This window comes from Arachis stenosperma, unplaced genomic scaffold (assembly GCF_014773155.1).
Source record: "Arachis stenosperma cultivar V10309 unplaced genomic scaffold, arast.V10309.gnm1.PFL2 arast.V10309.gnm1.Scaffold_100031, whole genome shotgun sequence".
NCBI classification, from domain to species: Eukaryota; Viridiplantae; Streptophyta; class Magnoliopsida; order Fabales; family Fabaceae; genus Arachis; species Arachis stenosperma.
The window spans coordinates 1,002,950-1,075,038 of NW_026651372.1; the positions used below are offsets into that span (position 1 = coordinate 1,002,950).

Genomic DNA, 72,089 nt, shown 5'->3' on the forward strand with positions numbered 1-72,089 from the left:
AAATATTTTTTTATTTTTTTATTCACCTGATAATGGTACACCTGGACAGTTGACTTTTTTTTGTTGAACTTGTTCACAAATTAAGAATAAATTAATTTAAAAAATTTAAAAATTTTCAATTTTTTATTTTGTGGATATTTTTGAATTTTGTATTTTTCTACTACCAGAAAAAATTTTTTTTTTTAGTTTAAAAATTAAAAAATAACAAATTTATAGATCCGTTGTTTACTAGATATTGCTGGACTTTATTTTTTTCTAATTTAAATAAAAATATTTAATCCTGTAATTTAAAAATTTAAAAATAAAAAATTTAGTTTTTAAAATTTTATATTTTTCTAAAATGATTTTTTTTATTTTTTATTCACCGATAATGGTTCAGCCGGACAGTTGACTTTTTTTCTGCACTTGTTCACAAATTAAGAATAAAATAATTTAAAACATTTAAAAATTTTCAATTTTTATATTTTTTGGATATTGTTGGAATTTTTTATTTTTCTACTAATAGAAAAAAATTTATTTTTTAAGTTTAAAAATTAAAAATTAATAAATTTATAGATTTGTTGTTTATTAGATATTGCTAGACTTTATTTTATTTTTCTAATTTAAATTAAAAATTTAACCTTATAATTTAAAAATTTAAAATTTTAAAAATAAGAATTTTAGTTTTTTAAAATTTTAAATTTTTCAAGAAATATTTTTTTATTTTTTTATTCACCTGATAATGGTACACCTGGACAGTTGACTTTTTTTGTTGCACTTGTTCACAAACTAAGAATAAATTAATTTAAAAAATTAAAAAATTTTCAATTTTATTTTTTTTGGATATTGTTTGAATTTTGTATTTTTCTACTACTAGAAAAAATTTTACTTTTTTAGTTTAAAAATTAAAAAATAACAAATTTACATATCCGTTGTTTACTAGATATTGCTGGACTTTATTTTTTTCTAATTTAAATAAAAATATTTAATCCTGTAATTTAAAAATTTAAAAATAAAAAATTTAGTTTTTAAAATTTTATATTTTTCTAAAAATGATTTTTATTTTTTATTAACCGATAATGGTTCAGCCGGACAGTTGACTTTTTTTTTCTGCACTTGTTCACAAATTAAGAATAAAATAGTTTAAAACATTTAAAAATGTTCAATTTTTATATTTTTTGGATATTGTTGGAATTTTTTATTTTTCTACTATTAAAAAAATTATTTTTTAAGTTTAAAATTAAAAAATAATAAATTTATAGATCTGTTGTTTACTAGATATTACTAGACTTTATTTTATTTTTCTAATTTAAATTAAAAATTTAACCTTATAATTTAAAAATTTAAAATTTAAAAATAAGAAGTTTAGTTTTTTAAAATTTTAAATTTTACAAAAATATTTTTTTATTTTTTATTCACCTGATAATGGTACACCTGGATAGTTGATTTTTTTTTGTTGCACTTGTTCACAAATTAAGAATAAATTAATTTAAAAAATTTAAAAATTTTCAATTTTTATTTTTTTTGGATATTGTTTGAATTTTGTATTTTTATACTATTAGAAAAAAATTATTTTTAAAGTTTAAAAATTAAAAAATAATAAATTTATAGATCTGTTTTTATTGCTAATTTATTTCTTAAAATTTAATTTAAAAATTCAAAAATAAGAAGTTTAGTTTTTTAAAATTTTAAATTTTTCAAAAAATATTTTTTTATTTTTTTATTCACCTGATAATGGTACACCTGGACAGTTGACTTTTTTTTGTTGCACTTGTTCACAAATTAAGAATAAATTAATTTAAAAAATTTAAAAATTTTCAATTTTTTATTTTTTGGATATTGTTTGAATTTTGTATTTTTCTAATATTAGAAAAAATTATTTTTTAAGTTTAAAAATTAAAAATAATAAATTTATAGATCTGTTGTTTACTAGATATTGCTAGACTTTATTTTATTTTTCTAATTTAATTTAAAAATTTAACCTTATAATTTAAAAATTTAACGTTTGGCTGCATAATTTCTCACAAGCTTGAGTCAACGTTTGGCCTCAAACGTTGGCTCAAACGTGAAAGTTACATGGCCCGGTTCACAAGTGGATTTCTTTCCAACACCAAGAGCAAGCAACAGAGGCCTAATTCAACCCAATTCCATCAAGGCCAAGGCCCAATTAAAGGCTCTAGGATCATGTAAAGAAAGTGTATAAATAGCTTTTGGATTTGTGAGTTTTGCTGAGGAGTTTTTGAGAGATTACTTGATATTTGAGAGAGTTTCTGGGAGGAGAATTGAATTCTCTTCCTCTGGCTTTTCTTGTTTACTTTCCTGCAAAACTTCATTTGAGTCTTCGGTGCTGAGAATTGAAGGAATTCTGTTTCAATCTCACCCTGAGATCTTTCTGTTTTCTTATTGAAGTTTCTGGATATTGAACTCAGATTTACTTGTCTACACTGTTCTCTTCTTTAATTTTGCAACTGCTCTTTAGATTTGGATCTAGGAAGGCAGTGAGATCTAGACTTGGCTTTCTAGTCTCTTGGGTCCTGAGATCTATTGATTCCCATTTTAATTTCCTTGTTTAATTGCTACACCAAGCTTATTTTCCTTTTAATCTGAAATCTGGTTGAATTGAATCCATCATTTACTCTTCTGCTTGTTTAATTTTACTTTCCCTGTCTAATTTCTGCAATCCCACATCCCACTTCCCTTTTATTTTTCACGTCATTTATATTTCTTGCACTTTAAGTTTCTGCAATTTACATTACTTGCACTTTAAGATTCAGCTCTTTTTCTTTTTATTCCCTTTAATTTCCTGCAAATCACCCACTCCCCTTTACATTCTATGCAATTTACATTCTGTCAACACAAATTCACACAATCAACACTTGTTTGCTTGACTAATTCAACCACTAAACTAAAATTGTCCAATCCTTCAATTCCTGTGGGATCGACCTCACTCATGTGAGTTATTATTACTTGATGCGACCCGGTATACTTGCCGGTGAGTTTTGTGTCGGATCGTTTTCCGCACATCATATTTTTGGCGCTGTTGCCGGGGATTGAAATAGATTGACAATGATTAAGTGAGGTGGTAGTTTAGATCAAGCACTTTTTCTTTAATTTTGACTAACCCACTAACTGTTTGAATTTTTGCTTAAGCTAACTAAAACTTCATTCTAGCAATAGAGTGAAGTATCACTGGTTGTGTGTTTCTCCTGTCCTGTTTGTATGTCAGGTACAGGGAGAGCTATTCCTATTCTATCTGAAGCTGATCAGAGGACTCTCAGGAGAATAAGAAGAGCTGAAAGAGGGAAAGGTATCGTTGGAGAGGAAGAATCTGAGGAAGAATATCACGAAATGGAAGGAGATTCATCTAATCCCAATCCACCAGGGGAGCAGCTAACAACAACAACAATCCGCCACAGAGGAGAGTTTTGGCTTCATACACATTTGCAAATCCAAGACACTGTGGGAGTAGCATCCTCACTCCTAATGTCAATGCAAACAACTTTGAGCTAAAACCGCAACTCATTACACTTGTCCAGAACAATTGTTCCTATGGAGGAAGCCCATTGGAAGATCCCAATCAGCATTTATCCACCTTCTTAAGGATTTGTGACACTGTCAAATCCAATGGTGTGAATCCTGAAACATACAAGCTCCTGTTATTCCCATTTTCATTAAGGGATAAGGCTGCACAATGGCTTGAAACTTTTCCCAAAGGAAGCATCACTAGTTGGGACGATTTGGTGACCAAATTTTTAGCCAAATTCTACCCACCCCAAAGGATCGTCAGGCTGAAAACTGAGGTGCAGACATTCACCCAATTAGATGCCGAATCCTTGTATGAAGCATGGGAGAGATACAAAGCTCTAATCAGAAAGTGTCCCCCAGAAATGTTCAATGAATGGGATGTGCTGCAGAATTTCTATGAAGGCTTGACGTTGAAATCTCAAGAGGCATTAGATCACTCTGCTGGAGGTTCATTACAACTGATGAAAACTGCTGAAGAAGCCCAGAATCTTGTGGACATGGTGGCCAACAATCAATACTTCTTTGCTCATCAAAGAACCCGCCAACCATCACAGAGAAAGGGGGTACTAGAACTGGAAGGAGTGGACTCCATCTTGGCTCAAAACAAGATGATGCAACAACAAATTCAACAACAGTTTGAACAAATGGCCAAAAGAATTGACAGCCTTCAAGTGGCAGCTGTGAACACAAGCCAACCATCAACTGCATGGGTGCAGAATGAAGAAAGCCAAGAAGAGCAACAACAGGAGCAAGTGCAATACATGCATAACCAAAATTCTGGACAGAACGAAGTTTATGGTGAGACCTACAACCCTTCCTGGAAGAACCACCCCAACCTTAGATGGGGAGATAACCATAACCATAACCACAGTCATGGCAAAGAAACACAACCCAAAATAACCCAAGGAACAACCAGCAAAACAACAACCAAAATTCATTCAGAAAACCACAAAACACTTATCCCAACTCTAACCATTATCCAACCCATAACCAATCCATCAACCAAATACCTATCATCAACCACCCACATCTCACAACCAACCACAAGCATCTCCAGAATCTCAAAGAATCACTAACCTGGAAACCTTGATAGACAAGCTGTGGAAACATCAAGAAATGACGGCCAAAAATCAAGAAGCTTCCATCAAGAACATGGAAAGACAAATAGGCCAGCTCTCTAAACACTTTGCAACAGAGAGGCCATCAAGTTCCCTGCCAAGTGACACAATTCCAAATCCTAAGGAAGAGTGTAAGGCGATACAGTTAAGGAGTGGGAGAACATTGGTGAGCAACAATGACACTACAAGGAAACAAGTGGAGAGCAGCAAAAAGCCAACAAATGCAGAGGAAGCCAATGATCAAGATATGATTCCAAACAAGAACACAGAGAACCCCAAAGGAGAAGAAGACCAGCCAATCAATACACATAAGAAAGAAGAAGAAGCGATTCAAGGACAACAGAAAAAGGAGAAGAACCTCACCCCTCCACTGCCATATCCACAGAGGTTCAACAAAGAAACCAAAGATCAACGCTTCTGCAAATTCCTGAAAACTTTCAAGAAGCTGGAAATCAACATTCCCCTGGCTGAGGCATTGGAACAGATGCCCTTATATGCCAAGTTCTTGAAGGAACTCATCAACAAGAAAAGAAGCTGGCTGGAGAAGGAGACTGTACTTCTCACTGAAGAATGCAGTGCACTCATCAGAAAAGGACTCCCTCCCAAGTTGGAAGATCCAGGGAGTTTCTTCTTACCTTGCACCATTGGAAGTCTATTTATCGACAAGGGGATGTGTGATTTAGGAGCAAGCATAAATCTGATTCCATCCTCTTTAGTGAAAAAGCTTGGCATAGAGAAGGTGAAACCAATACAGATGTCATTAGAATTGGTGGATCAGTCAATAGTACATCCCAGGGGTGTGATTGAAAACCTTCTAGTCAAGGTGGACAAATTCATATATCCTGCGGACTTTGTGGTTTTAGATTCAGATACAGATGAAAGTGATTCCATCATACTTGGGAGACCTTTCTTGGCCACTGCTAGGGCTATCATAGACGTAGAGCAAGGAGAATTAACTCTCAGGATGCACGAGAAAAGCATTATCCTGAAAGTGTTTTCAGAACCACAAATTAGTGAAGAGGGAAGCAAGGTAGTCAGTGACTGTTTTCCAAGGCAAGCAACCAACAACACAGGGGAGCAAAAGAATGAGCATGTGCAAAGAGGAGAAGGAATTCAAAAAGGAATCAGGATGATAAACAAGAAGGAAGGAACCACAACCAAAGCTGCTGTCAAGGAAGAAAGGTTAACAAGAAAAAGGAAGAAAAACAAGAAAAAGGCTCACAAAGGGTGGAAGAATAAGAAGATCCCAACTGAAGGGTTCTCTAAGGATGACAAGGTACAATTAGTATACCAACAGCAAGAAGCACAAGATTACTACACAGTGAACAAGTGCTTTCCCTTGAGCATATTGAAATTGAGCATAATGGCACACAGAGAAGATTTACAGTGAGGGGGGATAAGCTGCGCCATTTCAGTCATCAACCACCCTAAGGGGACCAATGTCAAGCTAGTGACATTAAAAGAGCGCTTGTTGGGGGGCAACCCAACATGAGGTAGTTTTCTTTTCATAGCTTTTTCAATAAAAAAGTTGAATAATTGGTATGTATCGCAAGGAGCTAAGTTTGGTGTTCCACACCAAAACAAATTAAGAGAGAATGAAGCATTCTAAGTTTGGTGTTCCACCAAAAATTTGATCTAAAAACACGTTCTCACTTTCTGCCTAATGCTAGCTCCAAGCAATAGAGAAATCATTCAACCATTTAATTACTTTCTAGTTTTTAGTTTTACTGCCTTTGGCAAAGATAGGAGAATTTTGCATATGGTTACTTTGATGCATAAAAAGAATGGCAAGGGACTAAGTTTGGTGTTCACACAGCAAAGTAAGTTCAAAAGCCTACAAGAAAATCTTGCACACTAACCAGTTACCTAAGGGCTTGAGAAACAAGCAACTTCCATTAACTCTGCAGGGATTCAAACACTTTCTTGGGAGGACTTCACACCATCAGTTGAGAGTAAGAAGAAGAAGCCACCAAAAGGTTGTATTGTCACTTAACTCCTTTAGCATTCTAAATTTGAAGTTTGAATATGCTCATCTTAGCAGTAACTGTTAGTTCAGTAGTTATGCATCTTAAATAGTATTGTCAATAAGTAAGCTAGTCTAAGTGTGTGCTTGTGTGTTTACTTTCACTTAACTAATGTATGTTTTGTCCCCTAAGTCTTTTCAATTCAATAAAAGAAATGTTTGAAACATGAAGTAAGATGGTTCATTGCTAGCTAGAAGTCAAATAATAGTAAGTGGTGGCATATATGTGTGATTGTGTGGTAACTCACTATTAGTGAATAAAAGAAATAGACTGTTCTCTTTTAAGTAGAAAGTAGTTCACTGTCTATGAATCTCAAACAAAATAAAAGTCCTTGGTTGAAAAGAAAAACAAAAAAGAGAAAAGAAAAAGCCAAAAGTGGCAACAGAACAAAAGAAAAAAAAAAGAATCAAAGCTAGACACCAATAGCTTGAACCTTAGAATATATGCATGTGGTGTCTTTGTATTGGGATCTGCTTGGATTATTAAGTTCTTTGGAGTGCATCAACACTTGGTAACTTGGGTTAACTAACCCGGGATTATCAACTGAAAGTCCACTATCAAGAGCAACCTAACTACAAGGCATTTAGTAACCCAAAGAGGTGCTGGGCATCAATGTTCTAAGAAGGAATGTGAGCCAAGTGTCTATAGTGAATAATGTGTCAAGCATAAATAAAGAAAAAAGCTTGCTACACATGACACTGAACTAAAGCTTATATAAAAAAAAATAGTAACCAAGGACAAAGGAATAATGAGAGGTCATAGCAGTGTGTTGCTTGATGCTTAGAGGAGACTTTCTAGGCCTAAATGTCAATAAGAAGTGAGTAGCTACATATCTGCATAAAACCCCATGAACTACTAATAATACTCTGCTAGCATGAACATCCTCTTCCATTTCATTCTTTTTCTCAATAAATTCTTTTCTTGCTTGGGGACAAGCAAGCTTTAAGTTTGGTGTTGTGATGACAAGTCATCTTAGCCTAGTTTTACTAGTCTTTTTCTTTGATTCCAATAAGTTTTATGCACTTTCTTGCACTATAAGTTAGTAATTTGGATTGGAAGTGCACGTTTCCGCCAACATTTGACCTTAAACGTTGAGGCAAACGTTGGCGCCACAAAGAAGAAAAATGGCACTCTTGGCAGCGACGTTTGAGCCAACGTTTGACCTCAAATGTTGAGGCAAACGTTGGCTACGTTTTGGCAAGAAGGAGCATGGAAGAACACCCTGATCGATGAGCTAATTGAGCCACGTTTGCGCCAACGTTTGACCTCAAACATTGGGCCAAACGTTGGCCACAAAGAAGGCATAGGGAGATCCACGTTTGAGCTCACGTTTGACCTCAAACGTTGAGCCAAACGTGGATGACAACAAATGGGCTTGGCTGCATAATTTCTCACAAGCTTGAGTCAACGTTTGGCCTCAAATGTTGGCTCAAACGTGAAAGTTACATGGCCCGGTTCACAAGTGGATTTCTTCCCAACACCAAGAGCAAGCAACAGAGGCCCAATTCAACCCAATTCCATCAAGGCCAAGGCCCAATTGAAGGCTCTAGGATCATGTAAAGAAAGTGTATAAATAGCTTTTGGATTTGTGAGTTTTGCTGAGGAGTTTTGAGAGATTACTTGATATTTGAGAGAGTTTCTGGGAGGAGAATTGAATTCTCTTCCTCTGGCTTTTCTTGTTTACTTTCCTGCAAAACTTCATTTGAGTCTTGGGTGCTGAGAATTGAAGGAATTCTGTTTCAATCTCACCCTGAGATCTTTCTGTTTTCTTATTGAAGTTTCTGGATATTGAACTCAGATTTACTTGTCTACACTGTTCTCTTCTTTAATTTTGCAATTGCTCTTTGGATTTGGATCTAGGAAGGCAGTGAGATCTAGACTTGGCTTTCTAGTCTCTTGGGTCCTGAGATCTATTGATTCCCATTTTAATTTCCTTGTTTAATTGCTACACCAAGCTTATTTTCCTTTTAATCTGAAATCTGGTTGAATTGAATCCATCATTTACTCTTCTGCTTGTTTAATTTTACTTTCCCTGTCTAATTTCTGCAATCCCACATCCCACTTCCCTTTTATTTTTCATGTCATTTATATTTCTTGAACTTTAAGTTTCGGCAATTTACATTACTTGCACTTTAAGATTCAGCTCTTTTTCTTTTTATTCCCTTTAATTTCCTGCAAATCACCCACTCCCCTTTACATTCTATGCAATTTACATTCTGTCAACACAAATTCACACAATCAACACTTGTTTGCTTGACTAATTCAACCACTAAACTAAAATTGCTCAATCCTTCAATCCCTGTGGGATCGACCTCACTCATGTGAGTTATTATTACTTGATGCGACCCGGTATACTTGCCGGTGAGTTTTGTGTCGGATCATTTTTCGCACATCAATAGATGTGAAAACATGCTTTTTAGACCTTAAAGTAGCTAAATTCAATTCACCTTTGATTCCACTAGATGCCTTGATATGTTTGTTAGTGATTTCAGATTGAAAAGGCTAGGAATGGATCAAAGGAGTGAAGAGAAAAGCATGCAAAGTGGAGAAATCATGAAAAGTCAAAGAAGTTGAACTCGCCCATGGACGCGCGCGCGCACCTGGCGCTTGCACGCACCTTGCGAATTACCCCATGGACGCGTACGCGTGATGTGCGCATACGCGTCGATGCTGAAATATGATTTTTTAATGAAAACGTGCCCAGTGACTTCTGAGGGCTGTGGGGCCCAATCTCAACCAACTTTGGCGCCATAAATGCTATTTAAAGCCAAGGATTGAAGAGCAAGGGGATTCCATTCATTCACACTCATTAGGATTAGTTTAGAAGTAGTTTCTAGAGAGAGAAGCTCTCTCTTCTCTCTAGAATTAGGATTAGGATTAGGTTTAGTTCTTAGATCTAGGTTTTAATCTTTGCTTTCTTCTACTTCTATCTCTCAATTCCTTGTAGTTACATTCATTTTTCTTCTACTCCTTTGTTGTAATTTCCTTTATGTTGTTCTTATACTTTGTTGTAGATATACTATTGTTCCTTCCATTTTCTTTCAATTCAATAAGAGGTAATTCATAATAATTGCTCTTCTTTGCTCTTCTATTGTTGATCTCTTGCCTTTGTAGTTATATCTCTCTTTAATTCTTGCAATTTATGTTGTTTACTTTTATTGTCTTTTATGTGTTTGTTAAAATGCCTCTTCTAGATATAGTATAGATTTTGTTCCTCTTGGCCTAGGTAGAATAATTAGTGACACTTGAGTTATCTACTTTCTTTGTTGATTGGTAATTGGAGAGATTGATAATTGGTTTGGAGTGCACCAAAGCTAGTCTTTCCTTGGGAGTTGGCTAGGACTTGTGGCTCAAGTCAATTCATCCACTTGACTTTCCTTTATTTAGTAAGGGTTAACTAAGTGGTAGCAATGAACAATTCTCATCACAATTGAGAAGGATAACTAGGATAAGACTTCTAATTTTCAGACCTTGCCAAGAGCCTTTTATAGTTGTTAGTTTATTTTCATTGCCATTTACTTTTATGCTTCTTATCCAAAACCCCAAAACACATTTCTAACCAATAACAAGACACTTTATTGTAATTCCTAGGGAGAATGACCCGAGGTTTGAATACTTCGGTTTATAAATTTTAGGGGTTTGTTGATGAGCGGATAATTTGTACGCTTTTTGGCATTATTTTTAGTATGTTTTTAGTATGATCTAGTTAGTTTTTAGTATATTTTTATTAGTTTTTAGTTAAAATTCACTTTTCTGGACTTTACTATGAGTTTGTGTGTTTTTCTGTGATTTCAGGTATTTTCTGGCTGAAATTGAGGGTCCTGAGCAAAAATCTGATTCAGAGACTGAAAAGGACTGCAGATGCTGTTGGATTCTGACCTCCCTGCATTCGAAGTAGATTTTCTGGAGCTACAGAAGCCCAATTGGCGCGCTCTCAACGGCATTGGAAAGTAGACATCCTGGGCTTTCCAGCAATGTATAATAGTCCATACTTTGCCCAAGATTTGATGGCCCAAACCGGCGTGGCAAATCAGCCTCAGAATTTCCAGCGTTTAACGCTGGAACTGGCATAAAACTTGGAGTTAAACGCCCAAACTGGCATGAAAGCTAGCGTTTAACTCCAGAAAAGGTCTCTACACATGAAAGCTTCAACGCTCAGCCCAAGCACACACCAAGTGGGCCCAGAAGTGGATTTTTCTGTCATTTACTCATTTCTGTAAACCTTAGGATTACTAGTTCACTATTAATAGGATCTTTAGACATTGTATCGGCACCTCATGACACTTTACACGTTTCTTTGTGTACCTTCCACAGCATGAGTCTCTAAACCCCATGGTTGGGGGTGAGGAGCTCTGCTGTGTCTTGATGGATTAATGCAATTACTACTGTTTCTTATTCAATCATGCTTGCTTCCGTTCTAAGATATCACTTGTTCTTAACTCGGATGAAGGCGATGATCCGTGACACTCATCATATTCTCAACCATGAACGCGTGCCTGACAACCACCTCCGTTCTACCTTAGATTGAGTAGATATCTCTTGGATTCTTTAACCAGAATCTTCGTGGTATAAGCTAGAACTGATGGCGGCATTCAAGAGAATCCGGAAGGTCTAAACCTTGTCTGTGGTATTCTGAGTAGGATTCAATGATTGAATGACTGTGACGAGCTTCAAACTCCTGAAGGCGGGGCGTTAGTGACAGATGCAAAAGAATCACTGGATTCTATTCCGGCCTGATTGAGAACCGACAGATGGATAGCCGTGCCGTGACAGGGTGCGTTGAACATTTCCACTGAGAGGATGGGAGGTAGCCACTGACAACGGTGAAACCCTACATACAGCTTACCATGGAAGGAGCCTTGCGTGTTTGATGAAGAAGACAGTAGGAAAGCAGAGATTCAGAAGATGGAGCATCTCCAAAACCTCAACCTATTCTCCATTACTGCATAACAAGTACTTATTTCATGTTCTTTTGCTTTTCACAATCAATCCTGATAATTTCTGATATCCTGACTAAGATTTACAAGATAACCATAGCTTGCTTCAAGCCGACAATCTCCGTGGGATCGACCCTTACTCACGTAAGGTATTACTTGGACGACCCAGTGCACTTGCTGGTTAGTTGTGCAGAGTTGCAAAAGTGTGATTGCAATTTCGTGCACCAAGTTTTTGGCGCTGTTGCCGGGGATTGTTCGAGTTTGGACAACTGACGGCTTATCTTGTTGCTTAGATTAGGACCGTTTTGTTTTTATTGGTTTAGAGTCTTTTAGTTGAGTCTAGTTTCATATTTTAAGTTTGGTGTCAATTGCATGCTTTTGCTTTTCTTTTAATTTTCGATTTTGCATGTCCTTAATCCCTTTTTGATCCGTAAAAGTTCTAAGTTTGGTGTCCTCTTTGTGTTTTTCTCTTAAAAATTTTCGAAAAAAAAATTGTGTTTGATTTTCCAAAAATTTTAAGTTTGGTGTCATTTTGTTGTTTTTCTCTTTCCTCTTTTCAAAAATCAAATCTTTTTCATAAAAATTTTTCAATCATATCTTTCTAATTGCTAATCTCAAAATCTTCTTAATTAACTACTTGATTCAGTTTTCAATTTGCTTTGATCCTATTTTCTTTCAATTTTCGAATCTTTTATTTTTCTTTTGTTTTTATTTTATTTTTCGGTTAATTCAAAAAAAAAAAACAAAATTTATCTATTGGCAATCCATATCATTTCCCTTTATCCATTATGGACCTAAGTGGGATTGATCAGTCCAGAAGGACTCTGGGGTCATATGCTAACCCCATTACAGCTGCATATGGGAGTAGCATCTATACGCCTCCCATCAAAGCAAGCAGCTTTGAGCTAAATCCTCAACTCATTATCATAGTGCAGCAAAATTGCCAGTATTCCGGTCTTCCTCAGGAAGAGCCTACTGAGTTTCTGGCACAGTTCTTACAAATTGCTGACACAGTACATGATAAAGAGGTGGATCAGGATGTCTACAGACTATTACTGTTTCCATTTGCTGTAAAAGATCAAGCTAAAAGGTGGTTGAATAACCAACCTACAGCAAGCATAAAGACATGGAAACAGTTATCAGACAAATTCCTGAATCATTTTTACCCTCCAAAGAGGATGACACAGCTAAGGCTGGACATCCAAGGCTTTAAACAAGAGGATAATGAATCCCTTTATAATGCCTGGGAGAGGTATAGAGGTATGCTAAGAAAATGCCCCTCTGAAATGTTTTTAGAGTAGGTACAGTTAGACATCTTCTACTATGGGCTTACAGAAAAAGCTCAGATGTCTTTAGACCACTCAGCTGGTGGATCTATACACATGAGGAAGACAATTAAAGAAGCTCAAGAGCTTATAGACACTGTTGCTAGAAACCAATATTTGTACTCTAGCAATGAGTTCTCTCCAGAAAAGGAAGTCATGACAGTAGTCACTGACCCTAATCCTCAAGAACAGATGATTGAGCTTAATCAGCAATTGCTCCTGATGACAGAACAGTTAGCAGAATTTAAAGAGATGCTCTATGAAACTAAAGTTTCTAACAAGAACATAGAACTGCAGTTGAATCAAGCAAAACAGCAAATATCTAAACAGATAACAGAGGAATGTCAAGCAGTTCAACTGAGGAGTGGGAAGACACTGAATACCACTGCTCAAAAGAGCAAAAAGCCAAACAAGGAACAATTGACAGAGGATAACCAAACCACTGTCCAAAATCCCTCTGAGGACAGTAAAAGCCCAGAGAGGAATGCTAGTGGCGTTCAAACGCCAGAAGGGGAAGGAAAGCTGGCGTTAAACGCCCATTCCCTGCCCAGTTCTGGCGTTCAAACGCCAGAAAAGGGAGAGAAGTTGGCGTTTAACGCCCAATCTTCACCCATTCCTGGCGTTCAGACGCCAAGGGAAGATCAGACACCTGAGAGTGCTGACAGTAATCCCTCTAACAAGGCCTCTTCAACCACTTCTGTAAGGAATAAACCTGCAGCATCTAAGGTTGAAGACTATAAGGCCAAGATGCCTTATCCTCAAAAACTCCACCAAGCAGAACAGGATAAGCAATTTGCCCGCTTTGCAGACTATCTAAGGACTCTTGAAATAAAGATTCCGTTTGCAGAGGCACTTGAGCAAATACCTTCTTATGCTAAGTTCATGAAAGAGATCTTAAGTCATAAGAAGGATTGGAGAGAAACTGAAAAAGTATTTCTCACTGAAGAATGCAGTGCAGTCATTCTGAAAAGCTTACCAGAAAAGCTTCAAGATCCAGAAAGCTTTATGATACCATGCACATTAGAAGGTGCTTGCACCAAGACAGCCCTATGTGATCTTGGAGCAAGCATCAATCTAATACCTGCATCCACTATCAGAAAGCTTGGGTTGACTGGAGAAGTCAAACCAACCCGGATATGCCTCCAACTTGCTGATGGCTCCATTAAACACCCATCAGGCATAATAGAGGATATGATTGTCAAGGTTGGGCCATTCGCCTTTCCAACTGACTTTGTGGTGCTGGAAATGGAGGAGCACAAGAGTGCAACTCTCATTCTAGGAAGACCTTTCCTAGCAACTGGACGAACTCTCATTGATGTACAAAAAGGGGAAGTAACCCTGAGAGTCAATGAGGATGAGTTCAAGTTGAATGCTGTAAAAGCTATGCAGCATCCAGACACACCAAATGACTGCATGGGCGCTGACATTATTGACTCTTTGGTGGAAGAGATCAATATGACTGAAAGCCTAGAATCAGAGCTTGAAGACATCTTTAAGGATGCTCAGCCTGATCAAGAAGAACCACAGGAAACAAAGGAATTTTCGAAAATTCCTCAGGAGGAGGATAAGCCTCCCAAACCTGAACTCAAACCACTACCACCATCCCTGAAGTATGCATTTCTGGGAAAGGGTGACACTTTTCCAGTGATTATAAGCTCTACTTTAAACCCACAGGAAGAGGAAGCACTGATTCAAGTGCTAAGGACACACAAGACAGCTCTTGGGTGGTCCATAAGTGATCTTAAGGGCATTAGCCCAGCTAGATGCATGCACAAGATCATGTTGGAGGATAATGCCAAACCAGTAGTCCAACCACAGAGGAGGCTAAATCCAGCCATGAAGGAGGTGGTGCAGAAAGAGGTCACTAAATTACTAGAGGCTGGGATTATTTATCCTATCTCTGATAGCCCCTGGGTGAGCCCTGTCCAAGTTGTCCCCAAAAAGGGAGGCATGACAGTGGTTCATAATGAAAAAAATGAACTGGTTCCTACAAGAACAGTCACAGGGTGGCGTATGTGTATTGACTACAGAAGGCTCAATACAGCCACCAGAAAGGATCATTTTCCTTTACCATTCATAGACCAAATGCTAGAAAGACTAGCTGGTCATGATTATTACTGCTTTTTGGATGGCTATTCAGGTTACAACCAAATTGCAGTAGATCCTCAGGACCAAGAGAAAATAGCATTTACTTGCCCTTCTGGCGTGTTTGCCTACAGAAGGATGCCTTTTGGTCTGTGTAATGCTCCTGCAACCTTTCAGAGATGCATGCTATCCATCTTCTCTGATATGGTGGAGAAATTCCTGGAAGTCTTCATGGATGACTTCTCAGTATATGGAGACTCATTCAGCTCCTGTCTTAATCACCTAGCACTTGTCCTGAAAAGGTGCCAAGAGACTAACCTGGTTTTAAACTGGGAGAAATGTCACTTTATGGTGACTGAAGGAATTGTCCTTGGGCACAAAATTTCAAGCAGGGGAATAGAGGTGGATAAGGCAAAGGTAGAGGTAATTGAAAAATTACCACCACCTGCCAATGTTAAGGCAATCAGAAGCTTTCTGGGGCATGCAGGATTCTACAGAAGGTTCATAAAGGATTTTTCGAAAATTGCAAAACCTTTGAGTAACCTGCTAGCTGCTGAAACACCATTTGTGTTTGACACACAGTGTCAGCAGGCGTTTGAGACCCTGAAAGCTAAGCTGGTCACAGCACCAGTCATCTCTGCACCAGATTGGGCATTGCCATTTGAATTAATGTGTGATGCCAGTGACCATGCCATTGGTGCAGTGTTGGGACAGAGGCATAACAAGCTTCTGCACGTCATTTATTATGCTAGCCGTGTTCTAAATGATGCACAGAAGAATTACACAACCACAGAAAAAGAATTACTTGCAGTGGTCTATGCCATTGACAAGTTTAGATCCTATCTAGTGGGATCCAAAGTGGTTGTGTACACTGACCATGCTGCTCTTAAATACTTACTCACAAAGCAGGATTCAAAACCCAGGCTAATAAGATGGGTGTTGCTTCTGCAAGAATTTGATATAGAGATAAGGGACAGAGAACCAGGTAGCTGATCATCTGTCCCGAATAGAACCAATAGCTGGGGCATCCCTCCCTTCTACTGAGATCTCTGAGACTTTCCCAGATGAGCAACTCTTTGCCATTCAGGAAGCTCTATGGTTTGCAGATATTGCAAATTATAAAGCTGTGAGGTTCATACCCCAGGAGTACAGCAGAGTGCAAAGAAAGAAATTAATTTAAGATGCCAAGTACTACCTATGGGATGAGCCATATCTCTTTAAGAGATGTGCAGACGGAATGATCCGAAGATGTGTACCCAGAGAAGAAGCACAAAGGATCCTATGGCATTGCCATGGATCACAGTATGGAGGACATTTTGGAAGTGAGCGAACAGCCACTAAAGTCCTCCAATGTGGCTTCTACTGGCCTACTCTCTATAAAGATTCCCGACAGTTTGTGCGTAACTGTGACAGTTGCCAAAGAGCTGGTAACTTGCCTCACGGATATGCCATGCCTCAACAAGGGATATTAGAGATAGAATTGTTTGATGTATGGGGAATTGACTTCATGGGTCCATTCCCACCATCATACTCAAACACGTACATTCTGGTGGCAGTGGACTATGTATCTAAGTGGGTAGAAGCAATTGCTACACCCACTAATGATACCAAGATCGTGCTGAAATTCCTCCAGAAACACATCTTCAGCAGGTTTGGTGTTCTCAGAGTACTAATCAGTGATGGGGGCACTCATTTCTGCAATAGACAGCTATACTCTGCTATGGTTAGATATGGAATTAGCCACAAAATAGCAACTCCGTATCATCCACAGACAAATGGGCAAGCTGAAGTCTCTAACAGAGAGCTAAAAAGAATCCTAGAACGGACTGTGATAGCCCGAAGAAAGGATTGGGCAAGGAGCTTGGATGATGCTCTGTGGGCATACAGAACAACATTCAAGACTCCTATAGGAACCTCTCCATACCAACTAGTGTATGGGAAGGCCTGTCATCTGCCCGTGGAACTGGAACATAAAGTCTACTGGGCAACAAGATTCCTAAACATGGATGCTCAGTTGGCTGGTGAAAAAGATTACTCCAGCTAAATGAGCTAGAGGAGTTCAGACTCAATGCCTTTGAAAATGCAAAAATTTATAAGGAAAAGGCAAAGAAATGGCATGACAAGAAGTTGTCATCCAGAGTCTTTGAGCCAGGACAAAAAGTTCTGTTCTTCAACTCTAGGCTCAGATTGTTTCCAGGAAAACTTAAATCCCGGTGGAGGGGTCCGTATGTGATTACAGGAGTGTCACCATATGGATATGTTGAGCTTCAAGATATTGATTCTGACAAAAAGTTCATTGTTAATGGACAGAGAATCAAGCATTATCTTGAAAGCAATTTTGAGTAGGAATGCTCAAACTGAGACTTGAGTGATTCTCAGTAAAGGTCCAGCTAAAGACAGTAAAGAAGCGCTTGCTGGGAGGCAACCCAGTCATTAGGAGGTTATATGATTTGTTTTTACAGAGGCAAGTATCAAAAATGAAGGAATTCACAGAGTTACAGAAGGATTCAGCTCAAAAAGCAGAGAAAAAGAGCTTACTGGCGAAAAAATGCCAGTAAGGGGCATTTTGGGCATTAAACGCCAGAATGGGCACCATTCTGGGCGTTTAACGCCAGTAAAGGTGCCATTTTGGGCGTTAAACGCCAGAATGGGCACCATTCTGGGCGTTTAATGCCAGGTGTGCAGCATCCTGGGCGTTTAGAAAAACGCCCAGTGATAAAGGAATTCTGGCGTTTAACGCCAGCCAGGGCACCTGGCTGGGCGTTAAACGCCCAAAAGGGGCAACAAATGGGCGTTAAACGCCAGAATGGGTGCCATTCTGGGCGTTTAACGCCAGAAAGGTGGGGGGACCACAATTTTGTTTTCAAACCAATTTTTTTCAAACTTTCCTTTTCTTACCCATACTTTTCTACAAAATCACACTTCAACCATTTATCATTGACTTTCAAATCTTCAAAAATCAAAACCATTCTTCAAATCTATTTCAAATCAATTCCAAATCTTGTTCAAAAACTCACCCTTCTCTCAAATTTTTTCCATATCTTCTCAATCTTCTTTCAAACTTTTCTTTTTTTTTTTTCGAAATCTCTCCTCCCCACCTTATAAATACGTTTGAACCCCTAATTGCCCACACCATTCGAATTTGCTTCTCCTCTCTCTCTCTTCCTTCCTTTCTTTTGCTTGAGGACAAACAAACCTCTAAGTTTGGTGTGCTTTTTCGTGATCACTAAGCCAAGATTCATCAAGATCATGGCTTCTAAGGGAAAACAAACCAATTTAAGAGGAAAGAAAGAGAATAATCCAAAGAATCTTTGGAATCAAGAGAAGTTCTTAACCAAAGAACATGAGACCATTATCACAAATAATGGGTCTGAGGTCAGTGATCCCGAAGTGAAGTTTGATCTGAAAGAAGATGAATATCCGGGGATCCAAGAGCAAATTCGAAACAGAGGATGGGAAGTTCTAACCAATCCTGAGATAAAGGTTGAAGGAACATGGTTCAGGAATTTTACTCAAATCTGTGGTTAACAGATAAGCAGAGAATGACTGGAACTGCTTACCATACCTACAGAACTATGGTCAGAGGGAAAGTTATGTACTTCCATCTGGACAAAATAAGAGAAATCTTCAAACTGCCTCAACTGCAAGATGATCCTGAATCCTTTAATAGGAGGATGGTGAGAGCAGATAAAGGGTTGGATCAAGTTCTAGAGGACATATGCCTCCCTGGAACTAAGTGGATACCAATTCTAAGGTGTCCCAAACCAACTCAAGAGGGAGACCTCAAACCAATTGCAAGAGGTTGGCTAGACTTTATTGGGCGTTCCATACTGCCCACTAGCAACCGTTCTGAGGTCCTATCAAGAGAGCAGTGATGATTCATTGCATTATGCTTGGAAAAGAAGTGGAGGTTCATCATGTGATTGCTTGTGAGATCTACACAATTGCAAATAAGAATTCCACTGAAGCCAAATTGGCTTACCCAAGCTTGATCTCCTTGCTCTGTAAAGAGGCTGGGGTGAAGATGGGAGTAGATGAATTCATACCCATTGAACACCCAATCACCAAGAAGTCAATGGAAGGACAAATGCAAGACAACTCTATCAAAAGGAGGGCGCAGGAGTTCCTCCCTGAATTTCCTGAAATTGGCTACTGGGCCAGCCTAGAAGCATCTATCACCAAGTTGCAAGAGACTATGGAGCAACTTAAGGAAGAACAGCAGAATCAGAACTGCATGCTCTGCAATTGCTGAAGGAACAAGAGAAGCAGGGGCGTGAACTCCAAGAGATGAAACGCCAAAAGCTCTCCTCTCAAGTTGAGGGAGCATCCATTTCTCAAATCAAGGTTGTTGAGTCCTAACTCTATGAAAACCTCTATCATTAGGAGCCTATTTTTTGCGTTTTTTTTTGTTTTGTTTTGTTTTCTATTTTTATCTTTTTTTAGTCTCATCTTATATCTATTTTTGAGTCTTGTTCTTAATTCATAATTAATAAAATTTAAAATTCATGTCTTAAAGCTATGAATGTCCTATGAATCCATCACCTCTCTTAAATGAAAAATGCTTTAATCACAAAAGAACAAGAATTACAGATTTCGAAATTTATCCTTGAAACTAGTTGAATTAGCTTGATGTGGTGACAATAATTTTTGTTTTCCGAATGAATGCTTGAACAGTGCATATGTCTTTTGAATTTGTTGTTTTAAGAATGTTAAAATTGTTGGCTCTTGAAAGAATGATGGAAAAGGAGAACTGTTATTGAGGATCTGAAAAATCATCAAAGTGATTCTTGAAGCAAGAAAAAGCAGTGAATACAAAAAAAAATATTTTCGAAAAAAAAAAGAGAAAAGAGAAAAAAGTTGTGAACCAAGGCAAAAAGAGTGTGCTTAAGAACCCTGGACACCTCTAATTGGGACTCTAGCAAAGCTGAGTCACAATCTAAAAAGGTTCACCCAATTATGTGTCTGTGGCATGTATGTATCCGGTGGTAATACTGGAAGACAGAGTGCTTTGGGCCACAGCCAAGACTCATACACTAGCTATGTTCAAGAATCATTATATTTAACTAGGAGAATCAATAACATTATTGGTGCGCGAAATTGTGATCACTACACAACTTTGCACAACTAACCAGCAAGTGCACTGGGTCGTCCAAGTAATACCTTACGTGAGTAAGGGTCGATCCCACAGAGATTGTTGGTATGAAGCAAGCTATGGTCACCTTGTAAATCTCAGTCAGGCAGACTCAAATGGGTATAGTGGTATACGAATAAAGCATAAAGATAAAGATAGAGGCACTTATGTAATTCATTGGTAGGAACTTCAGATAAGCGTATGAAGATGCCTTCCCTTCCGTCTCTCTGCTTTCCTACTGTCTTCATCCAATCCTTCTTACTCCTTTCCATGGCAAGCTTATGTAGGTTTCACCGTTGTCAGTGGCTACCTCCCATCCTCTCATGAAAATGTTCCTATGCTCTGTCACAGCATATGGCTAATCAGCTGTCGTTCTCGGTCAGGCCGGAATAGAATCCAGTGATTCTTTTGCGTCTGTCACTAATGCCCCGCCTGCTAGGAGTTTGAAGCATGTCACAGTCATTCAATCATTGAATCCTACTCAGAATACCACAGACAAGGTTTAGACCTTCCGGATTCTCTTGAATGCCGCCATCAGTTCTCGCCTATACCACGAAGACTCTGATCTCACGGAATGGCTGGCTCGTTTGTCAGGCGAGCACTCGGTTTGTCAGGCGATCAACCATGCATCGTGTATCAGGAATCCAAGAGATATTCACTAGAGCCTTGGTTGCTTGTAGAACAAAGTGGTTGTCAGTCACCTTGTTCATAAGTGAGAATGATGATGAGTGTCATGGATCATCACATTCATCAAGTTGAAGAACAAGTGATATCTTGGACAAAGAACAAGCGGAATTGAATAGAAGAACAATAGTAATTGCATTAATACTCGAGGTACAGCAGAGCTCCACACCTTAATCTATGGTGTGTAGAAACTCCACCGTTGAAAATACATAAGAACAAGGTCTAGGCATGGCCGAATGGCCAGCCTCCCAAAGTGAGTTCAATCATAAAACATGATCAAAAGCTCTCTAATACAATAGCAAAAGGTCCTACTTATAGAAAACTAGTAGCCTAGGGTGTACAGAGATGAGTAAATGACATAAAAATCCACTTCCAGGCCCACTTGGTGTGTGCTTGGGCTGAGCAATGAAGAAATTTCGTGTAGAGACTCTTCTTGGAGTTAAACGCCAGCTTTTATGCCAGTTTGGGCGTTTAACTCCCATTTAGGTGCCAGTTCCGGCGTTTAACGCTGGAATTCCTGAGGGTGACTTTGAACGCCGGTTTGGGCCATCAAATCTTGGGCAAAGTATGGACTATCATATATTGCTGGAAAGCCCAGGATGTCTACTTTCCAACGCCGTTGAGAGCGCGCCAATTGGGTGTCTGTAGCTCCAGAAAATCTACTTCGAGTGCAGGGAGGTCAGAATCCAACAGCATCTGCAGTCCTTTTCAGTCTCTGAATCAGATTTTTGCTCAGGTCCCTCAATTTCAGCCAGAAAATACCTGAAATCACAGAAAAACACACAAACTCATAGTAAAGTCTAGAAAAGTGAATTTTAACTAAAACTAAAAATATACTAAAAACTAACTAGATCGTACTAAAACATACTAAAACAATGCCAAAAAGGGTACAAATTATCCGCTCATCACAACACCAAACTTAAATTGTTGCTTGTCCTCAAGCAACTGAAGATCAAATAAGATAAAAAGAAGAGAATATGCAATGAACTCCAAAAACATCTATGAAGATCAGTATTAATTAGATGAGCGGGGCTTTTAGCTTTTGCCTCTGAACAGTTTTGGCATCTCACTCTATCCTTTGCAACTCAGAATGATTGGCTTCTTTAGGAACTCAGAATCCAGATAGTGTTATTGATTCTCCTAGTTAAGTATGATGATTCTTGAACACAGCTACTTATTGAGTCTTGGCCGTGGCCCAAAGCACTCTGTCTTCCAGTATTACCACCGGATACATACATGCCACAGACACATAATTGGGTGAACCTTTTCAGATTGTGACTCAACTTTGCTAGAGTCCCCAATTAGAGGTGTCCAGGGTTCTTAAGCACACTCTTTTTGCCTTGGATCACAACTTTATTCTTTCTTTTTCTCTTTCTTTTTCTCTTTCTTTTTTTTTCGGTTTTTTTTCTTTTTCTTTTTTTTTCTCCTCTTTTTTTTTTTGTATTCACTGCTTTTTCTTGCTTCAAGAATCATTTTATGATTTTTCAGATCCTCAGTAACATGTCTCCTTTTTCATCATTCTTTCAAGAGCCAACATTCATGAACCACAATTCAAAAGACATATGCACTGTTTAAGCATACATTCAGAAGACAAAAGTAATGCCACCACATCAAAATAATTAAACTGCTATAAATTCAAAATTCATGCAATTCTTTTTCTTTTTCAATTAAGAACATTTTTTATTTAAGAAAGGTGATGGATTCATAGGACATTCATAACTTTAAGGCATAGACACTAAGACACTAATGATCACAAGACACAAACATAGATAAACAAAGCACTAAATTCGAAAAACAAAAAATAAAGAACAAGGAGATTAAAGAACGGGTCCACCTTAGTGATGGCGGCTCTTTCTTCCTCTTGAAGATCCAATGGAGTGCTTGAGCTCCTCAATATCTCTTCTTTGTCTTTGTTGCTCCTCTCTCATGATTCTTTGATCTTCTCTAATTTCATGGAGGATGATGGAGTGTTCTTGATGCTCCACCCTTAGTTGTCCCATGTTGGAACTTAGTTCTCCTAGGGAGGTGTTCAGTTGCTCCCAATAGTTTTGTGGAGGAAAGTGCATCCCTTGAGGCATCTCAGGGATCTCATGATGAGAGGGGTCTCTTGTGTGCTCCATCCTTTTCTTAGTGATGGGCTTATCCTCATCAATAGGGATGTTCCCTCTATGTCAACTCCAACTGAATAACAGAGGTGACAAATGAGATGAGGAAAGGCTAACCTTGCTAAGGTAGAGGACTTGTCCGCCACCTTATAGAGCTCTTGGGCTATAACCTCATGAACTTCCACTTCTTCTCCAATCATGATGCTATGAATCGTGATGGCCCGGTCTAGAGTAACTTCGGACCGGTTGCTAGTGGGAATGATTGAGCGTTGGATAAGCTCCAACCATCCTCTAGCCACGGGTTTGAGGTCATGCCTTCTCAATTGAACCGGCTTGCCTCTTGAATCTCTCTTCCATTGTGCGCCCTCTTCACATATGACTGTGAGGACTTGGTCCAACCTTTGATCAAAGTTGACCCTTCTAGTGTAAGGGTGTTCATCTCCTTGCATCATGGGCAAATTGAATGCCAACCTTACACTTTCCAGACTAAAATCCAAGTATTTCCCCGAACCATAGTAAGATAATTCTTTGGATCCGGGTTCACACTTTGATCATGGTTCTTGGTGATCCATGCATTGGCATAGAACTCTTGAACCATCAAGATTCCGACTTGTTGAATGGGGTTGGTAAGAACTTCCCAACCTCTTCTTCGGATCTCATATCGGATCTCCGGATATTCACCCTTTTTGAGTGAAAAGGGACCTCGGAGATCACCTTCTTCAAGGCCACAACTTCATAGAAGTGATCTTGATGCACCCTTGAGATGAATCTCTCCATCTCCCATGACTCGGAGGTAGAAGCTTTTGCCTTCCCTTTCCTCTTTCTAGAGGTTTCTCCGGCCTTGGATGCCATAAATGGTTATGGAAAAACGAAAAAGCAACGCTTTTACCACACCAAACTTAAAAGGTTTGCTCGTCCTCGAGCAAAAGAAGAAAGAAGAGAGTAGAAGAAGAAGAAATGAGGAAGAAGGAAATGGCTTTTGTGTTCGGCCAAAGAGGGGGAGAAGTGGTGTTTAGGTTGTGTGAAATGAAGGGATTTGATAGGTGAAGGGTTTTTGGGGAAGAAGTATTGAGGTGATTGGTGAATGGGTGAAGAGAGAGAGTGGTGGGGTTGGTGGGGATCCTGTGGGGTCCACAGATCCTGTGGTGTCAAGGAAAAGTCATCCCTGCACCAAATGGCTTTTAAAATCACGTTTTGAGCCATTTCTGGCGTTAAACGCCGGGCTGGTGCCCATTCCTGGCGTTTAACGCCAGGTTCTTGCCCTTTTCTGGCGTTTAACGCCAGTCTGGTGCCCCTTTCTGGCGTTAAACGCCCAGAATGGTGCCAGACTGGGCGTTAAACACCCAACTGCTAGCCTCACTGGCGTTTAAACGCCAGTGGGTTCTTCCTCCAGGGTGTGCTATTTTTCTTTCTGTTTTTCATTCTGTTTTTGCTTTTTCAATTGATTTTGTGACTTCTCATGATCATCAACCTACAAAAAACATAAAATAACAAAAGGAAATAGATAAAATATAACATTGGGTTGCCTCCCAACAAGCGCTTCTTTAATGTCAGTAGCTTGACAGATGGCTCTTATGGAGCCTCACATTTTCTCAGAGCAATGTTGGAACCTCCCAACACCAAACTTAGAGTTTGAATGTGGGGGTTCAACACCAAACTTAGAGTTTGGTTGTGGCCTCCCAACACCAAACTTAGAGTTTGACTGTGGGGGCTCTGTTTGACTCTGATTTGAGAGAAGCTCTTCATGCTTCCTCTCCATGGTGACAGAGGGATATCCTTGAGCCTTAAACACAAAGGATTCTTCATTCACCTGAATGATCAGTTCGCCTCTATCAACATCAATCACAGCCTTTGCTGTGGCTAGGAAGGGTCTGCCAAGGATGATGGTTTCATCCATGTACTTTCCAGTCTCTAGGACTATGAAATCAGTAGGGATGTAATGGTCTTCAACCTTTACCAGAACATCCTCTACAAGTCCATAGGCTTGTTTTCTTGAGTTGTCTGCCATTTCTAATGAGATTTTTACAGCTTGCACCTCAAAGATTCCTAACTTCTCCATTACAGAGAGAGGCATGAGGTTTACACTTGACCCTAAGTCACACAAGGCCTTCTTGAAGGTCATGGTGCCTATGGTACAAGGTATTGAAAACTTTCCAGGATCTTGTCTCTTTTGAGGTAATTCCTGCCTAGACAAGTCATCCAATTCTTTGGTGAGCAAAGGAGGTTCATTCTCCCAAGTCTCATTTCCAAATAACTTGTCATTTAGCTTCATGATTGCTCCAAGGTATTTAGCAACTTGCTCTTCAGTGACATACTCATCCTCTTCAGAGGAAGAATACTCATCAGAGCTCATGAAAGGCAGAAGTAAGTCCAATGGAATCTCTATGATCTCATTTTGATCCTCAGATTCCCATGGTTCCTCATTGGGGAACTCAATGGAGGTCAGTGCACGCCCACTGAGGTCTTCCTCAGTGGCGTTCACCTCCTCTCCTTCCTCTCCAAATTCGGCCATGTTGATGGCCTTGCACTCTCCTTTTGGATTTTCTTCTGTGTTGCTTGGGAGAGTACTAGGAGGGAGTTCAGTAATTTTCTTGCTCAGCTATCCCACTTGTGCCTCCAAATTCCTAATGGAGGACCGTGTTTCAGTCATGAAACTTTGAGTGGTTTTGATCAGATCAGAGGCCATGGTTGCTAAGTCAGAGGGGTTCTGCTTAGAATTCTCTGTCTGTTGCTGAGAAGATGATGGAAAAGGCTTGCCATTGCTAAACCTATTTCTTCCACCATTATTGTTGTTGAAACCTTGTTGGGGTCTCTCTTGATTCTTCCATGAGAAATTTGGATGATTTCTCCATGAAGAATTATAGGTGTTTCCATAGGGTTCTCCTAGGTAATTCACCTCTTCCATTGAAGGGTTCTCATGATCATAAGCTTCTTCTTCAGATGAAGCATCCTTAGTACTGCTTGGTGCATTTTGCATTCCAGACAGACTTTGAGAAATCAAATTGACTTGTTGAGTCAATATCTTGTTCTGAGCCAATATGGCATTCAGAGCATCAATCTCAAGAACTCCTTTCTTCTGATTAGTCCCATTGTTCACAGGATTCCTTTCAGAAGTGTACATGAATTGGTTATTTGCAACCATTTCAATTAGCTCTTGAGCTTCTGTAGGCGTCTTCTTCAAATGAAGAGATCCTCCAGCAGAGCTATCCAAAGACATCTTGGATAGTTCAGAGAGACCATCATAGAAAATACCTATGATGCTCCATTCAGAAAGCATGTCAGAAGGACATTTTCTGATCAATTGTTTGTATCTTTCCCAAGCTTCATAGAGGGATTCTCCATCCTTCTGTCTGAAGGTTTGGACTTCCACTCTAAGCTTACTCAATTTTTGAGGTGGAAAGAACTTTGCCAAGAAGGCATTGACTAGCTTTTCCCATGAGTCCAGGCTTTCTTTAGGTTGTGAGTCCAACCATGTCCTAGCTCTGTCTCTTACAGCAAAAGGGAATAGCATAAGTCTATAGACCTCAGGGTCTACCCCATTAGTCTTGACAGTGTCACAGATTTGCAAGAATTCAGCTAAGAACTGATGAGGATCTTCCAATGGAAGTCCATGGAACTTGCAATTCTGTTGCATTAGAGAAACTAATTGAGGCTTAAGCTCAAAGTTGTTTGCTCCAATGGCAGGGATAGAGATGCTTCTCCCATAGAAGTCGGGAGTAGGTGCAGTAAAGTCACCCAGCACCTTCCTTGCATTGTTTGCATTGTTGTTGTTTTCGGCTGCCATGTCTTCTTCTTCTTTGAAGATTTCTGTTAGGTCCTCTATAGAGAATTGTGCCTTAGCTTCTCTCAGCTTTCGCTTCAAGGTCCTTTCAGGTTCAGGGTCAGCTTCAACAAGAATGCCTTTGTCTTTGTTCCTGCTCATATGAAAGAGAAGAGGACAAGAAAATGTGGAATCCTCTATGTCACAGTATAGAGATTCCTTTAGGTGTCAGAGGAAAAGAAAAGTAGAAGACAGAAGTAGAAAATTCGAACTTATCAAAGAAGATGGAGTTCGAATTTTGCATTAAGGAATATTGTTAGTCCATAAATAGAAGGATGTGAGAAGAAGGGAAGTAATTTTCGAAAATTAAGTAAAAGATTTTGAAAACATTTTTGAAAAATACTAATTAATTTTCGAAAATAAGAGTGGGAAAGAAATCAAGTGATTTTTGAAAAGATTTTGAAATTAGAAGTCAAAAGATTTGATTGAAAACTATTTTGAAAAAGATGAGGTTAAGAAGATATGATTGGTTTTAAAAAGGATATGATTGAGAAAATATGATTTGAAAACAATTTTAAAAGATTTGATTTTAAAAATTAATGACTTGCCTAACAAGAAAAGATATGATTCAAACATTAAACCTTTCTCAACAGAAAAGGCAACATACTTGAAATGTTGAATCAAATCATTAATTGGTAGCAAGTATCTTTGAAAAAGGAAAGAAATTGATTTTGAAAACATTTGATTGAAAAGATATGATTTGAAAAAGATTTGATTTTGAAAAACTTTGAAAACTTGAAAAAAAATTGATTTGAAAACAAAATCTTCCCCCTTGTGCCATCCTGGCGTTAACGCCCAGAATGGTGCACATTCTGGCGTTTAACGCCCAAAACTCTACCTTTTTGGGCGTTAACGCCCAACCAGGTACCCTGGCTGGCGTTTAAACGCCAGTCTGTCCTTCTTCACTGGGCGTTTTGAACGCCCAGCTTTTTCTGTGTAATTCCTCTGCTGCATGTTCTGAATCTTTAGTTCCTTGTACTATTGACTTGAAATAGAACCAAGATCAAATAAACAATACATGCAAGACACCAAACTTAAAATTAGACACTAGACTCAAACAAGAAACATAAAATCTTTTTGGTTTTTATGATTTTGAAATTTTTTTTTGTGTTTTTTTTCGAAAATTATATGGAAATAGAAATAAAAGTTTCAGAATTCTTAATTTGGATTCCAGGAATCATTGCAATGCTAGTCTAAGACTCCGGTCCAGGAATTAGACATGGCTTCACAGCCAGCCAAGCTTTCGCAGATCATTGCTCCAATAGCAAAATTGATAGAGATCAACAAGCTCTTGTGATGATCAGTTGAAACCTCGGTCCAATAAGATTAGACATGGCTTCTCAGCCAGCCAGATTTCAATAGATCATCATGAAACACTAGAATTCATTCTTAAGAACTCTGAAGAAAAATACCTAATCTAAGCAACAAGATGAACCGTCAGTTGTCCATACACAAAACAATCCCCGGCAACGGCGCCAAAAACTTGGTGCGCGAAATTGTGATCACTACACAACTTTGCACAACTAACCAGCAAGTGCACTGGGTCGTCCAAGTAATACCTTACGTGAGTAAGGTCGATCCCACGGAGATTGTTGGTATGAAGCAAGCTATGGTCACCTTGTAAATCTCAGTCAGGCAGACTCAAATGGGTATAGTGGTATACGAATAAAGCATAAAGATAAAGATAGAGGCACTTATGTAATTCATTGGTAGGAACTTCAGATAAGCGTATGAAGATGCCTTCCCTTCCGTCTCTCTGCTTTCCTACTGTCTTCATCCAATCCTTCTTACTCCTTTCCATGGCAAGCTTATGTAGGGTTTCACCGTTGTCAGTGGCTACCTCCCATCCTCTCAGTGAAAATGTTCCTATGCTCTGTCACAGCATATGGCTAATCAGTTGTCGGTTCTCGGTCAGGCCGGAATAGAATCCAGTGATTCTTTTGCGTCTGTCACTAACGCCCCGCCTGCTAGGAGTTTGAAGCACGTCACAGTCATTCAATCATTGAATCCTACTCAGAATACCACAGACAAGGTTTAGACCTTCCGGATTCTCTTGAATGCCGCCATCAGTTCTCGCCTATACCACGAAGACTCTGATCTCACGGAATGGCTGGCTCGTTTGTCAGGCGAGCACTCGGTTGTCAGGCGATCAACCATGCATCGTGTATCAGGAATCCAAGAGATATTCACTAGAGCCTTGGTTGCTTGTAGAACAAAAGTGGTTGTCAGTCACCTTGTTCATAAGTGAGAATGATGATGAGTGTCACGGATCATCACATTCATCAAGTTGAAGAACAAGTGATATCTTGGACAAAGAACAAGCGGAATTGAATAGAAGAACAATAGTAATTGCATTAATACTCGAGGTACAACAGAGCTCCACACCTTAATCTATGGTGTGTAGAAACTCCACCGTTGAAAATACATAAGAACAAGGTCTAGGCATGGCCGAATGGCCAGCCTCCCAAAGTGAGTTCAATCATAAAACATGATCAAAAGCTCTCTAATACAATAGCAAAAGGTCCTACTTATAGAAAACTAGTAGCCTAGGGTGTACAGAGATGAGTAAATGACATAAAAATCCACTTCCGGGCCCACTTGGTGTGTGCTTGGGCTGAGCAATGAAGAAATTTCGTGTAGAGACTCTTCTTGGAGTTAAACGCCAGCTTTTATGCCAGTTTGGGCGTTTAACTCCCATTTAGGTGCCAGTTCCGGCGTTTAACGCTGTAATTCCTGAGGGTGACTTTGAACGCCGGTTTGGGCCATCAAATCTTGGGCAAAGTATGGACTATCATATATTTCTGGAAAGCCCAGGATGTCTACTTTCCAACGCCGTTGAGAGCGCGCCAATTGGGCTTCTGTAGCTCCAGAAAATCCACTTCGAGTGCAGGGAGGTCAGAATCCAACAGCATCTGCAGTCCTTTTCAGTCTCTGAATCAGATTTTTGCTCAGGTCCCTCAATTTCAGCCAGAAAATACCTGAAATCATAGAAAAACACACAAACTCATAGTAAAGTCCAGAAAAGTGAATTTTAACTAAAACTAATAAAATATACTAAAAACTAACTAGATCATACTAAAAACATACTAAAAACAATGCCAAAAAGGGTACAAATTATCCGCTCATCAATTATCTGAGTTCTGAGTTCTTATAGATGCCAATTATTCTGAACTTCAAAGGATAGAGTGAGATGCCAAAACTGTTCGGAAGCAAAAAGCTACTAGTCCCGCTCATCTAATTGGAACTATGTTTCTTTGATATTTTGGAGTCTATAGTATATTCTCTTCTTTTTATTCTATTTTGATTTTCAGTTGCTTGGGGACAAGCAACAATTTAAGTTTGGTGTTGTGATGAGCGGATAATTTGTACGCTTTTTGGCATTGTTTTTAGTATGTTTTTAGTATGATCTAGTTAGTTTTTAGTATATTTTATTAGTTTTTAGTTAAAATTCACTTTTCTGGACTTTACTATGAGTTTGTGTGTTTTTCTGTGATTTCAGGTATTTTTTGGCTGAAATTGAGGGTCCTGAGCAAAAATCTGATTCAGAGACTGAAAAGGACTGCAGATGCTGTTGGATTCTGACCTCCCTGCATTCGAAGTGGATTTTCTGGAACTACAGAAGCCCAATTGGCGCGCTCTCAACGGCATTGGAAAGTAGACATCCTGGGCTTTCCAGCAATGTATAATAGTCCATACTTTGCCCAAGATTTGATGGCCCAAACCGGCGTGGCAAATCAGCCTCAGAATTTCCAGCGTTTAACGCTGGAACTGGCATAAAACTTGGAGTTAAACGCCCAAACTGGCATGAAAGCTGGCGTTTAACTCCAGAAAAGGTCTCTACACATAAAAGCTTCAACGCTCAGCCCAAGCACACACCAAGTGGGCCCAGAAGTGGATTTTTCTGTCATTTACTCATTTCTGTAAACCTTAGGATTACTAGTTCACTATTAATAGGATCTTTAGACATTGTATCGGCACCTCATGACACTTTACACGTTTCTTTGTGTACCTTCCACAGCATGAGTCTCTAAACCCCATGGTTGGGGGTGAGGAGCTCTGCTGTGTCTTGATGGATTAATGCAATTACTACTGTTTCTTATTCAATCATGCTTGCTTCCGTTCTAAGATATCACTTGTTCTTAACTCGGATGAATGCGATGATCCGTGACACTCATCATATTCTCAACCATGAATGCGTGCCTGACAACCACCTCCGTTCTACCTGAGTAGATATCTCTTGGATTCTTTAACCAGAATCTTCGTGGTATAAGCTAGAACTGATGGCGGCATTCAAGAGAATCCGGAAGGTCTAAACCTTGTCTGTGGTATTCTGAGTAGGATTCAATGATTGAATGACTGTGACGAGCTTCAAACTCCTGAAGGCGGGGCATTAGTTACAGACGCAAAAGAATCACTGGATTCTATTCCGGCCTGATTGAGAACCGACAGATGGATAGCCGTGCCGTGACAGGGTGCGTTGAATATTCCACTGAGAGGATGGGAGGTAGCCACTGACAACGGTGAAATCCTACATACAGCTTACCATGGAAGGAGCCTTGCGTGTTTGATGAAGAAGACAGTAGGAAAGCAGAGATTCAGAAGATGTAGCATCTCCAAAACCTCAACCTATTCTCCATTACTGCATAACAAGTACTTATTTCATGTTCTTTTGCTTTTCACAATCAATCCTGATAATTTCTGATATCCTGACTAAGATTTACAAGATAACCATAGCTTGCTTCAAGCTGACAATCTCCGTGGGATCGACCCTTACTCACGTAAGGTATTACTTGGACGACCCAGTGCACTTGCTGGTTAGTTGTGCGGAGTTGCAAAAGTGTGATTGCAATTTCGTGCACCATTTGTTTTAGTGACAAACAACTTTTTGTATGAAAGGATTAGTGATTGGTTTAGAAACTATACTTGCAACGAGAATTCATTTGTGAATTCTAAACCGTCAAAAATCCAATCATCAAATGGCGCCGTTGCCGGGGAATTGCAATGGTGTTGTGTTATTGGTTATTGTATATATGTGAATATTGTGAATAGCTTGATTTTTGGATTGCTTGTTAGTTTTTGCTAGTCTTAGTATTTGTTTCATTATTTCTTATTAGTTTTTTGTTTCTTATTTTCTCTTGCTACCATGAATTCTCATTTTGGCTATGAGTGTAGTTACAATTATGTTGTAGGTGATGAGAACTATAATGAGGATGTGTATCAAGGATGGGACAACCAAAGGTGAGAGGAGCCATATGCATATGATCAATCCTCATGGCAACAACCTCCACCAATGCACTATAAAGAAGAGCTATTCTATGATGCATACCAATCAAATGGCTATGGTGAATCTCCTTGTGATTTTCAAGAACCACCACCATAGGCCTATGAGTCATATCCTCAACATGAACCTCAACCACACTCACAAGCCTATTTTCAACAAACACCTCCATATGACCATGATCTTTACCCACCATACCAACCTCCTTTTGAACCATATGAGCCATACATGGAACCACAATTCCAAGATTACTACTTCCAAGAACCACCTCAATACACACCACCACCTTACCAAGAAGAACCACCTTCCTATAATGAACCCTTTCTCCAATATGATGAACCCTCCCATCCACCCCAACCTCTAATGGATGAAACCCTCAGTGTTCTTCTTCAAAGACAAGAGGAGATGACAAGGGATGTGCAATAATTCATGACCGCCTTGGATGAGGTGGTAAACCGACTAGCATCCCAACTTTTGGACACTCAAGGAACTCCCATGGCTACATGTGGAGAATCTAAAGAAGAGCATAGCATGAAGGAGAGATTGGAAACTCCGGTGGAAAATGAGGAATGCCACTTTGTATTAGAACAATTGGAGAAGCCTATGATTATTGAAGAAAGGAAGAAATGGTTGAAGACTTAGGAGATGCGGAACCTCCATGGGAACCTAGAGTTATAGAAAACTCCTCCAAGAAGATTGAAGTTGATGTTGAGGAGGAATGTGTACAACCTCCAAGGCATATTCCATATAAGACTTGGAAGGAATGGAGCAAGAGTTGAGTTCCCTTGGTGATGAAGATCATGCATCCAATCTTCTTGGTGAAGAATCCTTTGAATTTGAAGAACCTTCTCCCAATGAATTTAAAAGTGATGTGGAGGTAGATTTCTCTCAACCTCCCATTTATGACTTGAGTGATAGAGAAGAGTTAGATGAAGTTGATGAACAAGGATTGAGAATGAAGAAGTTTATGAAGAGGTGGAGATTGACAAAGAAGCAAACAAGGGAGTAGAGCTTGCAAGCACATTGGAGATACCTCTCCCCAAGCCACCACCATCCATTCTCTCATTCAAGTGGGTAAAATCCTTATACTTAAGCTTTGTTATTCCCCTTGAATATGGTTTGCTTGAGACGGATGGTCAACTTAGAAAAATTAGTGGCTTTAAAAGTAAAAAGGAGATGGTTAGTGGTTGGAAGCATCATTCTAGGTTCATTATGGTCACATGTCCAAAGCTTGATAGCAAAGGTTGGTGTACAACTAGAGTACATAGGTCTAGAAGGATGTTTGGTCACTTTGTTGAGAATTCACCTTACTCACCACCCACATGGACTAATGATAATCAACTTGGAGATGGGTGTGAAAACAAAATATGGGATCCGGGAACACATGAGGATCAACTTTGGGAGCCCATGGTGTGTGTAGAACTCCATCAAAGCTTGGAGATATTAATTTTGAAGAATGGAGCTTATTGGAAGTCCAAGCATTGGTGGAAGTTCCAAGATGAGTACAAGCACAAGCCACCTTGAGAGAAGCTCCCCATAAGTCCAACTTAAGGACAATAAACAAAAGTGCTAGGTGGGAGACACCCCACCATGGTAACTTCTTTTCATTTTCTCTTTTTGTACATATTGGTAGAATTAGTTTAAATTCTTGTTTTGATTGATTTGATGAGTTTAATTGGTATTTTAGTATGTTAAATAAGGTTTTATGGTATTTTGGTAGCTGTTTGGAGGTTTGGAATGCTTGGATTGGTGCAAAAACATAGCAAAAAAAATTTTTTTTTTTGAAAAAACAGAGCACCATCCACGCGTACGCGCACTTCATGCGTACGCGCACTTCACACGTTCGCGCACTTCACGCGTACGCGTGCATCAAGCATTTTTAACCATCCACGCGCGCGCGCCATGCGTGCGTACGCGTGGATTGAGAAGTTCCACATTTCATACATTTTCCAGAGAGTTGTGCCTGCGCCGCGCCAACGTTGTGCCTTTGGCACAAACCTATTTGCGCGCTCGCGCACATGACGCGTACGTGCCACTCTCGAAATAAACCATCCGCGCGCGCGCGGCATGTGCGCGTACGCGCGGATTTCCTTCCTTCACCACATTTCTTTTCTTCTCCTCTTTCTATTTCTTTCCTTCTCCTTTCTTCTTCCCTCCTCCTACCCCTCATCCAACACTCCCAAACACCATTGATAACCATTTATTTTAGTTAGTTAATTAGTTAGTCGGTTATTTAATTCGTTAGTTTTAATTTAGTTTTCATTTTATTTTCTCTCTTTTCATTATAAGTATTGGATTATTGACTTTGTTTACTATACATTACTGCCCCTTATTGCCTAAATGCTATTTTAGCATGAATGTTTTTAGATAATCTTTGTTGGATTCTATGATTGAGGTTATATTTTACTACTTAGTTTTGAATTTTTCATACTTACCTTTTGAAAATACCAAGTGATGAGAATTGCCTTCGAGCTTATGACTCTTTTGAATTGCATGTTGTAGCTAGCCACCATGTGATTTGAACCTTCTCTTTGATTAGGCAACTTCTTGATGGATGATGTTGTGCATATACCTTAATGCATTGTATTTCATGATCATATGCATCCATAGGCTTAGCTTGAATGCTTTCATGCTTCTTTAATACTTGTTTTACCTTACAAGCTTACTTAAAGCATCTCAAGCACATTAGGATAAGTGAAGTGCATGCTTCTTTTGTGACATAGCTTTTATGCTAATGTGTGTTCTAAAAGGCGCCTAATTTAGAATTCACACACTTATTTGTCATTAATGTCACACTAATTCACTCACTCATTTTTAGTGATTTACCTCATTCCAACAATGTATGCTTCCTTGCTTTTGTTTTCTCATCTTATGGTGTTATATTTTTACTTTTCATGATGAATGCACCACAAGCAATAACGGAAGCAAGACTAAGAACACGCAGCAATCCGGAGAGTCGTTGTACCCCCTTGCTCATCTTTGAATGCACCGAGGACGGTGCAAACTTTTAAGTGTGGGGAGGTCGTCCGACCGGTCGGCAATTTTGGGTGACAAATTTCTAATCCAACACTTTTGCATTTCATTTTAGGTTTTTTTAGTTTTTTTTTTTACTTGCACTTTCTTAATTTTGCATACATATACAAAATAAACTTAGCCAAAATAATGAAATTCTTCAAGATTTCTATCTATAGGGCACCTCCATTGATTTGAGTGAAAACCTTTTCATAGAACTTGCTTGAATATATATATTGTAGATCATGTTTTTGAGCTAAGAACACAAGCTTGTGAGATTTGAGCCTAATAGTGTGGTTACATCTTATAACCACTTATTTTCCATTCTTGTGTGAATTATTCTCTTTCTATGATTGTAATCTTTGATTTGTTTGATTCTTTATGTCCATTATTTTGTGTATTCATGCATTTATATGATTGAGGCCATCACTTCATTTAGCTCACTTACCCAAATAGCCTTACCTTTTATCTTCCTTTGTTAGCCATATTTGAGCCTACGATTAACCCACTTTATTCTTAATTTAGCACATTACAAGCCTTAAAGCAGAAAACAATAAAAGTCCTTATTTGGATCTTTGATTATCTTAGGCTAGTGTGTGTGAGTATCATTCAAGTGTGGGAACCTTGGGACATTGAGTGAATAAAAGGGTAGTTTTGTATTATTATTTGAAATATTGGGAATTGGATACATACTCATGTATTGCTCAAATGTAAAAAAAAAACTTATGCATTGATGCTCTTGTATATAGAAAGAAAAAAATGAGAAAAACAAAAGAAAAAAAAAGAAAAGAAAAAAGAATAATATGGAAAAGAAAAAAAAATAGAAAAAGAAAGAAATAAAAAAGGGGACAAAATGCCCCAAGTAAAGTCCAATAAGGGTCAATGCATAAGTGTTGTAAAGCGAAAAGAAAATGCATGAGTATGTGAAAAAGTGAAAAATGGGTAGTTAGGTTAGAACTTAATTGTATAGGTCATTGTATAGGTTAGGTGGGAAGTCTAAGCTTATCAAAGATTCAAACCAAGCTCACTTAACCATATATGCATCCTACCTTGACCCTAGCCCCATTACAACCAAAGAAAAGACCTCATGATAGATGTATGCATGCATGAGATATATGTTGATTGTTAGAAGAGGAACAAATCTTAGAAAGCATGATTAGGAGAGAATTGAGAGAATCAACCCTAAACACTTGAGCGAATAGAGTGCAAACACATCCGGTGAGGGTTTGATGCTCAATTACATGTCTCCACCTATAATCATCACTTTTCATGCAAGTTTGTAAAAATATTTAATAGCTCAATTCAATTGTGGATTAGACTTGCTAGTCCTTAGCCCTTGTGCATATATGCTTCTTGGGAAATGATTTATTTTGACCAAGCAATTGCATTCATCTAGATAGTTGCATATAGGTAGATTGCATTTAGTTAGTTTCCATTTGAATAAACGCCATACCCTTACTTCATTCTTGGTTTAGCATGAGGACATGCTAAGGTTTAAGTGTGGGGAGGTTGATAAACCCCATTTTTAGGGTTTATCTTGTGCTCGATTTAGGGAATTTTATAACCTTTCACCCACATTTATTCAATGAATTAGCATAGTTTTGTGATTGTCTCCTTATTTGTGCTTAGATGTGAAAACATGCTTTTTAGACCTTAAAGTAGCTAAATTCAATTCACCTTTGATTCCACTAGATGCCTTGATATGTTGTTAGTGATTTCAGATTGAAAATGCTAGGAATGGATCAAAGGAGTGAAGAGGAAAGCATGCAAAGTGGAGAAATCATGAAAAGTCAAAGAAGTTGAACTCGCCCATGGACGCGTGCGCGCACCTGGCGCTTGCGCGCACCTGGCGCTTGCGCGCACCTTGCGAATTACCCCATGGATGCGTACGCGTGATGTGCGTGTATGCGTCGATGCTGAAATATGATTTTTTAATGAAAACGTGCCCAGCGACTTCTGAGGGCTGTGGGGCCCAATCTCAACCAACTTTGGCGCCATAAATGCTATTTAAAGCCAAGGATTGAAGAGCAAGGGGATTCCATTCATTCACACTCATTAGGATTAGTTTAGAAGTAGTTTCTAGAGAGAGAAGCTCTCTCTTCTCTCTAGAATTAGGATTAGGATTAGGTTTAGTTCTTAGATCTAGGTTTTAATCTTTGCTTTCTTCTACTTCTATCTCTCAATTCCTTGTAGTTACATTCATTTTTCTTCTACTCCTTTGTTGTAATTTTCTTTATGTTGTTCTTATACTTAATTTGTTGTAGATCTACTATTGTTCCTTCCATTTTCTTTCAATTCAATAAGAGATAATTCATAATAATTGCTCTTCTTTGCTCTTCTATTGTTGATCTCTTGCCTTTGTAGTTAGATCTCTCTTTAATTCTTGCAATTTATGTTGTTTACTTTTATTGCCTTTTATGTGTTTGTTAAAATGCCTCTTCTAGATATAGTATAGATTTTGTTCCTCTTGGCCTAGGTAGAGTAATTAGTGACACTTGAGTTATCTACTTCCTTTGTTGATTGGTAATTGGAGAGATTGCTAATTGGTTTGGAGTGCACTAAAGCTAGTCTTTCCTTGGGAGTTGGCTAGGACTTGTGGCTCAAGTCAATTCATCCACTTGACTTTCCTTTATTTAGTAAGGGTTAACTAAGTGGTAGCAATGAACAATTCTCATCACAATTGAGAAGGATAACTAGGATAGGACTTCTAATTTTCAGACCTTGCCAAGAGCCTTTTATAGTTGTTAGTTTATTTTCATTGCCATTTACTTTTATGCTTTCTTATCCAAAACCCCAAAACACATTTCTAACCAATAACAAGACACTTTATTGTAATTCCTAGGGAGAACGACCCGAGGTTTGAATACTTCGGTTTATAAATTTTAGGGGTTTGTTTTAGTGACAAACAACTTTTTGTATGAAAGGATTAGTGATTGGTTTAGAAACTATACTTGCAACGAGAATTCATTTGTGAATTCTAAACCGTCAAAAATCCAATCATCAGAAGGTTGCAAGAATGGGCTTGGAAAGAAGGGATTCACGTTTGAGCTCACGTTTGCCTCAAACGTGAACTCAAACATGAGTAGCAGCTGAAAAACACCCCTGGGCACAGCAACGTTTGCACCAACGTTTGCCTCAAACGTGAGGTCAAACGTTGGCTACATTTTAGCTTGGAAGAGCATGGAAGAGCACCCTGTTTGATGCCTTGGTTGAGCCACGTTTGTGCCAACATTTGCCTCAAACGTTAGGCCAAACGTTGGCCAAAAGAGAAGCTTGGAGGGAACCACGTTTGAGCTCACGTTTGACCTCAAACGCTGGCTCAAACGTGGATGACAGCAGAATGGCCGAGCTGCATAATTGGCACACGAAGGCGTTTGAGTCAACGTTTGCCTCAAACGTTAACTCAAACGTAAATCCCAAAGGCCCAAGTTGCAAACGGATTTCTCCCTAACACCAAGAGCAATCAACAGATGCTTTTGTCAACCCAATTCCATCAAGAGCAAGGGCCCAATTCAAGGCTTGAAGATCATTTGAAGAAAGTGTATAAATAGCTTAGAATTTAAGTTTTCGGGGAGCTTTTCCTTTTGGAGTTTTTCTTTAGAATTTTCATAGTACTCACAGTAGAGAGCTCACTTTACATTTTTGGTTGTTAGTTTCTGGGAGGGGAATTAAATTCTCTTACTTTGGGTTTCTTGTTTTCATTTCTTGCACACTTGTTTGAACCTTGGGTTGGAGAATTGAAGGAATTCTGTTTCAATCTCACCCTGAGGTCTCTCTGCTTGATTTTTACTACACTCTTGAGAAATTGGAAATTGAATTTAGTTCTCCACTGTTTTATTTTAACTTCCTTTGCAATCACTCTCTGAATTTGGATCTAGGAAGGCATTGAGATCTAGACTTAGTTATCTAGTCTCTTGGGTCCTGAGATCTGCCGGTTTCCATTTTAATTCTTCTGTTGAATGCTTTTTGAAGCCAATTTACATTTTCTGTTTGAAACCTGCTACAATTAAATTCATCTTTCACTTTCCTGTTTGTTACAATTTACTTTTCTCTTGCTTAATTTCTGCAATCCCAATTCCCAATTCCCTTTATAATTCAAGTAATTTACATTTTTTGCACTTTAAGTTTCAGTCATTTACATTTCTTGCAATCTAAATTTCTGCAATTTATATTTCTTGCACTTTAAGATTCAGCTTCTTTACTTCCTGTTCTCTTTAATTTACTGCAATTACCCTCCCCCTTTTAAATTTCATGCAATTTAGCTTCTGCCGGATACAAATCACTCAAATCAACTCTTGTTTGCTTGACTAAATCAACCACTAAGCTAAAATTGCTCAATCCTTCAATCCCTGTGGGATCGACCTCACTCCTGTGAGTTTTATTACTTGATGCGACCCGGTGCGCTTGCCGGTGAGTTTTGTGTCGGATCATTTTCCGCACATCAAGTTTTTGGCGCCGTTGCCGGGGATTGAATAGATTGACAATGATTAAGTGAGGTGGTAGTTTAGATCAAGTACTTTTTCTTTATTTTTGACTAACCTACTAACTGTTTGAAGATTTGTCTCTATTAACACACTAACTGTTTGAGACTTTGTCTCTACTAACTCTCACAGCACTCAAGCTACAGAGTGCTCTGTATATCTTTGCTGTTTTGGTTGTATGACATAAGCCAGGAGAGAGTTCTCCACCTCTGGAATTTCTGAAGAAGAGCACCAAGAAATGGAGGAGACCGGAAGGAAGTTCACAGTAAGAGGAGAAAAGCTAAGGCACTATGATTTTCAGCCTCCATGATCAAAGAACAAGATGTCAAGCTAGTGACAATAAAGAAGCGCTTGTTGGGAGGCAACCCAACCTGAGGTAGTTTTCTTTCCATAGCTATTTCAATAAAGAGGCTAAGTAGCTTTATCTATATTGCAAGGAGCTAAGTTTGGTGTTGCACACCAAAACAAAGGGAGAATGAAGAATGCTAAGTTTGGTGTTCCACCAAAAATCTCATTTAAAAACACATTCTCACCTTCTGCATAAAGCGTTGCTAGCTCCAAGCAATCAGAGAAACTACTTAACCAATGTCTATTTTCTAGTTTTTAGTCTTATTGCCTTTAGCAAAGAAAAAGAGTTCCACATATGGTCAATTTGATGCATGAGAACTATTGGCAAGGTACTAAGTTTGGTGTTCTCACACCAAAGTAAGTTCAAAAGCCCACAAATAATTCAGCATGCTAACCATTTTTCAAGTGCTTGGAGAATAAGCAACTTTCAATATCATTGCAGAGTATCATACAAGTTTTTGGAAAGATTAAGCACCATCAACCAAAGAGACAAAGAGGGATGCAAAGATCAACAATGGTGCTGAGAAGGAGTGAAGCAAGTAAACTCCAAAAGGTTGTATTGTTAAGTGATTGTCTTATATTCAAAACTGCTATGATTGAAAGTGATATTGTGCCCCTGTTCAGTATAATTTCCTTGTAGTTCAATAACTAAGATGTTTGGTATATCATAGCACCATACACTTGAAAATTTGCTTGCACTCAAGGATTGGAAAAATATAAATAGAAAACATTTCTTTGAAGAGAAGGATTGAGGAATCAAAAATTCATTTTGAGGCAAGCAAAAGATTAGGGGAAGTGGTGGTTCTAGTTGTATAATTATGTATTGAGGTTGCATGCTTATGAAAACTTGCATGGGAGCTCATAGGCAAGGCGTAGAGTTCAAAGAAGTATTGTGGAGATTCTCAAACATTTATTGATCCAAGAAGCAGCAAACAAAAGAAGAAAACACTGAAAGAGCATGGCCCAAGGCTCTGAGCATCAATTACTAGGCAAAAAAAAAAAGGAAGAAACAAAAACTCAAAGAGTTGTTATCCTAGTAAATGCTTGTGGTCGAATTGTGTCAAAGAGAGAGGCTTGAGCAAATAAATCCTTAGAGGTGCTTTAACACCTAATACCTTAAAACCAACTGGTTTAGGAGTATTGATTGAAAGCTTATCTAAAGAGCCGCTTTGAGACATGACACTTAGAGTCAAGGCCAAAGCACATAAACTATAAGCTGCTTCAAGGTGATTACCTATAGAGAGATCTCTATGATACCATTTGGATGAAAGTCCTAAGACCTAAGACTTCCAAGATGTGGGGACTAGTAAGCACTGAAACCCTTGCATGAGCATATAATTTAGAGTTCACCCCACTGTCACTTAATCACTTCACTCACAGGACACTACATGTTATTCTTCAATCTATTCTAAGCTAAAAGAATTGTTGAGCATAAATTCTTTTCTTGCTTGGGGACAAGCAAGCTTTAAGTTTGGTGTTGTGATGACAAGTCATCTTAGCCTAGTTTCACTAGTCTTTTTCTTTTGTTTTCAATAGATTTTATGCACTCTCTTGAACCATAAGTAAGTCAATTGGGTAGAATTTCATGTTTCCTTTGATTCAATCAACTATAGATAAATTGATGCATTTTCATGAGTTTTTGTGCCATAATTGCTTATATGACAAGAAGAAGAATAAATCTCATGATTATGGCATAGCTTTGATACAATTGTTGATTGATGATAGGTGGAATAAAGCTTGGAAGAATGTTGCAAGAATGGGCTTGGAAAGAAGGGATTCACGTTTGAGCTCATGTTTGCCTCAAACGTGAACTCAAATGTGAGTAGCAGCTGAAAAACACCCCTGGGCACAGCAACGTTTGCGCCAACGTTTGCCTCAAACGTGAGGTCAAATGTTGGCTATATTTTAGCATGGAAGAGCATGGAAGAGCACCCTGTTTGATGCCTTGGTTGAGCCACGTTTGTGCCAACGTTTGCCTCAAACGTTAGGCCAAACGTTGGCCAAAAGAGAAGCTTGGAGGGAACCACGTTTGAGCTCACGTTTGACCTCAAACGCTGGCTCAAACGTGGATGACAGCAGAATGGCCGAGCTGCATAATTGGCACACGAAGGCGTTTGAGTCAATGTTTGCCTCAAACGTTAACTCAAACGTAAATCCCCAAGGCCCAAGTTGCAAACGGATTTCTCCCCAACACCAAGAGCAATCAACAGAGGCTTTTGTCAACCCAATTCCATCAAGAGCAAGGGCCCAATTCAAGGCTTGAAGATCATTTGAAGAAAGTGTATAAATAGCTTAGAATTTAAGTTTTCGGGGAGCTTTTCCTTTTGGAGTTTTTCTTTAGAATTTTCATAGTACTCACAGTAGAGAGCTCACTTTACATTTTGGTTGTTAGTTTCTGGGAGGGGAATTGAATTCTCTTCCTCTGGGTTTCTTGTTTCATTTCTTGCACACTTGTTTGAACCTTGGGTTGGAGAATTGAAGGAATTCTGTTTCAATCTCACCCTGAGGTCTCTCTGCTTTATTTTTACTGCACTCTTGAGAAATTGGAAATTGAATTTAGTTCTCCTTTGTTTTATTTTAACTTCTTTTGCAATCACTCTCTGAATTTGGATCTAGGAAGGCATTGAGATCTAGACTTAGTTATCTAGTCTCTTGGGTCCTGAGATCTGCCGGTTTCCATATTCTTCTGTTGAATGCTTTTTGAAGCCAATTTACATTTTCTGTTTGAAACCTGCTGCAATTAAATTCATCTTTCACTTTCCTGTTTGTTGCAATTTACTTTTCTCTTGCTTAATTTCTGCAATCCCAATTCCCAATTCCCTTTATAATTCAAGTAATTTACATTTCTTGCACTTTAAGTTTCAGTCATTTATATTTCTTGTAATCTAAGTTTCTGCAATTTATATTTCTTGCACTTTAAGATTCAGCTTCTTTACTTCCTGTTCTCTTTAATTTACTACAATTATCCCTCCCCCTTTTAAATTTCATGCAATTTAGCTTCTGCCGGATACAAATCACTCAAATAAACTCTTGTTTGCTTGACTAAATCAACCACTAAGCTAAAATTGCTCAATCCTTCAATCCATGTGGGATCGACCTCAGTCCCGTGAGTTTTATTACTTGATGCGACCCGGTGCACTTGCCGGTGAGTTTTGTGTCGGATCGTTTTCCGCACATCAATATTTAATCCTGTAATTTAAAATTTAAAAATAAAAAATTTAGTTTTTAAAATTTTATATTTTTCTAAAAATGTTTTTTTTTTAATTTTTTATTCACCGATAATGGTTCAGCCGGACAGTTGACTTTTTTTTCTACACTTGTTCACAAATTAAGAATAAAATAATTTAAAACATTTAAAAATTTTCAATTTTTATATTTTTGGATATTGTTGGAATTTTTTATTTTTCTACTATTAGAAAAAAATTATTTTTTAAGTTTAAAAATTAAAAAATAATAAATTTATAGATCTGTTGTTTACTAGATATTACTAGATTTATTTTACATTTCTAATTTAAATTAAAAATTTAACCTTATAATTTAAAAATGTAAAATTTAAAAATAAAAAATTTAGTTTTTAAAATTTTATATTTTTCTAAAAATGTTTTTTTTATTTTTTATTCACCGATAATGGTTCAGCCGGACAGTTGACTTTTTTTTCCTGCACTTGTTCACAAATTAAGAATAAAATAGTTTAAAACATTTAAAAATTTCAATTTTTATATTTTTTGGATATTGTTGGAATTTTTTATTTTTCTACTATTAAAAAAAATCATTTTTTAAGTTTAAAAATTAAAAAAATAATAAATTTATAGATCTGTTGTTTACTAGATATTGCTAGACTTTATTTATTTTTCTAATTTAAATTAAAAATTTAACCTTATAATTTAAAACTTTAAAAATTTAAAAATAAGAAGTTTAGTTTTTTAAATTTTTAAATTTTTCAAAAAATATTTTTTTATTTTTTTATTCACCTGATAATGGTACACCTGGATAGTTGACTTTTTTTTGTTGCACTTGTTCACAAATTAAGAATAAATTAATTTAAAAAATTTAAAAATTTTCAATTTTTATTTTTTGGATATTGTTTGAATTTTGTATTTTTCTACAACTAGAAAAAATTTTATTTTTTTAGTTTAAAAATTAAAAAAATAACAAATTTACAGATATATTGTTTACTAGATATTGCTGGACTTTATTTTTTTCTAATTTAAATAAAAATATTTAATCCTGTAATTTAAAAATTTAAAAATAAAAAATTTAGTTTTTAAAATTTTATATTTTTCTAAAAATGTTTTTTATTTTTTATTCACCGATAATGGTTCAGCCAGACAGTTGACTTTTTTTTTCTGCACTTGTTCACCAATTAAGAATAAAATAGTTTAAAATATTTAAAAATTTTCAATTTTATATTTTTTGGATATTGTTGGAATTTTTTATTTTTCTACTATTAAAAAAAATTATTTTTTAAGTTTAAAAATTAAAAAATAATAAATTTATAGATCTGTTGTTTACTTGATATTGCTAGACTTTATTTGATTTTCTAATTTAATTTAAAAATTTAACCTTATAATTTAAAAATTTAAAAATTTAAAAATAAGAAGTTTAGTTTTTTAAAATTTTAAATTTTCAAAAAATATTTTTTTTATTTTTTTATTCACCTACCACCTGGAAAGTTGACTTTTTTTGTTGCACTTATTCACAAATTAAGAATAAATTAATTTAAAAAATTTAAAAATTTTCAATTTTTATTTTTGGATATTGTTTGAATTTTGTATTTCTCTACTACTATAAAAATTTTTTTTTAGTTTAAAAATTAAAAAAATAACAAATTTACAGATCCGTTGTTTACTAGATATTGCTGGACTTTATTTTTTTCTAATTTAAATAAAAATTTTAATCCTGTAATTTAAAAATTTAAAAATAAAAAATTTAGTTTTTAAAATTTTATATTTTTCTAAAAATGTTTTTTTATTTTTTATTCACCGATAATGGTTCAGCCGGACAGTTGACTTTTTTCTGCACTTGTTCACAAATTAAGAATAAAATAATTTAAAACATTTAAAAATTTTCAATCTTTATATTTTTTGTATATTGTAGGAATTTTTATTTTTCTACTATTAGAAAAAAATTATTTTTTAAGTTTAAAAATTAAAAAATAATAAATTTATAAATATGTTGTTTACTAGATATTGCTAGACTTTATTTTATCTTTCTAATTCAAATTAAAAATTTAACCTTATAATTTAAAAATTTAAAAATTTAAAAATAAGAAGTTTAGTTTTTAAAATTTTAAATTTTTCAAAAAATATTGTTTTTATTTTTTATTCACCTGATAATGGTACACCTGGACAGTTGACTTTTGTTTTTGTTGCACTTGTTCACAAATTAAGAATAAAATAATTTAAAACATTTAAAACTTTTCAATTTTTATATTTTTTGGATATTGTTGGAATTTTTATTTTTTACTATTAAAAAAATTATTTTTTAAGTTTAAAAATTAAAAAATAATAATTTTATAGATCTGTTGTTTACTAGATATTGCTAGACTTTATTTGATTTTTCTAATTTAATTTAAAAATTTAACCTTATAATTTAAAAATTTAAAAATTTAAAAATAAGAAGTTTAGTTTTTTAAAATTTTAAATTTTTCAAAAAATATTTTTTATTTTTTTATTCACCTACCACCAGGAAAATTTACTTTTTTTTGTTGCACTTATTCACAAATTAAGAATAAATTAATTTAAAAAATTTAAAAATTTTCAATTTTTTTTTGGATATTGTTTGAATTTTGTATTCTCTACTACCATAAAAAATTTTATTGTTTTTAGTTTAAAAATTAAAAAAATAAAAAATTTACAGATCCGTTGTTTACTAGATATTGCTGGATTTTATTTTTTCTAATTTAAATAAAAATATTTAATCTTGTAATTTAAAAATTTAAAAATAAAAAATTTAGTTTTTAAAATTTTATATTTTTCTAAAAATGTTTTTTTTTTATTTTTTATTCACCGATAATGGTTTAGCCGAACAGTTGACTTTTTTTTTCTGCACTTGTTCACAAATTAAGAATAAAATAGTTTAAAACATTTAAAAATTTTCAATTTTTATATTTTTGGATATTGTTGGAATTTTTTATTTTTCTACTATTAAAAAAAAATTAATTTTTAAGTTTAAAAATTAAAAATAATAAATTTATAGATATGTTGTTTATTAGATATTGCTAGACTTTATTTTATTTTTCTAATTTTAATTAAAAATTTAACCTTATAATTTAAAAATTTAAAAATTTAAAAATAAGAAATTTAGTTTTTTAAAATTTTAAATTTTTCAAAAATATTTTTTTTTATTTTTTATTCACCTGATAATGGTACACCTGGACAGTTGACTTTTTTTGTTGTACTTGTTCACAAATTAAGAATAAAATAATTAAAACATTTAAAACTTTTCAATTTTTATATTTTTGGTTATTGTTGGAATTTTTTATTTTTCTAGTATTAGAAAAAATTATTTTTTAAGTTTAAAAATTAAAAATAATAAATTTATAGATCTGTTGTTTACTAGATATTGCTAGACTTTATTTGATTTTTCTAATTTAATTTAAAAATTTAACCTTATAATTTAAAAATTTAAAAATTTAAAAATAAGAAGTTTAGTTTTTTAAAATTTTAAATTTTTCAAAAAATTTTTTTATTTTTTTATTCACCTACCACCTGGAAAATTGACTTTTTTTGTTGCACTTATTCACAAATTAATAATAAATTAATTTAAAAAATTTAAAAATTTTCAATTTTTATTTTTTGGATATTGTTTGAATTTTGTATTTCTCTACTACTATAAAAATTTTGTTGTTTTTAGTTTAAAAATTAAAAAATAACAAATTTACAGATCCGTTGTTTACTAGATATTGCTGGACTTTTTTTTCTAATTTAAATAAAAATATTTATTCCTGTAATTTAAAAATTCAAAAATAAAAATTTAGTTTTTAAAATTTTATATTTTTCTAAAAATGCTTTTTTATTTTTTATTCACCGATAATGGTTCAGCCGGACAGTTGACTTTTTTTTTCTACACTTGTTCACAAATTAAGAATAAAATAATTTAAAACATTTAAAAATTTTCAATTTTTATATTTTTGTATATTGTTGGAATTTTTTATTTTTCTACTATTAGAAAAAAATTATTTTTTAAGTTTAAAAATTAAAAAATAATAAATTTATAAATCTGTTGTTTACTAGATATTGCTAGACTTTATTTTATTTTTCTAATTTAAATTAAAAATTTAACCTTATAATTTAAAATTTAAAATTTTAAAAATAAGAAGTTTAGTTTTTTAAATTTTAAATTTTTCAAAAAATATTTTTTATTTTTTATTCACCTGATAATGGTACACCTGGACAGTTGACTTTTTTTGTTGCATTTGTTCACAAATTAAGAATAAATTAATTTAAAAAATTTAAAAATTTTCAATTTTTTATTTTTTGGATATTGTTTGAATTTTGTATTTTCTTCTTCTAGAAAAAATTTTATTTTTTTAGTTTAAAAATTAAAAAATAACAAATTTACAGATCCGTTGTTTACTAGATATTGTTGGACTTTATTTTTTTCTAATTTAAATAAAAATATTTAATCCTGTAATTTAAAAAATTAAAAATAAAAAAATTTAGTTTTTAAAATTTTATATTTTTCTAAAAATGTTTTTTTTTATTTTTTATTCACCGATAATGGTTCAGCCGGATAGTTGACTTTTTTTTTCTGCACTTGTTCACAAATTAAGAATAAAGTAATTTAAAACATTTAAAAATTTTCAATTTTTATATTTTTTGTATATTGTTGGATATTTTTATTTTTCTACTATTAGAAAAAAATTATTTTTAAGTTTAAATTAAAAAATAATAAATTTATAAATCTGTTGTTTACTAGATATTGCTAGACTTTATTTTATTTTTCTAATTTAAATTAAAAATTTAACCTGATAATTTAAAAATTTAAAAATTTAAAAATAAGAAGTTTAGTATTTTAAAATTTTAAATTTTTCAAAAAATATTTTTTTATTTTTTTATTCACCTGATAATGGTACACCTAGACAGTTGACTTTTTTTTGTTGCACTTGTTCACAAATTAAGTATAAATTAATTTAAAAATTTAAAAATTTTCAATTTTTTATTTTTGGATATTGTTTGAATTTTGTATTTTCTACTACTAGAAAAAATTTTATTTTTTTTAGTTTAAAAATTAAAAAAATAACAAATTATAGATCCGTTGTTTACTAGATATTGCTGGACTTTATTTTTTTCTAATTTAAATAAAAATATTTAATCCTGTAATTTAAAAATTCTAAAATAAAAAATTTAGTTTCTAAAATTTTATCTTTTTCTAAATATATTTTTTATTTTTTATTCACCGATAATGGTTCAGCCGGACAGTTGAGTTTTTTCTGCATTTGTTCACAAATTAAGAATAAAATAGTTTAAAACATTTAAAAATTTTCAATTTTATATTTTTTGGATATTGTTGGAATTTTTTATTTTTCTACTATTAAAAAATTATTTTTTAAGTTTAAAATTAAAAATAATAAATTTATAGATCTGTTGCTTACTAGATATTGCTAGACTTTATTTTATTTTTCTAATTTAAATTAAAAATTTAACCTTATAATTTAAAAATTTAAAATTTTAAAAATAAGAAGTTTAGTTTTTTAAAATTTTAAATTTTTCAAAAAATATTTTTTTTTTTTTATTCACCTGATAATTGTACACCTGGACAGTTGACTTTTTTTTTACACTTGTTCACAAATAAAGAATAAATTAATTTAAAAAATATAAAAATTTTCAATTTTTATTTTTTGGATATTGTTTGAATTTTGTATTTTCTACTACTAGAAAAAATTTTATTTTTTTAGTTTAAAAATTAAAAAATAACAAATTTATAGATCAATTGTTTACTAGATATTGCTGGACTTTATTTTTTTCTAATTTAAATAAAAATATTTAATCCTGTAATTTAAAAATTTAAAAATAAAAAATTTAGTTTTTAAAATTTTATATTTTTCTAAAAATGTTTTTTTATTTTTTATTCACCGATAATGGTTTCAGCCGGACAGTTGACTTTTTTTCTGCACTTGTTCACAATTAAGAATAAAATAGTTTAAAACATTTAAAAATTTTCAATTTTTATATTTTTTGGATATTGTTGGAATTTTTTTTTTTCTACAATTAAAAAAATTATTTTTTAAGTTTAAAAATAAAAAATAATAAATTTATAGATCTGTTGTTTACTAGATATTGCTAGACTTTATTTTATTTTTAATTTAAATTAAAAATTTAACCTTATAATTTAAAAATTTAAAAATTTAAAAATAAGAAGTTTAGTTTTTTAAAATTTTAAATTTTCAAAAATATTTTTTTATTTTTTTATTCACCTGATAATGGTACACCTGGACAGTTGACTTTTTTTTGTTGCACTATTCACAAATTAAGTATAAATTAATTTAAAAATTTAAAAATTTTCAATTTTTTATTTTTTGGATATTGTTTGAATTTTGTATTTTTCTACTACTAGAAAAAATTTTATTTTTTTATTTTAAAAATTAAAAAAATAACAAATTTATAGATCCGTTGTTTACTAGATATTGCTGGACTTTATTTTTTTCTAATTTAAATAAAAATATTTAATCCTGTAATTTAAAAATTCAAAAAAAAAATTTATTTTCTAAAATTTTATCTTTTTCTAAAATTATTTTTTTATTTCTTATTCACCGATAATGGTTCAGCCGGACAGTTGACTTTTTTTTTCGCACTTATTCACAAATTAAGAATAAAATAGTTTAAACATTTAAAAATTTTCAATTTTTATTTTTTGGATATTGTTGGAATTTTTTATTTTTCTACTATTAAAAAAATTATTTTTAAGTTTAAAATTAAAAATAATAAATTTATAGATCTGTTGCTTACTAGATATTGCTAGACATTATTTTCTTTTGTAATTTAAATTAAAAATTTAACCTTATAATTTAAAAATTTAAAATTTTAAAAATAAGAAGTTTTGTTTTTTAAAATTTTAAATTTTTCAAAAAATATTTTTTATTTTTTATTCACCTGATAATTGTACACCTGGACAGTTGACTTTTTTTTTGTACTTGTTCACAAATTAAGAATAAATTAATTTAAAAAATTTAAAAATTTTTTATTTTTTATTTTTTGGATATTTTTGAATTTGTATTTTTCTACTACTAGAAAAAATTTTATTTTTTAGTTTAAAAATTAAAAAAATAACAAATTTACAGATCCGTTGTTTACTAGATATTGCTGGACTTTATTTTTTTCTAATTTAAATAAAAATATTTAATCCTGTAATTTAAAAATTTAAAAATAAAAAATTTAGGTTTTAAAATTTTATATTTTTCTAAAAATGTTTTTTTATTTTTTATTCACCGATAATGGTTCAGCCAGACAGTTGACTTTTTTTTCTGCACTTGTTCACAAATTAAGAATAAAATAGTTAAAAACATTTAAAAATTTTCAATTTTATATTTTTGGATATTGTTTGAATTTTTTATTTTCTACAATTAAAAATTATTTTTTAAGTTTAAAAATAAAAAATAATAAATTATAGATCTGTTGTTTACTAGATATTGCTAGACTTTATTTTATTTTTCTAATTTAAATTAAAAATTTAACCTTATAATTTAAAAATTTAAAAATTTAAAAATAAGAAGTTTAGTTTTTTAAAATTTTAAATTTTTCAAAAAATATTTTTTATTTTTTTATTCACCTGATAATGGTACACCTGGAGAGTGACTTTTTTGTTGAACTTGTTCACAATTAAGAATAAATTAATTTAAAAAATTTAAAAATTTTCAATTTTATTATTTTTTTGATATTGTTTGAATTTTGTATTTTTCTACTACTAGAAAAATTTTATTTTTTTAGTTTAAAAATTAAAAAATAACAAATTTAGAGATCCGTTGTTTACTAATATTGCTTGACTTTATTATTTTCTAATTTAAATAAAAAATTTAATCCTATAATTTAAAAATTTAAAAATAAAAAATTTAGTTTTTAAAATTTATATTTTTCTAAAAATGTTTTTTTTTTATTTTTTATTCATCGATAATGGTTCAGCCGGACAGTTGACTTTTTTTTTCTGCACTTGTTCACAAATTAAGAATAAAATAGTTTAAAACATTTAAAAATTTTCAATTTTTATATTTTTTGGATATTGTTGGAATTTTTTATTTTTCTTCTATTAAAAAATTATTTTTTAAGTTTAAAATTAAAAAATAATAAATTTATAGATCTGTTGCTTACTAGATATTGCTAGACTTTATTTATTTTGCTAATTTAAATTAAAAATTTAACCTTATAATTTAAAAATTTAAAATTTTAAAATAAGAAGTTTAGTTTTTTAAAATTTTAAATTTTTCAAAAAATATTTTTTTATTTTTTTATTCACCTGATAATTGTACACCTGTACAGTTGACTTTTTTTTTGCACTTGTTGACAAATTAAGAATAAATTAATTTAAAAAATTTAAAAATTTTTTATTTTTATTTTTTGGATATTGTTTGAATTTTATATTTTTCTACTACTAGAAAAAATTTTATTTTTTAGTTAAAAATTAAAAAAATAACAAATTTACAGATCCGTTGTTTACTAGATATTGCTGGACTTTATTTTTTTCTAATTTTAATAAAAATATTTAATCCTGTAATTTAAAAATTTAAAAATAAAAATTTAGTTTTTAAAATTTTATATTTTTCTAAAAATGTTTTTTTTTTTATTCACCAATAATGGTTCAGCCGGACAATTGACTTTTTTTTTCTGCACTTGTTCACAAATTAAGAATAAAATAGTTTAAAACATTTAAAATTTCAATTTTTATATTTTTGGATATTGTTGGAATTTGTTATTTTTCTACTATTAAAAAAATTATTTTTTAAGTTTAAAAATTAAAAATAATAAATTTATAGATCTGTTGTTTACTAGATATTGTTAGACCTTATTTTTTTTTCTAATTTAATTAAAAATTTAACCTTATAATTTAAAATTTAAAATTTTAAAAATAAGTTTAGTTTTTTAAAATTTTAAATTTTCAAAAAATATTTTTTTATTTTTTTATTCACCTGATAATGTGATGTGCGGAAACCGATCCAACACAAAACTCACCGGCAAGTGTACCAGGTCGCATCAAGTGATAATAACTCACATGAGTGAGGTTGATCCCACAGGGATTGAAGGATTGAGCAATTTTAGTTTAGTGGTTGATTTAGTCAAGCGAATCAAGTATTGGTTGAGTGGTTTGTAATTTGCAGAAACTAAATTGCAGTAAAATTAAAGGGGAAAGGTGAATTTGCAGGAAATTAAAGAGAACTGAAATTAAAGTGCTGAATCTTAAAGAACGAGAAATTAAATGGCAGAAACTTAGAACGCAAGAAATGTAAATTGCATAATCTTAAAGTGCAAGAAATGTAAATGGCTTGAATTATAAAGGGAATCGGGAAGTGGATTTGCAGAAATTAAACAAGGAAAAGTAAAATTCAACAAACAGAAAGGTAAAGATGAATTCAATTAAACCAGATCTCAAACGGAAATGTAAATAAACTTGGTGAAGCATTCAACAAGGAAATTAAAATTGGAAAATGTAAATCTCAGGACTCAAGAGACTAGATAGCCAAGTCTAGATCTCAATGCCTTCCTAGATCCAAATTTAGAATTCATTGAAAGAACAGTAAATATCAAGCAGTAGAAAGAAGATGAAGCAGTGAAGAGAAATTCAAATTCAATTGTGCAGAAAAAGTAACAAGAGATCTCAAGGTGAGATTGAGACAGAATTTCCCCAATTCTCAACACCCAAGACTCAAGACAAGTGTAGATGAAATTGAAAACAAGAAAACTAAGAGGAAGAGAATTCAATTCTTCTTCCCAGAAACTCTCAAATTCTAAAAGCAACAACCAAATGTAAAGTGAGCTCTCTACTGTGAGTACTATGAAAATTCTAAAAGAAAGCTCCCCGAAAACTTAAATTCTAAGCTATTTATACACTCTCTTCAAATGATCTTCAAGCCTTGAATTGGGCCCTTGCTCTTGATGGAATTGGGTTGACAAAAGCCTCTGTTGATTGCTCTTGGAGTTGGAGAGAACCCACTGTGAACCGGGCCATGAATCATTAAAGCTTGAGTCAAAGTTTGAGCCAAACTTTGGCTCAAGCTTTTCATATCAGCTAGCCTTTCTTTGCTGTCATCCACGTTTGAGCTAAAGTTTGAGGTCAAACTTGAGCCAAACGTGGATCCCCCTTGAATGCTTCTTGGCCAGCATTTGCCTAAAAGCTTGAGGCAAACGTTGGCGCAAGCTTTTGCTCCCCTGGGTGTGTTTGTTGTGGCGCCAACGTTTGCCTAAAAGCTTGAGGCAAACGTTGGCGCAAGCTTTTGCTCCTACCAGGGTGAATTCAACTCCTCCTAAAGTTTGAGGCAAGCTTTGGCTCAAGCTTTTTGTTCTCTCTTACTCCTTGCCATTCCTTCTTTCTTCAACCTTCTTCAAAGCTCTTTTTACCTATCATCAATCAATCAAAAACATCAAAGCTATGCTCAAAATCAGGAGATTGTCTCTCTTTCATAATTTATGACAATTATAGCACAAAATCTCATGAAATTGCATTAATTCATCCATGGTTGATTGAATCAAAGGAAACATGAAATTCTACCCAATTGGCTTACTTGTGGCTCAAGAAAGTGCATAAAATCACTTGAAAACAAAAGAAAAAGACTAGTGAAACTATGCTAAGATGACTTGTCATCATAATGGTACACCTGGACAGTTGACTTTTTTTTATTGCACTTGTTCACAATTAAGAATAAATTAATTTAAAAATTTAAAATTTTTATTTTTATTTTTTGGATATTGTTTGAATTTTGTATTTTTCTACTACTAGAAAAAAAATTTATTTTTTTAGTTTAAAAATTAAAAAAATAACAATTTACAGATCCGTTGTTTACTAAATATTGTTGGACTTTATTTTTTTCTAATTTAAATAAAAATATTTAATCCTGTAATTTAAAAATTTAAAAATAAAAATTTAGTTTTTAAAATTTTATATTTTTCTAAAAATGTTTTTTTTTTATTTTTTATTCACCGATAATGGTTCAGCCGGACAGTTGACTTTTTTTTCTGCACTTGTTCACAAATTAAGAATAAAATAGTTTAAAACATTTAAAAATTTTCAATTTTTATATTTTTTGGATATTGTTGGAATTTTTTTTTTTCTACTATTAAAAAAAATTATTTTTTAAGTTTAAAAATTAAAAAATAATAAATTTATAGATATGTTGTTTACTAGATATTGCTAGACTTTATTTTATTTTCTAATTTAAATTAAAAATTTAACCTTATAATTTAAAAATTTAAATTTTAAAAATAAGAAGTTTAGTTTTTTAAAATTTAAAATTTTTCAAAAAATATTTTTATTTTTTTATTCACCTGATAATGGTACACCTGGACAGTTGACTTTTTTTTGTTGCACTTGTTCACAAATTAAGAATAAATTAATTTAAAAATTTAAAAATTTTCACTTTTTTATTTTTTGGATATTGTTTTAATTTTGTATTTATCTACTACTAGAAAAAATTTTATTTTTTTAGTTTAAAAATTAAGAAAAACAAATTTACAGATCCATTGTTTACTAGATATTGCTGGACTTTATTTTTTTCTAATTTACATAAAATATTTAATCCTGTAATTTAAAAATTTAAAAATAAAAAATTTAGTTTTTAAAATTTTATATTTTTCTAAAAATGTTTTTTTTTATTTTTTATTTACCAATAATGGTTCAGCCGGACAGTTGACTTTTTTTTTCTGCACTTGTTCACAAATTAAGAATAAAATAGTTTAAAACATTTAAAAATTTTCAATTTTTATATTTTTTGGATATTGTTGGAATTTTTTATTTTTCTACTATTAAAAAAATTATTTTTTAAGTTTAAAAATTAAAAAATAATAATTTATAGATCTGTTGCTTCCTAGATATTGCTAGACTTTATTTTATTTTTCTAATTCAAATTAAAATTTAACCTTATAATTTAAAAATTTAAAATTTAAAAAATAAGAAGTTTAGTTTTTTAAAATTTTAAATTTTTCAAAAAATATTTTTTTTTTTTTATTCACCTGATAATTGTACACCTAGACAGTTGACTTTTTTTTGCACTTGTTCACAAATTAAGAATAAATTAATTTAAAAAATTCAAAAATTTTCAATTTTTTATTTTTTGGATATTGTTTGAATTTTGTATTTTTCTACTACTAAAAAAATTTTATTTTTTTAGTTTAAAAATTAAAAAAATAACAAATTTACAGATCCGTTGTTTACAAGATATTGCTGGACTTTATTTTTTTTCTAATTCAAATAAAAATATTTAATCCTGTAATTTAAAAATTTAAAAATAAAAATTTAGTTTTTAAAATTTTATATTTTTCTAAAAATGTTTTTATTTTTATTTTTTATTCACCGATAATGGTTCAGCCGGACAGTTGACTTTTTTTTTCTGCACTTGTTCACAAATTAAGAATAAATAGTTTAAAACATTTAAAAATTTTCAATTTTTATATTTTTTGGATATTGTTGGAATTTTTATTTTTCTACTATTAAAAAAAATTATAATTTACAGATCCGTTGTTTACTAGATATTGCTGGACTTTATTTTTTTCTAATTTAAATAAAAATATTAGTCCTGTAATTTAAAAATTTAAAAATAAAAAATTTAGTTTTTAAAATTTTATATTTTTCTAAAATATTTTTTTTTATTTTTATTCACCGATAATGGTTAAGCCGAACAGTTGACTTTTTTTTCTGCACTTGTTCACAAATTAAAATAAAATAATTTAAAACATTTAAAAATTTTCAATTTTTATATTTTTGGATATTGTTTGAATTTTGTATTTTTCTACTACTAGAAAAAATTTTATATTTTAGTTTAAAAATTAAAAAAATAACAAATTTACATATCCGTTATTTACTAGATATTGCTGGACTTTTTTTTTCTAATTTAAATAAAAATATTTAATCCTGTAATTTAAAAATTTAAAAATAAAAAATTTAGTTTTTGAAATTTTATATTTTTCTAAAAATGTTTTTTTTAATTTTTTATTCACCGATAATGGTTCAGCCAGACATTGACTTTTTTCTGCACTTGTTCACAAATTAAGAATAAATAATTTAAAACATTTAAAAATTTTCAATTTTTATATTTTTTGGATATTGTTGGAATTTTTTATTTTTCTACTATTAAAAGAAAATTATTTTTTAAGTTTAAAAATTAAAAAATAATAAATTTATAGATCTGTTGTTTACTAGATATTGCTAGACTTTATTTGATTTTTATAATTTAATTTAAAAATTTAACCTTATAATTTTAAATTTTTCAAAAAATATTTTTATTTTTTTATTCACCTCATAATGGTACACCTGGACAGTTGACTTTTTTGTTGCACTTGTTCACAAATTAAGAATAAATTAATTTAAAAAATTTAAAAATTTTCAATTTTTTTATTTTTGGATATTGTTTGAATTTTGTATTTTTTACTACTAGAAAAAATTTTATTTTTTTACTTTAAAAATTAAAAAAATAACAAATTTACAGATCCGTTTTTCTAATTTGCTGATATTTAATTTTTCTAATTTAAATAAAAATATTTAATCCTGTAATTTAAAAATTTATTTAAATAAAAAACTTTTTTTTACTTTTAAATTTTATATTTTTCTAAAAATATTTTTTTTATTTTTTATTCACCGATAATGGTTCAGCCGGACAGTTGACTTTTTTTCTGCACTTGTTCACAAATTAAAATAAATAATTTAAAACATTTAAAAATTTTCAATTTTTATATTTTTTGGATATTGTTGGAATTTTTTTTTCTACTATTAGAAAAAAATTATTTTTTAAGTTTAAAAATTAAAAAATAATAAATTTATAGATTTGTTGTTTACTAGATATTGCTAGACTTTATTTTATTTTTCTAATTTAAATTAAAATTTAACCTTATAATTTAAAAATTTAAAATTTAAAAAATAAGAAGTTTAGTTTTTTAAAATTTTAAATTTTTCAAAAAATTTTTTTTATTTTTTTATTCACCTGATAATTGTACACCTAGACAGTTGACTTTTTTTTTTTGCACTTGTTCACAAATTAAGAATAAATTAATTTAAAAAATTCAAAAATTTTCAATTTTTTATTTTTTGGATATTGTTTGAATTTTGTATTTTTCTACTACTAGAAAAATTTTATTTTTTTAGTTTAAAAATTAAAAAAATAACAAATTTACAGATCCGTTGTTTACAAGATATTGCTGGACTTTATTTTTTTCTAATTTAAATAAAAATATTTAATCCTGTAATTTAAAAATTTAAAAATAAAAAATTTAGTTTTTAAAATTTTATATTTTTCTAAAAATGTTTTTATTTTTATTTTTTATTCACCGATAATGGTTCAGCCGGACAGTTGACTTTTTTTTCTGCACTTGTTCACAAATTAAGAATAAAATAGTTTAAAACATTTAAAAATTTTCAATTTTTATATTTTTGGATATTTTTGGAATTTTTTATTTTTCTACTATTAAAAAAAATTATAATTTACAGATCCGTTGTTTACTAGATATTGCTGGACTTTATTTTTTCTAATTTAAATAAAAATATTTAGTCCTGTAATTTAAAAATTTAAAAATAAAAAATTTAGTTTTTAAAATTTTATATTTTTCTAAAAATGTTTTTTTTTATTTTTTATTCACCGATAATGGTTCAGCCAAACAGTTGACTTTTTTTTCTGCACTTGTTCACAAATTAAGAATAAAATAATTTAAAACATTTAAAAATTTTCAATTTTATATTTTTTGGATATTGTTTGAATTTTGTATTTTTCTACTACTAGAAAAAATTTTATATTTTAGTTTAAAAATTAAAAAATAACAAATTTACAGATTCGTTATTTACTAGATATTGCTGGACTTTTTTTTTCTAATTTAAATAAAAAATATTTAATCCTGTAATTTAAAAAATTTAAAAATAAAAAATTTAGTTTTTGAAATTTTATATTTTTCTAAAAATGTTTTTTTTATTTTTTATTCACCGATAATGGTTCAACCAGACAGTTGACTTTTTTTCTGCACTTGTTCACAAATTAAGAATAAAATAATTTAAAACATTTAAAAATTTTCAATTTTTATATTTTTGGATATTGTTGGAATTTTTTATTTTCTACTATTAAAAGAAAATTATTTTTTAAGTTTAAAAATTAAAAAATAATAAATTTATAGATCTGTTGTTTACTAGATATTGCTAGACTTTATTTGATTTTTATAATTTAATTTAAAAATTTAACCTTATAATTTTAAATTTTTCAAAAATTATTTTTTTATTTTTTTATTCACCTCATAATGGTACACCTGGACAGTTGACTTTTTTGTTGCACTTGTTCACAAATTAAGAATAATTAATTTAAAAAATTTAAAATTTTCAATTTTTTTATTTTTTGGATATTGTTTGAATTTTGTATTTTTACTACTAGAAAAAATTTTATTTTTTTACTTTAAAAATTAAAAAAATAACAAATTTACAGATCCGTTGTTTACTAGATATTGCTGGACTTTTTTTCTAATTTAAATAAAAATATTTAATCCTGTAATTTAAAAATTTAAAAATAAAAAATTTAGTTTTTAAAATTTTATATTTTTCTAAAATATTTTTTTATTTTTTATTCACCGATAATGGTTCAGCCGGACAGTTGACTTTTTTCTGCACTTGTTCACAAATTAAGAATAAAATAATTTAAAACATTTAAAAATTTTCAATTTTTATATTTTTTGGATATTGTTGGAATTTTTTATTTTTCTACTATTAGAAAAAAAATTATTTTTTAAGTTTAAAAATTAAAAAATAATAAATTTATAGATTTGTTGTTTACTAGATATTGCTAGACTTTATTTTATTTTTCTAATTTAAATTAAAAATTTAACCTTATAATTTAAAAATTTAAATTTTAAAAAAAGAAGTTTAGTTTTTTAAAATTTTAAATTTTTCAAAAAATATTTTTTTATTTTTTATTAACCTGATAATGGTACACCTGGACAGTTAACTTTTTTTTGTTGTACTTGTTCTCAATTAAGAATAAATTAATTTAAAAAATTTAAAAATTTTCAATTTTTATTTTTTGATATTGTTTGAATTTTGTATTTTTCTACTACTAGAAAAAATTTTATTTTTTAGTTTAAAATTAAAAAGTAACAAATTTACAGATCCGTTATTTACTAGATATTGCTGGACTTTTTTTTTCTAATTTAAATAAAAATATTTAATCCTGTAATTTAAAAATTTAAAAATAAAAATTTAGTTTTAAAAATTTTATATTTTTCTAAAAATATTTTTTTTATTTTTATTCACCGATAATGGTTCAGCCGGACAGTTGACTTTTTTTTCTGCACTTGTTCACAAATTAAGAATAAAATAATTTAAAACATTTAAAAATTTTCAATTTTTATATTTTTTGGATATTGTTGGAATTTTTTTATTTTTCTACTATTAGAAAAAATTAGTTTTTAAGTTTAAAAATTAAAAAATAATAAATTTATAGATCTGTTGTTTACTAGATATTGCTAGACTTTATTTTATTTTACTAATTTAAATTAAAATTTTAACCTTATAATTTAAAATTTAAAATTTTAAAAATAAGAAATTTAGTTTTTTAAAATTTTAAAATTTTCAAAAAATATTTTTTTTATTTTTTTATTCACGTGATAATGGTACACCTGGACAGTTAACTTTTTTTGTTGCACTTGTTCACAAATTAAGAATAAATTAATTTAAAAAATTTAAAAATTTTCAATTTTTTATTTTTTGGATATTGTTTGAATTTTGTATTTTTTTTCTACTAGAAAAATTTATTTTTTTAGTTTAAAAATTAAAAAAAATAACAAATTTACAGATCCGTTATTTACTAGATATTGTTGGACTTTTTTTTTCTAATTTAAATAAAAATTTAATCCTGTAATTTAAAAATTTAAAAATAAAAATTTAGTTTTTAAAATTTTATATTTTTCTAAAAATGTTTTTTTTATTTTTTATTCACCGATAATGGTTCAGCCGGACAGTTGACTTTTTTTTTTAGCACTTGTTCACAAATTAAGAATAAAATAATTTAAAACATTTAAAAATTTTCAATTTTATATTTTTGGATATTGTTGGAATTTTTTATTTTTCTACTATTAGAAAAAAATTATTTTTAAGTTTAAAAATTAAAAAATAATAAATTTATAGATCTGTTGTTTACTAGATATTGCTAGACTTTATTTTATTTTTCTAATTTAAATTAAAAATTTAACCTTATAATTTAAAAATTTAAAATTTTAAAAATAAGAAGTTTAGTTTTTTAAAATTTTAAATTTTTCAAAAAATATTTTTTTATTTTTTTATTAACCTGATAATGGTACACCTGGACAGTTAACTTTTTTTTTGTTGCACTTGTTCTCAAATTAAGAATAAATTAATTTAAAAAATTTAAAAATTTTCAATTTTTTATTTTTTTGATATTGTTTGAATTTTGTATTTTTCTACTACTAGAAAAAATTTTATTTTTTAGTTTAAAAATTAAAAAAGTAACAAATTTACAGATCCATTATTTACTAGATATTGCTGGACTTTTTTTTTCTAATTTAAATAAAAATATTTAATCCTGTAATTTAAAAATTTAAAAATAAAAAATTTAGTTTTTAAAATTTTATTTTTCTAAAAATATTTTTTTTATTTTTATTCACCGATAATGGTTCAGCCGGACAGTTGACTTTTTTTTCTGCACTTGTTCACAAATTAAGAATAAATAATTTAAAACATTTAAAAATTTTCAATTTTTATATTTTTGGATATTGTTGGAATTTTTTTATTTTTCTACTATTAGAAAAAAATTATTTTTTAAGTTTAAAAATTAAAAAAATAATAAATTTATAGATCTGTTTTTTACTAGATATTGCTAGACTTTATTTTATTTTTCTAATTTAAATTAAAAATTTAACCTTATAATTTAAAAATTTAAAATTTTAAAAATATGAAGTTTAGTTTTTTAAAATTTTAAAATTTTCAAAAAATATTTTTTTATTTTTTATTCACGTGATAATGGTACACCTGGACAGTTAACTTTTTTTTTGTTGCACTTGTTCACAAATTAAGAATAAATTAATTTAAAAAATTTAAAAATTTTCAATTTTTTATTTTTTGGATATTGTTTGAATTTTGTATTTTTTTCTACTAGAAAAATTTTATTTTTTTAGTTTAAAAATTAAAAAAATAACCAATTTACAGATCCGTTATTTACTAGATATTGTTGGACTTTTTTTTCTAATTTAAATAAAAATATTTAATCCAGTAATTTAAAATTTAAAAATAAAAAATTTAGTTTTTAAAATTTTATATTTTTCTAAAAATGTTTTTTTTTATTTTTTATGCACCAATAATGGTTCAGCCGGACAGTTGACTTTTTTTCAGCACTTGTTCACAAATTAAGAATAAAATAATTTAAAACATTTAAAAATTTTCAATTTTTATATTTTTTGGATATTGTTGGAATTTTTTATTTTTCTACTATTAGAAAAAAATTATTTTTAAGTTTAAAAATTAAAAAATAATAATTTATAGATCTGTTGTTTACTAGATATTGCTAGACTTTATTTGATTTTTCTAATTTAAATTAAAATTTTAACCTTATAATTTAAAAATTTAAAAATTTAAAAATAACAATTTTTATTTTTTAAAATTTTAAAATTTTCAAAAAATATTTTTTATTTTTTATTCACCTGATAATGGTACACTTGGACAGTTGACTTTTTTTGTTGCACTTGTTCACAAATTAAGAATAAATTAATTTAAAAAATTTAAAAATTTTCAATTTTTTATTTTTTGGATATTGTTTGAATTTTGTATTTTTCTACTACTAGAAAAAATTTTATTTTTTTAGTTTAAAAATTAAAAAAATAACAAATTTACAGATCCGTTGTTTACTAGATATTGCTGGTTTTTTTTTCTAATTTAAATAAAAATATTTAATCCTTTAATTTAAAAATTTAAAATAAAAAATTTAGTTTTTAAAATTTTATATTTTTCTAAAAATTTTTTTTTATTTTTATTCACCGATAATGGTTCAGCCAGACAGTTGACTTTTTTTTCTGCACTTGTTCACAAATTAAGAATAAAATAATTTAAAACATTTAAAAATTTTCAATTTTATATTTTTGGATAGTGTTGGAATTTTTTATTTTTCTACTATTAGAAAAAATTATTTTTTAAGTTTAAAAATTAAAAAATAATAAATTTATAGATATGTTGTTTACTAGATATGCTAGACTATATTTTATTTGTCTAATTTAAATTAAAAATTTAACCTTATAATTTAAAAATTTAAAAATAAGAAGCTTAGTTTTTTAAAATTTTAAATTTTTCAAAAATATTTTTTTATTTTTTTATTCACGTGATAATGGTACACCTGGACAGTTAACTTTTTTTTTGTTGCACTTGTTCACAAATTAAGAATAAATTAATTTAAAAAATTTAAAAATTTTCAATTTTTTATTTTTTGGATATTGTTTGAATTTTGTATTTTTTTTCTACTAGAAAAAATTTTATTTTTTTAGTTTAAAATTAAAAAATAACAAATTTACAGATTCGTTATTTACTAGATATTGTTAGACTTTTTTTTCTAATTTAAATAAAAATTTTTAATCCTGTAATTTAAAAATTTAAAAATAAAAAATTTAGTTTTTAAAATTTTATATTTTTCTAAAAATGTTTTTTTTTTTATTTTTTATTCACCGATAATGGTTCAGCCGGACAGTTGACTTTTTTCTGCACTTGTTCACAAATTAAGAAAAAATAATTTAAAACATTTAAAAATTTTCAATTTTTATATTTTTTGGATATTGTTGGAATTTTTTATTTTTCTACTATTAGAAAAAAATTATTTTTTAAGTTTAAAAATTAAAAAATAATAAATTTATAGATCTGTTATTTACTAGATATTGCTAGACTTTATTTTATTTTTCTAATTTAAATTAAAAATTTAACTTTATAATTTAAAAATTTAAAAATTTAAAAATAAAAATTTAGTTTTTAAATTTTATATTTTTCTAAAAATGTTTTTTTTTATTTTTATTCACCGATAATGGTTCAGCCGGATGATGCATTCGCATATTTGCCATTTTAACTAGTTAGTTTAGTTAGTTTTGGCTTAGTTTCATTCACTTTCTTTGAAATAAATGAGCAATTTTGTGAGTTTTTTCCTCCATGCATTCATGAACCAAGAACTAAGTGAAATTTGACATAATCTATGCAAATGATTCAAGAAGTTTATATGCAAGTTGAGGTGAATAATTTCGTTGAAATTTAATGCATAAGATGGCAAAACTTTGAGGAAAATTCTTTGGTTTATGTTAGGTGATGAAGCAAGAAGACAATGGAGCAAGGAAAACTTGGAGGACTCTTCTTCAACTTTTTAGAGACTTTTACTTTTACTTTGACACTTAGATTATTCTTCACTTTCGGGAGGATACCCGAAGGGTTTTTTTTTGTCTTTCTTGCAACTTTCAAATTTCAGTTTTAAAAGAACTTCTTCTTTTTCATTCTTCATTTCTTTTAGATTCAATTTTAATGTTTATCTTTGCAATTGTTGTTGAATTTAGAGCTATGATTCACTAAACCCCACCTTCATTAGGGGGAGGAGCTCTGTTTATTTGAATGGGTTGACAACAATTCTTCTCTTTCTCAATTCAAGTGGTTCATCCAAGAGAAAACTCTTGTTCTTCACAGATTCAATTACATTCGAGAGAAGGATTGAATCTATATGAATTGTATGGTGAACTTGAGAAAGAATCCATAGAATTCAGTTTAGAGTTATCCTTTCATGATCTCTTTGATCAATACACTTTGGGTTGGTATGTGAGATGTAACCTCCCTTGGTTGAGATCTTGGAAGTTGTGTGGCTTTGGATTAGAAAGTGAGCTTCACCTCTTCTCATGACCAATTAGATCACGAGAGTGGCAATTGATTATGTTGAGAGAAATTGGATTGCCAAGAGATTGGGATCCAATTATCAACAATCTACCATGGATCTATACCCATGATTGAGAAGGAGTTGAACCAAGTCAATCCATGATAATTTACATCTCTGATCCCTAATGATCTCTCCATCATTAATTCTCATCTCTTTTATTCTTTAGTTATTTTGAATACCCACTACCCAATTTCCTTCTATTTTCTTGCAATTTATCATTCCGTCACTTACACTCTGTTTTCTATTCCTTGCAATTTACTTTTCTGCTCTCTAAAATTATGCACTCTTCAATTTCTTGCAATTTATTTTCAATGTCATTTAAGTTTCTTGCACTTTAATTTTTCAGCTATTTACTTTCATTTTCTTCCTTTATTCTAGTTCTTTAAATTCCTTGTCATTTAATTTTCTGTAAGTGCATTCAAAAAATCAATTCTCATGAATTCAAAACCATGTTTGCTTGACTAAATATACCATTTAACTAAAGTTGCTTAATATACCAATCTCCGTGGGATCAACCTCACTCTTAGTGAGTTTTATTACTTGATACGACCCGGTATACTTGCCGGTTGTACGTGAATTCTAATTTTCGCGTATCAAGTTTTTGGCGCCGTTGCCGGGGATTGGAAAAGATTGACAATGATTAAGTGAATGGTAGTTTAGATTAAGCATTTTCTTTGTTTTTGCTTTGTACAGTTCTTTTAATTTTTTTTGTTTTCTTTTTGACACTAAGGTGTTTGTGTTATTGCCTCACTAAGAAATCCTCATCTGAGACATGCATTTCAATTGCTTTGATGATTGTGTTTTACAAAACTTAAATGGAGTTTATCTCATCTTTTGATCAAACAAACTTTCTAGGATATCACCCACCACCACCAATCTCTAATGGTGGCTGGGAATATCACCAAGAAAATACAAATTCTGAGCACTCCAATTCATGGAGATTTGCTTCAGAGACACAAGATGAGCAAGAGAATCATATGGAATACCAACCACCACCACAAAATGATTCATATCATTATCCTCATGGTGGATGGGAATATCAACAAGAAATGATGGATCATGAGCAATCAACCCAAATGGGATATGTCCCAAGGTCACATAATGATCAAGCAAGTTACATGGGGTATTTTTCACCACCACAAAATGATTCAAGTTACCATACTAATTGTGGTTGGGAAAATCAAGATCAAAGAATGATGGGGTTTGAGCAATCAAACCAAATGGGATACTTCCCAAGAACACAAGATGATTCATACTCCTATGAATGGGACAACTATCTGAATTGTGATTGGGAAGGACAAAACCAAGGAGAATTCAATGTTTCCTATCCCATCCATCAAGAGCCATCACCTCTTAATTATCCAACCTCACCTCCAAATTTTTCATATCAAAATTCTTCACCACTTGAGTTTGCCTCAACACAAAATTTCTTCCAAAATTCATACAATTCAATTCATCAACCACAAAATTTATTTCACTATACAGAAAACTCATTTCGAAATTCTCAAAATTCATTTCACAACTCACAAAACTCCTTCCATACTCCCCAAAATGACTTCACCACAACACATCCATATCCACAAAATTACTCTCAACCTTCATCTTTGGAGCTAGTAGTTGAGGATCACCTTCAATGGTCTAGAGAATTATTAGAATCTTGGAAAGAACAAGAAATCCTCTTCAAGAAGATGGATGGGAACTTAGAGAAAATAAGGAAACATTTAGGATTGCCAAGCATTGAGGATGAAGACCAATTTGTGAGTGAGGAAGTGGAAAAAGAAGAACAAAAGGTCCCTGTGTCAAGTGAAATTGCAATGAAGGATGAGGAACATGAGCCAAGGATTCCATGTCCACAGAGGCTAATTGAAGTGACAATGGAACATGAAGATTTCCTCCCAAAGGACTTAATGAAAAATCATGAAGAAGAAATGGAGGAAGAAAATCAAGGAGATTCACATTCAATTGAAGCAGAGAAGTGCATAGAGGAAGGGCTCATGGAACCACCAATTCAAGAGGCTCTTCATGAAGATAAAACTCCAATAATCACACGGCAACCATGTCTTGACATCCAAGAAGTGAAGGCAATTAACAAAAGCACCAAGAAGAGGATTGTGACCAAGATACCAAGGACAACATTCAAGAGAAGGTCAACTGCAAATAACCCTTCCCCTAAACCAGCAAGCAAGCTCAATCAAGCTATGTACAAAAGGAGGCTTGCTGAGAAGAGATCAAAAAAGGGGACAACAGCTGAAACTTCTCCCCCCTTGAGGTCATTCCTCTTAACCAACTGGAAGAAGAGGAAGAAAGTGAGGAACAACATTGGATATGTTTGAAAATCTTTATTTTTCTAATTTTTGGTAAAAGGATTATTTTTTATGTTTCAAAATTTAAAATAAAAACTTTTCATCTTTTTTCTTGTCTTCCTAATATTTTTGGACTTTATTTTATTTTTCTATTTTAAATAAAAATTTAATTTTTAAATTTAAAAATTCAAAAAATACAAAATTTTGTGTTTTGAAATCCTAAATTTTTTTTAGCATATTTTTTTATTTTTTTATTCACCGGATAGTGCTATTTTTTCACAAGTATAGAATAAATTAGTTTTAAAATTTAAACTTTTTAAATTTTTGTTGATTGGATATCTCTGAAAATCTTTATTTTTCAAATTTTTGGTAAAAAGATTATTTTTTATGTTACAAAATTTAAAAATAAAAACTTTTCATCATTTTTTTCTTGTCTTCCTAATATTTCTGGACTTTATTTTATTTTTCTTTTTTAAATAAAAAATTTAATTTTTAAATTTAAAAATTCAAAAAATAAAAAATTTTGTCTTTTGAAATCCTAAATTTTTTTCTAGCATATTTTTTTATTTTTTTATTCACCGTATAGTGCTATTTTTTCACAAGTATAGAATAAATTAGTTTTAAAAATTTAAACTTTTTAAATTTTTGTAGATTGGATATCTTTGAAAATCTTTATTTTTCAAATTTTTGGTAAAAAGATTATTTTTTATGTACCAAAATTAAAAAATAAAAACTTTTCATCTTTTTTTTCTTGTCTTCCTAATATTTATAGACTATATTTTATTTTTTATTTTAAAAAAAATTTAATTTTTAAATTTAAAAATTCAAAAAATAAAAAATTGTCTTTTGAAATCCTAAATTTTTCTCCTAGCATATTTTTTTATTTTTTTTATTCACCGGATAGTGCTATTGTTTCACAATTATAGAAAAATAGTTTTAAAATTTAAACTTTTTAAATTTTTGTTGATTGGATATCTTTGAAAATCTTTATTTTTCAAATTTTTGGTAAAAAGATTATTTTTTATGTTTCAAATTTAAAAATAAAAATTTTTCATCTTTTTTTTGTCTTCCTAATATTTTGGACTTTATTTTATTTTTCTATTTTAAATAAAAAATTTAATTTTTAAATTTAAAAATTCAAAAAAATAAAAAATTTTGTCTTTTGAAATCCTAAATTTTTTTCTAGCATATTTTTTTATTTTTTTCACCGGATAGTGCTATTTTTTCACAAGTATAGAATAAATTAATTTTAAAAATTTAAACTTTTTAAATTTTTGTTGATTGGATATCTTTAAAAATCTTTATTTTTCTAATTTTTGGTAAAAGGATTATTTTTTATGTTTCAAAATTTAAAAATAAAAACTTTTCATCTTTTTTCTTGTCTTCTTAATATTTTTTGACTTTATTTATTTTTCTATTTTAAATAAAAAATTTAATTTTTAAATTTAAAAATTCAAAAAATAAAAAATTTGTCTTTTGAAATCCTAAATTTTTTCTAGCATATTTTTTTATTTTTTTATTCACCGGATAATGTTATTTTTTCACAAGTATAGAATAAATTAGTTTTAAAAATTTAAACTTTTTAAATTTTTGTTGATTGGATATCCTTGAAAATCTTTATTTTTCATATTTTTGGTAAAAAGATTATTTTTTATGTTTCAAAATTAAAAAATAAAAACTTTTCATCTTTTTTTTTCTTGTCTTCCTAATATTTCTGGACTTTATTTTACTTTTCTATTTTAAATAAAAATTAAATTTTTAAATTTAAAAATTCAAAAAAATAAAAAATTTTGTCTTTTGAAATCCTAAATTTTTTTCTAGCATATTTTTTTTATTTTTTTTCACCGGATAGTGCTATTTTTTCACAAGTATAGAATAAATTAATTTTAAAAATTTAAACTTTTTAAATTTTTGTTGATTGGATATCTTTGAAAATCTTTATTTTTCTAATTTTTGGTAAAAGGATTATTTTTTATGTTTCAAAATTTAAAAATAAAAACTTTTCATATTTTTTCTTGTCTTCCTAATATTTTTGGACTTTATTTATTTTTCTATTTTAAATAAAAAATTTAATTTTTAAATTTAAAAATTCAAAAAAATAAAAATTTTGTGTTTTGAAATCCTAAATTTTTTCTAGCATATTTTTTTATTTTTTTATTCACCGGATAGTGCTATTTTTTCACAAGTATAGAATAAATTAGTTTTAAAAATTTAAACTTTTTAAATTTTTGTTGATTGGATATCTCTGAAAATCTTTATTTTTCAAATTTTTGGTAAAAAGATTATTTTTTATGTTTCAAAATTTAAAAATAAAAACTTTTCATCTTTTTTTTCTTGTCTTCCTAATATTTCTTGACTTTATTTTATTTTTCTTTTTTAAATTTAAAAATTCAAAAAATAAAAAATTTTGTCTTTTGAAATCCTAAATTTTTTTCTAGCATATTTTTTTATTCACCGTATAGTGCTATTTTTTCACAACTATCGAATAAATTAGTTTTAAAAATTTAAACTTTTTAAATTTTTGTTGATTGGATATCTCTGAAAATCTTTATTTTTCAAATTTTTGGTAAAAAGATTATTTTTTATGTATCAAAATTTAAAAATAAAAACTTTTCATCTTTTTTTCTTGTCTTCCGAATATTTATAGACTATATTTTATTTTTCTATTTTAAATAAAAAATTTAATTTTTAAATTTAAAAATTCAAAAAATAAAAAATTTTGTCTTTTGAAATCCTAAATTTTTTTCCTTGCATTTTTTTATTTTTTTATTCACCGGATAGTGCTATTGTTTCACAATTATAGAATAAAATAGTTTTAAAAATTTAAACTTTTTAAATTTTTGTTGATTGGATATCTTTGAAAATCTTTATTTTTCAAATTTTTGGTAAAAGATTATTTTTTATGTTTCAAAATTTAAAAATAAAAACTTTTCATCTTTTTTTTTGTCTTCCTAATATTTTTGGACATTATTTTATTTTTCTATTTTAAATAAAAATTTAATTTTTCAATTTAAAAATTCAAAAAAATAAAAAATTTTGTCTTTTGAAATCCTAAATTTTTTTCTAGCATATTTTTTTATTTTTTTATTTACCGTATAGTGCTATTTTTTCACAAGTATAGAATAAATTAGTTTTAAAAATTTAAACTTTTTAAATTTTTGTTGATTGGATATCTCTGAAAATCTTTATTTTTCAAATTTTTGGTAAAAAGATTATTTTTTATGCATCAAAATTTAAAAATAAAAACTTTTCATCTTTTTTTCTTGTCTTCCTAATATTTATAGACTATATTTTATTTTTCTATTTTAAATAAAAAATTTAATTTTTAAATTTAAAAATTCAAAAAAATAAAAAATTTTGTCTTTTGAAATCCTAAATTTTTTTCCTTGCATATTTTTTTATTTTTTATTCACCGGATAGTGCTATTGTTTCACAATTATAGAATAAAATAGTTTTAAAAATCTAAACTTTTTAAATTTTTGTTGATTGGATATCTTTGAAAATCTTTATTTTTCAAATTTTTGGTAAAAAGATTATTTTTTATGTTTCAAAATTTAAAAATAAAAACTTTTCATCTTTTTTTTTGTCTTCCTAATATTTTTGGACATTATTTTATTTTTCTATTTTAGATAAAAATTTAATTTTTAAATTTAAAAATTCAAAAAAATAAAAAATTTTGTCATTTGAAATCCAAAATTTTTTTCTAGCATATTTTTTTATTTTTTTATTCACCGGATAATGTTATTTTTTCACAAGTATAGAATAAATTAGTTTTAAAAATTTAAACTTTTTAAATTTTTGTTGATTGGATATCCTTGAAAATCTTTATTTTTCATATTTTTGGTAAAAAGATTATTTTTTATGTTTCAAAATTAAAAAATAAAAACTTTTCATCTTTTTTTCTTGTCTTCCTAATATTTATAGACTTTAATTTACTTTTCTATTTTAAATAAAAAATTTAATTTTTAAATTTAAAATTCAAAAAATAAAAAATTTTGTCTTTTGAAATCCTAAATTTTTTTCTAGCATATTTTTTTTATTTTTTTTTCACCGGATTGTGCTATTTTTTCACAAGTATAGAATAAATTAGTTTTGAAAATTTAAACTTTTTATATTTTTTTGATTGGATATCTTTGAAAATCTTTATTTTTCAAATTTTTGGTAAAAAGATTATTTTTTATGTTTCAAAATTTAAAAATAAAAACTTTTCATCTTTTTTTTCTTGTCTTCCTAATATTTCTGGACTTTATTTATTTTTCTTTTTTGAATAAAAAATTTAATTTTTAAATTTAAAAATTCAAAAAAATAAAAAATTTTGTCTTTTGAAATCCTAATTTTTTTTCTACCATTTTTTTTATTTTTTATTCACCGGATAGTGCTATTTTTCACAAGTATAGAATAAATTAGTTTTAAAATTTAAACTTTTTAAATTTTTGTTGATTGGATATCTCTGAAAATCTTTATTTTTCAAATTTATGGTAAAAAGATTATTTTTTATGTATCAAAATTTAAATACAAAAACTTTTCATCTTTTTTTCTTGTCTTCCTAATATTTATAGACTTTATTTTATTTTTCTATTTTAAATAAAAAATTTAATTTTTAAATTTAAAATTCAAAAAATAAAAAATTTGTCTTTTGAAATCCTAAATTTTTTTCTTAGCATATTTTTTTATTTTTTTATTCCCCTGATAGTGCTATTGTTTCACAAGCATAGAATAAAAAAGTTTAAATTTTTGTTGATTGGATATCTCTGAAAATCTTTATTTTTCAAATTTTTGGTAAAAGGATTATTTTTTATGTTTCAAAATTTAAAAATAAAAACTTTTCATCTTTTTTCTTGTCTTCCTAATATTTTTGGACTTTATTTTATATTTTATTTTATATAAAAAATTTAATTTTTAAATTTAAAAATTCAAAAAAATAAAAAATTTTGTCTTTCGAAATCCTAAATTTTTTTCTAAAATATTTTTTTATTTTTTTATTCACCGGATAGTGCTATTTTTTCACAAGTATAGAATAAATTAGTTTTGAAAATTTAAACGTTTTATATTTTTTTTGATTGGATATCTTTGAAAATCTTTATTTCTCAAATTTTTGGTAAAAAGATTATTTTTTATGTTTGAAAATTTAAAAATAAAAACTTTTCATCTTTTTTTTCTTGTCTTCCTAATATTTTTGGACTTTATTTTATTTTTCTTTTATAAATAAAAACTTTAATTTTTAAATTTAAAAATTCAAAAAAATAAAAAATTTTGTCTTTTGAAATCCTAAATTTTTTTCTAGCATATTTTTTTATTTTTTTATTCACCGGATAGTGCTATTTTTTCACAAGTATAGAATAAATTAGTTTTAAAAATTTAAACTTTTTAAATTTTTGTTGATTGGATATCTTTGAAAATCTTTATTTTTCTAATTTTTGGTAAAAGGATTATTTTTTATGTTTCAAAATTTAAAAATAAAAACTTTTCATCTTTTTTCTTGTCTTCCTAATATTTTTGGACTTTATTTTATTTTTTTATTTTAAATAAAAAATTTAATTTTTAAATTTAAAAATTCAAAAAAATAAAAAATTTTGTCTTTTGAAATCCTAAATTTTTTTCTAAAATATTTTTTTATTTTTTTATTCACCGGATAGTGCTATTTTTTCACAAGTATAGAATAAAGTAGTTTTGAAAATTTAAACTTTATATTTTTTTTGATTGGATATCTTTGAAAATCTTTATTTTTCAATTTTTTGGTAAAAAGATTATTTTTTATGTTTCAAAATTTAAAAATAAAACTTTTCATCTTTTTTTTCTTGTCTTCCTAATATTTCTGGACTTTATTTTATTTTTCTTTTTTAAATAAAAAATTTAATTTTTAA

General features: G+C 30.6%; 1 non-coding gene across 1 annotated transcript; it reads left to right on the top strand.

Annotated features, from left to right (window-relative positions):
* The first annotated feature begins 26,184 nt into the window (after positions 1-26,184).
* Positions 26,185-26,292, top strand: LOC130960015 (small nucleolar RNA R71). The gene has a single exon (XR_009078976.1). It is a non-coding gene; the product is annotated as a small nucleolar RNA R71 (small nucleolar RNA).
* The last annotated feature ends 45,797 nt before the right edge of the window (positions 26,293-72,089 follow it).